Genomic DNA, 72,089 nt, shown 5'->3' with positions numbered 1-72,089 from the left:
CAGGTCTGGAAAAAGTGAGTGAGGGGAGTCCCACCTTAGATGGTGAAGGTGAGGGTGTGAGGGTAGGAAGCCAAGGGGAGCCCTTGATGTAAGAACAGAGAGAAAAAGAGAGAAATGCAGGTACAGGAGAAATAAGGATGGACATCATTGTTAGTGAGTCAATGAATGTCAATGATGCAGACAGAGAGAAACTATCTCAGCATGATCAAGTTGTCATAGATTCCATCTCTTTGGATGCTGAGACATTTACCCATCATGTTCCAACATATCAACTTTTGGCTGGACAGAGCAATAAAAATGCAGAAAAGATACTGAACTTGGTGCATACTACTCAATCAATGCAAAGAGCAAAGGATGCCATCACAGCCATGCCACCTAGAGCTGGTGATGATGTTGACTATGGTACTGGTGAGTCTGCAGATTTTTTTGGAGATGATGGCGATGATAGTGAAGAACTCATGGACATAGGGGGAGAAGCAGGCCCTAGCTCCAGACTTGGCATGCCATCATGGGTATTATCCAAGTAATATGATCTTCAACACTTCAAAACCACTCTCATCCATCAAATTCAAGAGATACATTATGCTCTTCAATCCACTACAAATACTAGCACCAGGAAGCTGTTACAGGCACATCTCAACTCTCTACAATTATATCAGATTCAAGCTCTTCAATACAATCAGGATGTCACATCTATCAAAACTGAGATTGACCAAGTAAAGAAGGATGTCTCTGAAAGATTGGATGCTAAACTTCCAGATGCAACAATGCTTGACATTAAAAGACAACTAAGGAAAGAATTCTGATCTTGTCACTAAAGTGGATTCCCTGAATGCAAGGCTAACTGCAATAGAAGCATCTCTCACAGGTATCCAGCTATATCAAGCACAACAAACTCAGTTGCTGCAAAAGCTGGTGGCTACACAAACTTCTACCTCTACTCTACTTGATGATAACAAAAAGGGGGAGAAAGAATCAATGATCCAAGTCAGTCAAGCAGAGCCAACCAGTGAGGGGGAGCATATGGTAAATGTTCAAATCAGTCAAGTAATTGTTCCGGAAATTACTCTACCAAAGCCACCAGTATTGGATAGCATTGATCTGATCCAAATAGCAGCTGCTAAACTTGATTCAAAGATAAATCCCAAGATGCTTGATGTTGCAGCTGTTGAGAAGGAACTAGATGAGAAATGGAAGAAGATTGATGCAGCTATTCATGAGAAATTTGGTCAGCTACAGAAACCAGACAAGACATTTCATCACCATTCTCAAGTCAAACACATCTCAGTGCATGAAATGAGTCTAGGCAACTTGAAAAAAAGGCCAAACTTCTTGCATCAAATCTCCAAAGGAAAATCTGGTCTTGAAGCCTAAAAGAAACTACTCAAAGTTCTAGACAAAAATCCTGTGGATCTTGTGTTTGAGACACCTAGGCCAGATGATAGGAAGCCGTTGGCTAGGTCAATTGCATTTTTCAAAGATCTAATAGATTCAGCACTTAAAAGAAGGATTGCCAAAATCTACAGAAATTATAAGGAAATCTGTGTGGTGGCTGGACACCCTCAGTTTGTAGAAGCTAAGAAGGAAGAGAAGGAAAGAATTAGGCAAGAAAAAAACCAGGCTGCCTTAGATGCTAAGAAGCTCAAACAAAAGAAGGAGCAAGCTGCTATCTTGGCCAAACTTTAAGCTGTGAAGACTACAATTGAGATTTTTGCACAACCATCTGTGATTACTGAACCTCAAGATCAGAAAATGCAAGATGCACCCCAACAGATAAAGAAACCAAGATACAAGCAAAGAATCAAAAGAAAATTGGACTTTAGTGATGAGGAAATGGAAGACTACATTCCCAAACAGTCTACATCTACAACTCAGTCATCCAAACCATCAGTGGTACAGGAAGAATTCAAGGTAGATCCTACAAAGAACTTTCATGGTGAGCCCATAGTTCCCAAGGATGAGCCAATAGACTGGGAAAGTTTGCCAATTCCTGAACTCAACTTACCTATCTTCAACAAGCCAAAGAAAACAAAGACTAGAGCAATCAATAAAGTGAAGCCTGTGACTCTTAGATCCAAGACCCTAACCAAATCTCAACCCACAGTCAACAAGGAGGATCTCTTATACATCTGTGACATCAAGGAGTTTTATGAAATAAACCTTGTTAGATATATTTAATAATGTCATGGCTAATATGATTTATGTTTAGTTTTCAGATCTTACTTAACAGGACAAATCAGTACTTAACTGGAAATCAGTACTTATACTGGAAGACAGGACTTAAGGATATCAGTACTTATATTATCAGGAGATAATCATCAGAAGATGGGTATCAGAACTTAAGTGTTGAAGGACGTTCAGATAAGGACAGTAGTTGATTAAAGGAAAGAAGATCGAGATAAACATAAGAAGAGATATGCATGAAGAAGGAATTCTATGAAGAATAGAATACTTGGAAGAAAAGATATCTGATTGATATATTTTAGGAAGCAGAATTATATTCCATATCAATTAGCGATTATCTTGTAACTGTGTAGTATATAAACACAGACATAGGGTTTACACTATAAGTGTTATCATATTTGAGAAGATTATTCATTGTAACCCTAGTAGCTCTCGTGATATTTGTTCATCACTGAGAGGTAACAGTTCCATACTGTAACAGAGTTTATTGTTTCAATAAAGTTTGTTTTCTGTTACTTGAAATATTAAAAGTTCGATTTGATTGTATTTTACAATGTATTCACCCCCTCTACAGTGTGTGTGACCTAACAAGTGGTATCAGAGCCTATCTGTTAACACACATACAGTTAAAGATCCAAACACAATCATGTCTCACACAGAAACTCCAACTAAGCCTACCAAAACTGAAGAACCTCCAAAGACACAAATTCAAAGTCGGTATGAAACCATCAGAGTTCCCATACTGAGACCATCTGAATATGCCATATGGAAGGTGAGGATGACCATGTTTCTGGAAGCTACAGATCCAGAATATCTTGATAGAATCAAGGAAGGGCCTCACAAACCAACCAAGCTCGCTGTTGCAGTTGCAGGTGAAGCAGCAAAGACCGTACCAAAGGAAAAGAGTGATTATACTGCTGAAGATATCGCATCAATTGCTAAGGATGCTAAGGTACGACACTTACTGCATAGTGCCATTGATAATGTAATGTCAAATAGGGTAATTAACTGCAAGACTGCTAAGGAGATATGGGATTCTCTGGAAACAAGGTGTCAGGGAACTGATACAATTAAGAAGAACAGGAAGACAATACTCACTCAAGAGTATGAACACTTTGACTCAAAGGCTAATGAATCATTGACTGATTTATATGATAGATTTGTCAAACTCTTGAATGATCTGTCACTGGTTAATAAGGAGTATGATCTTGAAGATTCAAACCTTAAATTCCTGTTACCTCTTCCTGAATGTTGGGATTTGAAGGCAACAACAATAAGAGACAATTACAATCTTGATGAAACAACTCTTGATGAAATTTATGGAATGCTCAAGACTCATGAACTTGAGATGGAACAAAGAAGCAAGAGGAAAGGAGGAAAGTCAAGGACAGTTGCTCTTAAGGCTGAAGAAGAATCTCCCAGGGCAGCTACCTCAAGGAAAGACAAGGGTAAAGCTCTTTTCACAAAGTCTGATACTGAGTCATCAAATTCTGAAAGTGATGATGACTCAGATTCTGAAAGCTTGCCTGAGACTGATGTTGATGAGGAGATGATGAAGCTGTGTGCTCTTATGGTGAAAGGGATCACAAAGATTGCATACAGGATGTTCAGGAAGGGAAAGAAGTTTTCCAGGAAAGGCATAAGTTCTGATAAGAAGAATTTCAGAAGATCTGAAGGCAGAGGAGGAAAGTCTGATAGAGGAGATTATACCAATGTCAAATGCTATAACTGTGGTGAGAAAGGCCACATATCTCCTGATTGCAAGAAGGTAAAGGGTGACAAAGGCAAGGCTCTTGTCACAAAGCAGAAAAGCTGGACAGACACCTCAGACTCTGAAAGTGAGGAGAACTATGCATTGATGGCAAATGCTGATAAAGAAAGTGCTGAGAGCAGTTCTGAAGCTGCTGAAACAAAGGTACCTCAGACTACTTATGCTTTTCATACTGATGATATTAATGAGTTGAGAAGATATCTTAAAACCATGTTTGTTAGTTATAGAGATCAAACTTTAACATGTGAAAGATTAACTTCTGAAAATCTTGCTTTTAAGAAAAGAAATGATTTCTTAGAAAAAGAGTTAGTTATGTTCCATCAAACTCAGAAGGATAGAGATGATGCTTTTTATGTTAGGGATGAAGTGCTAAAAATGAATGAATCTCTAAAAACTGAGTTAGAAAAGGAAAGAGAGATAATCAGGACTTGGACTAACTCTGGCAGAACAACTCAAAATTTGCTAAGTAGTGAAAATTGGAAAGAGGGCTTAGGTTATGGAGAGGATAAGAATGATAAAGGAACTGTAGAAATTAAGCCTGTTGTTAAGCAAAAGCCAAAGTTAAAACCTGTTAAGTTTGTAACTGTAAAGTCTGATAATGATAAATCAGAAGTTAGAGAGGGATTAACTTCTGATAAACTAAAATAGGAAAAGACAGCTAAAGTAAACATAGGCTTAATGACTAAGAAGCAGCTTAAGCATAAGCTGAAAGATGTTAAGAATGTAAACAAGGTAAAATCACCTAGGAAAAATAGGAATGGAAAGGAAGGTGTGAATAAAAGCAATGATTATAAACCTATTCCTGATGCTCCTAGGAAAACATGTCATAACTGTGGAAGTTCTAACCATCTGGCTTCTTTTTGCAGGAAGAATAAGAACATTAACTCCTTACCTTCAAAATCAGGAGTTAAGAGTCAGTCTGTTAGATATAAACCACAAAATCCTTGTTTTCATTGTGGTAGTTTATGGCATTCCATTTATACTTGTAAGGAATATCATAGTTTGTACTATGATTATTATCAATTAAAACCTTCTTTGAAGAAAGTTTCCATTGTTCCTTCTAGTGTAAATTCTGATTCAAAGTCTGATAGTGTAAGTTCTGATAAGAAAAATGTTAACATAAACTCTGATGCTAAATCCGCTGCAGATGTTAACAAACTTGATAAGGCCAAAGGATCCAAGCAAGTCTGGGTCTTTAAAACTAATCATTAGTGGTCTTTGTGATTGCAGGGCAACAGGAAAAATATTCTAGTTCTGGACAGTGGATGTTCAGGACATATGATTGGAAATAAAGCCCTGCTATCAGACTTTGTGGAAAAAGCTGGCCCAAGTGTTTCTTATGGAGATGGCAACATTGGAAAACCATTGGGATATGGCAATATCAATCTAGGAAATGTCATCATTAAAGATGTAGCTCTAGTCTCAGGACTTAAACACAATCTGTTGAGTATAAGTCAAATATGTGACAAAGGTTATCATGTTGATTTCTTTGAAGAACACTGTGAAGTTGTGAGTAAATCCAAAGGCAAAGTTGTTCTAAAAGGATACAGGTATGGTAACATTTATGAAGCTAAGCTTTCAACAAGTACTGATGGTTCTGCAATCTGTCTGATGAGTAGAGCATCAATTGAAGAAAGCTGGAATTGGCACAAGAAACTCTCTCATTTAAATTTCAACAATATAAATGATCTAGTCAAGAAAGATCTTGTGAGAGGACTGCCAAAGTCAGTATTTGTTCCTGATGGCCTTTGTGATTCTTGTTAGAAGGCCAAACAAAGAAAATCTTCATTCAAGAGCAAGACTGAATCATCAATTTAAGAGCAAGATTGAATCATCAATTCTTGAGCCTTATCATCTACTACATGTTGATCTATTTGGTCCAGTGAATGTCATGTCTATTGTAAAGAAGAAATATGCGTTGGTCATAGTGGATGAGTTCACCAGATACACATGGGTGTATTTCTTGCACACAAAAAGTGAAACTGCATCTATCTTGATTAATCATGTCAAACATCTGGATAAATTGGTCAAAGATTCTGTGAAAACCATAAGGAGTGATAATGGCACTGAGTTCAAGAATTTGATAATGGAAGAGTTCTGTAAAAACCATAAAATTAAGCAGGAATTTTCTGCTCCTGGAACTCCACAGCAAAATGGAGTTGTTGAAAGGAAGAATAGAACTCTCATTGAAGCTGCACGTACAATGCTTGAAGAAGCAAAGCTTCCAACCTATTTCTGGGCTGAAGCTGTGCAGACTGCTTGTTTTACTCAAAATGTAACACTCATTAACAAGCAAGGAAAAACACCATATGAGATGGTGAACAAAAAGAAGCCAAATCTGAAGTACTTTCATGTATTTGGATGCAAGTATTTTGTTCTCAAGACTCATCCTGAACAGCTATCTAAATTTGATCTAAAAGATGATGAAGGAATCTTTGTTGGATATCCACTTTCCACAAAAGCCTTCAGAGTCTATAATTTGAGAACAAGAGTGGTCATGGAATCTATCAATGTCTCTTTTGATGACAAGAAAATTACTGGTCTTGAAGATTTTATTGACCATGATCAGCTGAGATTTGAAAATGAAGACTCAAATTCTGATACTGAAAATCATGACAGTCTAAGTCCTGATACTGTAAACTCTGATGGATTAAACTCTGATGTTATTGAAATTGTGGTAACTATGTCAAAGGAAGATGAACCTATGCAGGGGGAGCATACTCAAGATCTTACCACATCTCAAGAAGCATCAGAACATACATTTGGCTCTTCAAGTTCTGATTCGTCAAGTTCTGATAAGCCAAGTTCTGATAGTGCTGAAAATCTAAATTCTGAAGAATCCAACTCAGAGAGCATAATTTCAGGGGGAGCATCAGAAAATGAAAATGAAGACAGCATGGATCATGGGGGAGCATCCAGTTCTAGAGAAAACCTTTCATCTGTAAGGAAGTGGACTAAATCACATACACCTGATTTGATAATTGGAAATCCTGATGCAGGTGTCAGAACTAGAACAGGTACTTCAAATGAATGTCTTTACAATTATTTTCTCTCTCAGACTGAGCCAAAGAAAGTGGAAGAAGCTCTTCAAGATGCTGATTGGGTGCAAGTAATGCAGGAAGAGTTAAATGAATTTGAAAGAAACAATGTCTGGACCCTAGTGCCAAGACCAAAGAATAGATCTGTTGTTGGTACAAAGTGGGTATTCAGAAACAAAACTGACAGTGATGGCATAATTACAAGGAATAAGTCAAGGCTGGTTGCAAAAGGATATTCTCAACAGGAGGGAATTGATTATGATGAAACATTTGCACCAGTTGCTAGGTTAGAAGCCATAAGGATATTTTTGACTTATGTTGCTCACAAAAAGTTTACTGTCTTTCAAATGGATGTGAAAAGTGCTTTTCTCAATGGAGAATTGGAGGAGGAAGTATATGTTGAACAACCTTCAGGCTTTGTAGATTCCAAACATCCAGATTATGTCTACAGACTTGATAAAGCACTTTATGGACTTAAGCAAGCTCCTAGAGCATGGTATGAGACTTTAGCTCAGTTTCTTCTAGAAAGTGGATTCAACAGAGGAACAATAGACAAAACACTGTTCTACCTCAACCATGGAAAGGACTTACTTCTGGTCCAGATTTATGTTGATGATATCATTTTTGGGTCTACAAATGACAGACTTTGCAAGAAGTTTGCCAAACTGATGTAGTCAAGGTATCAGATGAGTATGATGGGTGAACTTAGCTATTTTCTGGGCCTTCAAGTCAAGCAAAATGAAGAAGGCACTTTTATTTGTCAAACTAAGTACACCAGAAACTTGCTGAAGAAATTTGGAATGCAAGATTGTTCAAGTGCATCCACTCTCATGGCCACTGCAACAAAACTGGATAAGGATACTGGTAAATCAGTAGATATTACTGATTACAGAGGTATGATTGGCTCTCTACTCTATCTAACTGCTAGTAGACCTGATATCATGTATGCTACCTGTCTTTGTGCAAGATTTTAAGCAGATCCAAGAGAACCTCACTTAACAGCTGTGAAAAGAATTTTCAAGTATCTTAAGGGCACAGCTGATCTGGGATTGTGGTATCCCAGAGAATCAGACTTTAAACTAATAGGTTACTCAGATGCAGATTTTGCAGGTTGTAAAATTGACAGGAAAAGCACAAGTGGAAGCTGCCAATTTCTTGGAGGCAGATTGGTTTCTTGGTTTAGCAAGAAACAAAAGTCAATTTCCACATCAATTGCAGAAGCAGAATATATTGCTGCAGGAAGTTGTTGTGCACAGATTCTTTGGATGAAGAATCAGTTACTGGATTATGGGTTAACATATTTCAAAATCCCTATTTATTGTGATAATCGAAGTGCTATTGCTATGACAGGTAATCCAGTTCAACACTCTATGACAAAGCACATCAGCATCAGGTACCACTTCATCAGGGAACATGTAGATGAAGGTACAGTGGAGTTGCACTTTGTTCCAACAGATCAACAACTAGCAGATATCTTCACAAAACCATTGTGTGAAGCTACCTTTACAAGATTGGTAAATGAACTTGGAATGGTTTCAGGTTTTTTCTCTAAATCTGCTTAGTTTTGTTCTGTTGCATCAGACTTTATGATCAGTATTTACAGAATTTAATCTCTTTGTGTATTCTGTACTTAATTGAAAAATGTGTTTAAGTACTGACTGTTGTCTGATATATATTTCTAAACTCTGATAAGTGATATGTCTGTTTAAGTAACTATTCAATCCTATGAGGATAACTGTGCTAGATGCTGAACTAGTAGTCTTCAATAAACAAGGGATCCCATATAAGAAGTAATTATTTCATTGAATATCTATTGACACAAGCAAATTCTGATAATTGAGCTTAGTTGAGTTTACTTTGTCTATCTTATTACTAAGTCACAAACTAGAATAATGCTACTCATTTGTTAAGTTCTGATGCTAGTAAATCTGTTGAATGTACTAAGTGCTGATAAACTTCACTTATCAAAAGAAAAAGCAAAAGAATCAAGGATTGAAAATCAGGTACTCCTTTGAGATCTAGAGTAAAAATGTGGAAGGGAAGACCCAAGTGCATTGCTGGTATTAAGTAATATGCATCAGAAAAGCAAATAAAATATTTTCTTGGTGACTTTTCACACTCTATGATTACTGGAAAAATACTCTGATAATAGCATAAATTCTGATAAGCAGTCGTGACTCACTTACACTGAGAAGCCACTGTAAAATGGAATTCAAAAAGATGCATAAAATTAGCACACAATAGTTGAGGTGGACTCATGCATGAACTCATTCAACAGTAGGTTTCAGAATAATGACAGCTCTTTAGCAAAGTGTTAGTTATGCCTTATTTCTAAGATGTACTGAAGTGAATCAGACTTTACTCTGTGTCTGATATTTAGCTTAATGCACACACTAATCACTCCATATGAATGATGAAAATCACTGTGGTGATCTATGTTATTTTAGATGAACAGTCATTGTGTCACATTGCACAAATTCTGAGGACAAGTTCTGATTACATATTCTGATGATTAAGTTCTGAAGAATCTAAATCAGAATTTGTGAGAGGACTTACTAAGATAGGCATTTTTTTTTCGAGTTAAGAAATTATGTTCTGATGACTGTTAAGTTCTGATATAAGTCTAAGTTCTGATATTAACGTATGATTCCTTACTTGACTTATTTGTGGATAAAATTTGGAAACAGTCTCAGTTTAAACCTGAATATGTTGAAGTGGAAGATTAATAGTCACTTTGGTTAGGGTTAGTGGTACTCGTACTTGAACAGTCAACTTTTACTTGCTTCTTGTGCGCATTAAATCATGTTTTCCCTTTCCAATGAATGTTTTTCTTTTTCCAAGTCTGGGGAGACGAGGTAAAAATTAATTCTACCTGTCAGCATTAAATTTCTTTGCGTCTCCTGGCATTCTCCTGCCTATATAAGCACAAATCTTTTCTCACAAACTCATCTTCATACTTTTTCTTTCAAAACACCATGGTCAGATACAACATGTTTTTGAACTATGAAACCTTCAATATGGAGCTAAGTTGTGCCGATTGGCAGCAGGAATGGCACGTCACTGCCATTCCTGATGAGATATGGGACTCTGTCCCACAGGAGGTTCTCACCCACCTCCTGTTCTTCTATATGGATTACCATCGCCATCTGGAGTGATTGGAGGAGGAAAGGCTGGAAGCTCTCCGCCAGCAAGAGCAAACCATTCGACTCGTCATTCTGTTTGTCGAGAGTAGGAAGAAGAAATGATTTATTTTCTTCTTCCTGTTTTTCTTCATCATCAGCCTTGCCCTGCTTCTTGAGCTAGGACAAAGGCTGTTGACGTTAGGTTTAGCAGCTTAGGGAAATCTTGTATAAGTTCTGATGTAATTTCAATTTCATGAATGTATTATCTTGATATATTAATGAAATTTGTTTTTGTTTCAAGATTTTGTCTCTGAGATAATTTGTAATGCTTTGGTAATTTTGATAAATAATCATATTCTGATGACCATATAAATTCTGTTTTAATTTAAGTTCTAATTTTTCCTTTATCAGCACTTACTCATCTGATTTATTTTGGTCATTCTCACTCGAATTTATTTTCAGAATATTGATGTTGAAGTGAGAAATAATTAAATAAGTGGGAACGGTTTCAATTTTGAATTAAAATTGTTTCACCGTCATTAATGGAATAACTGGGTAAGTGGAACGGTTTTTCCTTGAAAAACTGCAAGTGGGTAAGTAATGATTACTGTTTTCTCGAGCCCAGTAATTATCCGTTATTACTGCATGTCTGACAGGTGTCCAACGGTAACATTTTTTTCTTTTCAGAGTATAAGTAAGAGAGGGAGAGAGGATTTTTTAATCTTTTATTTCCCTTCATACTTTTTCTCTCTACTTGCTTTTACTCTCCTTCTTCTTCTAACGTTGGTTTTTCATACAGACAGTTTATCAAACACCTAAAAGGCACTCTTAAATCTCAATTTTTCACATGGCACCTAAGGATTTAATCATTGATGGAGCTAAATTTGTTCCAAACAACTATGTTGCAATTCTTGATCATGTTGAACCTCCATCTCAATTGCATTTTGTGCAAGATCTTCTTGCACACAGTGAGATTGGGTATGCATTGACCCAATCTTCAGTCTTTTCGAGCCAACAAGTTCTGACATTTTGGCGGACTGGGCACTTTGATAATGGTGGTACACATGGCACTCCCAGTATTGTTTTCGAAGTGGGTGATTCTTCATATGTAGTCACTCCTAGTACAATACGCAATGCTCTACATCTCCCAGAAGGATGTACCTTTTCAATTCCAGAGGAATCATCTCTTCAGGAGTTAATGGCCAATTTGGGGTATGAACAGAGTTTGGCAAAGCTTGGGCAGTTGAAACGGGCTCATATCAGAAGAGAATGGAGCTTCTTCTTCGAATGCATCACTAAAGCTTTTGGGAACAAGTGTTCGAATTTTGATGTTATCCCTATTATGAGTCAGCACATCGGGTATGCTATTATTAACCAAACTCATTTTGATTTTGCAACTGCTATAATTGGTTTTATTGGGGATAGGATGACAGAGGATAGGAATGTTGTTTACTTTGCTAGATTATGTCAACTTATATATACTTTTTGTACTGATGAACCTCAATTAGTCAGTTCCTCAACTCCACCTTTTAAGGTTGCAAAACGCTACTTTAATGACCTGATAAATGCTGACACTAAGAAATCAGTGGTTAGACCTTTACAGATTCCTCAGTCTGTAAAACAGATCTTAGTAAATGCTGATCCTGATACTTATAGATCTGTTTATTCTGATGTCCAACCAACAATAACCTCCCAAACACCACAACAACCATCAGCACCTACCACTCATTCTACTCAACCTACCCTCAGGCAATATTTCAAATCCTATCTCTCCACTTCACAGACAGTTCAACCCTCAACCTCAGTACCTACTGTGAAGCCTTCATCTTCCAAGCCAAAGAGGACAAAGACTGTTCCTCAAACACCTCAAAAGAGAAGGAAGATTGCTTTGACAGATGAATCTGATACTGAGGAACAGGTTCCTTCTTCAGAACCTGTTGTTAAAGAAGCTGAGACAGTGATTTCTCAGAAGGATTCTAGAATTGGGGGATCTAGGCTTCTCAAGAGGCTTAGAAGAATGACAGTTCCTGACACTCCCAAGGAATCAAAATCTTCCAAGAGATTCAAGAAACAGAGGGCAAAAAGACCTGTTTCAGATGATAAAGCAGCAGCAACTCAGGAAGGGGATCAGGAATCTCTGATCTCACAAGAAAAGGAATTTGCTAAAGTCACTTCTTCTCCATCAACTCCATCTCAGGAAGCTGTTTCTGAAAAGGTCAACACACCATCTGTATCTCCTGTTGATCCAGGCACAAGTGATGATATTGAAGTTCACAACTTGGTTGTGCCTGAAGTAATTCTGTTAGAAGCTCCAACAGCATATAATCCATCAACAACATCTGTTACTGATGCTGTTCACACTCCAGAGTTCTCTACTACACCTTCTCTGCATCTAGATGCTGATGATCAGAATATGGGTGAGCATCAGGATATGGCTGTTGATCAGAACTTAGAACTAGATCAGCAATTAGAGGATGTTGAAGCCTCCATTGCTACTCACACTATTGTTTTATCAGAAGATACTGCTTCTGTAAGTTCTGATGCTGCAAATGCTGGAGATACTGGTGATGCTGCTCCAAATCCAGATGCTGATGCAGCAGGTCCTTCAGGACATGCTCCTCAACAAACTATTCTTAAGTCTGAACTTGTTAAGAAGTTTGTTACCAGAGAAGCACCAGTGCCTTGGAGTGAAACTCCTGCAGGACAGGAGTGGACTAAGGAATGGAACTCAGTTTCCTGTGTTCCAAATGAAAGGCATCTTGCTGAGCACTTGACTAAAGCTGATGAAATGTTAAATTCTGATGATTTCAAAACCCAGCTTAGAGTCACTGCATTGAGTACTAAACATCTACAAGGTCTTCATTCAACTACTCATGCAGAGCTACACAAGATTCAGGAAGAATTCATCAAACAGGAACAAGTTCAAAAGATTGATAAGAAAAAGTTCTTCCAACCTACCTTTGACAGGATTGCTTATATTGAGAAGACTCAAGAGAAACAACAAGCTCAGATTAATGATATTCTGAAAAATCAAGCTTCTCAACAATCTCAACTTACTGAAATCCAAGCCTCAGTGGAATTGCTTGTCTCTCTTCTACTTCCTGCTGATGCCAAAAAGGGGGAGAAAGTAATTAAGTCCAAATGCAAGACTGACAAGACACTGAAAGGGAAGGATAATGAAAAGGATGATCAAGGAAGCTCTGGAATGGGTAGAGGTCATAGTCAAGGTAGAGGTTTCACATCAAGAAAAGCTGAAATCACAAGTCACAAGACAAGTTCTGATACTGGGAAAATAATTAGTTCTGCTACTAGTAAAAGGATAAGTTCTGATGAAATTTTAGATCTTGATGAAGAAATGTCAAGACAGTTATTTCTTCAGGAAAATCCAGGAATGGACTTGGAGAGTTTAATGGAAGAAGAAGCCAGACTTAAATCAGAAAAAGCCATATCTAAATCTGAAGCTTCTGGTAAAAAGACACTTCCAAAACTCAAAGGCATTATGATAAAAGAAAGGACAAATGCTGAAGCAACATTGGCTAAATCACAACCGCAGATAGATCCAAGATCCAAGGGTAAAGAAAAGGTTGGTGAACCTATCAAGGTTTATGTGCCTCCTGAGAATGAAGAAATCACTGATGAAAAGGATGATCTTGCTCTGACTTAAAGAAAAGTTCATAAAACAACCTCTGACATGACTCAAGTTGTTCAGAGTCAAGATAAAGTAAGTTCTGATATTTCAAAGAAGCAAGTAACCTCTGACACATCTCAAGTTAACTTGGTATCAGAAGATAGACCAAAGACACTCCTACCAGGATTCACTAAAGCAAAACAGACTCAACCTTTGAAGACTACTGCAAGTGGTTTTGAAGCAAGAGTAGTTCCTGGAAAGGAAGCAAGAGATAAAACTGGATTGGGAAGTGCTGATGAAAGAAGAATACAGAACACTACCAATGATCCAACTTCCTTGAGTGAACCAGGTATTGGAGCAACTCCTGAGAGATTGAATCAACTAGAGTCTGTACAAATGGTTTACCATACCTACTTGAAAGAACACATCTTGTTGTACTTCATGACAGATGGTAGGGTTTATCATATAAGGCAAAATGCCATTCCATTGAAGTATTTTGAAGAATTGGAGCATGTACTATTCTTACTTCAAGTGGATGACAGATTGACAGGAAGTGTTGTAAACTATTTGAAGGATCAGATTCAGAGACAGAAAAGGCTTTATTCTGTTAAGTCTGACAGCACATATGTTCCAAAGTACAGAGATCACAAGGATGATATAGTTGAAATGAAGCCCAACACTGCTAAAATTATAACTACCTTTCTAGGTTACAGGGCTGTGGAATTCAATTTTGAGTCTGATAAAGCTTATTTGATCAGACTGGATCAGGATATAAGAAAAGTAAAGATTAATGATCTCAGGGCTGCAATCTTTCAAATTGGTGAAGATACTGCAGAGCTTAAAGATGCTAAAAGGAGGATGATTGATGAACTTAGATATGCTGAGAGATGTTTATTGAAGAACTATCTCAGAACAACTCCTGACATCAGAGAGATCAGAAGATGAAGTCAAGTCAAGATCTACAACTAATTAAATTCTGATATTTGTACAGACTGAAGCTGTTATCAGAAGTTAAATGTTGGTAAAGCTTTAAGGACTGTAAGTTGTAGTTATCTAGTCTAATTCTCATGCATTTGTACTTAATGTTTTTGACATCATCAAATATCTGTTAAACTTGTATATTATGCTAATTTACAAGTTGGGGGAGATTGTTAGATATATTTGATAATGTCATGGCTAATATGATTTATGTTTAGTTTTCAGATCTTACTTAACAGGACAAATCAGTACTTAACTGGGAATCAGTACTTATACTGGAAGTCAGGACTTAAGGATATCAGTACTTATATTATCAGGAGATAATCATCAGAAGATGGGTATCAGAACTTAAGTGCTGAAGGACGTTCAGATAAGGACAGTAGCTGATTAAAGTAAAGAAGATCGAGATAAACATAAGAAGAGATATGCATGAAGAAGGAATTCTATGAAGAATAGAATACTTGGAAGAAAAGATATCTGATTGATATATTTTAGGAAGCAGAATTATATTCCATATCAATTAGCGATTATCTTGTAACTGTGTAGTATATAAACACAGACATAGGGTTTACACTATAAGTGTTATCATATTCGAGAAGATTATTCATTATAACCCTAGCAGCTCTCGTGATATTTGTTCATCACTGAGAGGTAACAGTTCCATACTGTAACAGAGTTTATTGTTTCAATAAAGTTTGTTTTCTGTTACTTGAAATATTAAAAGTTCGATTTGATTGTATTTTATACTGTATTCACCCCCTCTACAGTGTGTGTGACCTAACAAACCTCTACCTAGATGAATTGGAAGAAGTAAGAGGGATTGATGCTCACAAACATCTTCCTGAAAGGCTGGTATTCAAGTACAAGGGAGGGAAAGAAATCATAAGGCCACTTCACAGGATTCTTCAAGAAAGCCAATCTATTTTAATAAAAGTCTTCTCATCCTTCAAGAAGAACTTTGGGTTCAATGTAACTGTAAGGAAACTGGTTCTAAAGAAGATAGAAGAATTGAGGAGTAATAAAGCCAAGAATGCACTTCCAAGAACTCTATCAATTCCCTTCACAGGAAAGAGAGTGCATTTGAGGCCTTATTGGCTGATGGAATTCATGGATGATAAAGGAGTTAGAAGATTCTTCAGACTAGATGACCAATTGAGTATCTCTAGAAATGAGACTCTATTGGAAATTCAAGAAATGTTGGATCTATCTGAAGCTGGTGAACTTGAATTCCAAAGACAACTCCAGAATCAAATAGAGGAAAACAACAGGAAGCTTGGGAAGAAATCCAGACAATTAAGGAAATAGACTTATCTGCTCAGACTAGAGGAGCACCTTGATAATGATTGTGAGAACTCTTTGTACACTTTGCTTTGTTCAATTTTTCAATAAATTTTTATAGCACTTATCAGTTTTATCTACTACTTTTTAATCTGTATTTTTAGGGTATTTTGTTATCATCAAGTTTCTCTTAATTTATGGCTACAATTACAGTAGACATAAATTGGGGGAGCTTGTTAGGAATATGTTGTGAACTTGATGATAAGTTAAACAAAACACCTTAGTAGATTTAACTTAGTGAATTTTGTCGCACTTGACGGATGATCTAATATAGTCCAGACGGATGAACTTTATAGTCTCGACGGATGACAGATTAACATCCATCGAGTGAGTAGCTTATGTAACAAATAAGTTTTGTAGCACATTTCAGCAAGCAACATTGTGTAGATTCTGTAGGAGTATATGAGTCATGTTGACTACTAGATTGATATGCATAATAGGTTGATTAATTGTAAATATGAGATGTCTTGTAATTCTGTATAAGTGAAATAGAGTCAAGTGGCAGATAGACTCCCGACGGATGATCTACAAGACTCCCGACAGATGATCAACAAAGCTCCCGACGGATGATAAACATAGTCCCAACAGATGATCAAATTCAAATAGTTGTTGACAGTGATAACACAGTCACATGCGTTGGGTGTTTCCAAAAGGAATGTGGCAGCTTGTTAAGCAGGAATTTGAGAACAAAGAAGCATTACCATTTCCATGCAATTGTGAAGATATTAAAAGATGCTGGAATAGAGTAGTGAAACAGCATGGAGTTCGACTAGATATGTTTTGTTTTATTATCTTGTCTTATTGTCATGTAAACTTGGTGATATATAAACCTAGTGAAACAAGTAGAATAATTAACTAAGCAAGCTTATTTTCAGAGAAGCATTTCTTTGTAGTTTAGTTGTTCAAACTTGTAAGCAGTTGTGAGCTATTCAAAGCTTCACAGAGTTCTCAATTTGATATATATATATATATATATATCTGGTGGATACTTTCAAATCCACCAGAAAATTTTAAAAGCTTGTTTTTTTAATATTTAGTGTTTTGATTTTTATCACTCTTTTATTCCGTACCATTGCTAATCAAACACTATTATATTTATCAAGTTTGAACATTCTTCAAATTTGAAAAAGTAGTTAGAATTACATGCAACCCCCATTCTGTAATTCTTGTTGTATTGTTAGGGAATAACAATTATATATCCGTAAAAGATTTGAAAGAATTTTTTAATTTAGTAAGTATCGTATTCAACCCCTCTTCTACGATACTTCGGGACCTAACAACTAAGTAGATTAGACTGGAGGATTTTTCTATAAACAACCATCAAGCTAAGGACTAAACTCTGGAAGAAGATCAATTCTGATCATGCCTCAGAGAGAAGTGTAGAAGCTTGGAGTTGAATGATGTTATTTTTAGGAAAAATGTTCTAAGTCAGATATCGACAAGTCACATATCAAGAAATATAGAGATGTATGTCGAGGAGTCAAAAATGGCTTGTAGAGAAGTCCCAAGAGATATCGCCAAGTCAATCTGCCTGTAGAGAACTAGAGATATCGACAAATCATTCAACTTATAGAGAACTGGAGACCTCGACAAATCACTCTACTTGTAGAGAACTGGAGACCTCGACAAGTTATTCTACTTGTAGAGAACTGTAGACCTCGACAAGTCAATCTACATGTAGAGAACTGGAGAACTGGACAAGTCATTATACTTGTTATAGAGAACCAGAGACCTTGACAAGTCATAACACTTATCGAGAAGTATAGATATCGATAAGTTATTTTACTTTTGGGTATGTGACATCTCTATACAATAAAGGAAATCTCGACAAACAACTTCAGAATTTAAAATACAGATAACTTGAAGATCCAAGATTTCAGTCAACAAAAAATTATATCACTGAATTGGAAAGCTTACAAATGCAGCTTGAAGAATGCAAGATCAATGGTCAAGATGAACTGGACAAAGGAAGATCACACACCTAGTATATTCTACACATATATGTTTCACTAAAAATATAAACAGACAAATGAGCTTTAGAAAATGTGTTAGTCTTTTTTAGTGTAAGTTTTGTAAACTGTGCATGTTGATCTATAAAACATGTCACGGGTCCTCAGTTTTATAAAAAAACAAAACAGATCTAGAAAATCTTGTATTCTCTTGAGAGAAGTAACTGAATTCTTATTTTCAAGAATTCAGAATGTCTTTAAATTGAGGTTGTCAATAACTTCAGAATTACAGAGAAAACAACTCTGCCACAACAACACAACAACAAACTCAAATCTTCATTGAGAAAGCTGACAACTTAGGTGCTTGAACTATGTGACAATATTTTTCCAACTCCATGTATAATTAAGTCATTTAAGACCACTTGTAACCCAAATTAATTTTTCTTTGAGACAACCAAACAAATTATGAAACCATCATTCAGGCGTCTGAATGGTACATCGAGTACACAGATTATTGGGGAGCACCTTATGGAAACACAAGCTATCATTTGTTGGTAACCAATTATTTTTAGTATGTGTGCCCTGAAGACAACAATATTATGTTTATGTTATGAGACATTTGGATTATTAATTATGATTATATGGATTATTCCTTAAAAAAATTATTATATCTTTATTTTCTGCGATAAAATGTTAGATTAATAAATGTCCTTGGAATATGATATGTAAATCTATATCTCTAAGTACGTGACTTAGAAATGAGATTATGACTTTATGAGAATAGTATTTATATTCCTAAAGGTCCCTAGTCAAGTATTATTTTTAAGGGACGATAATAATACATTCAGACTAGTAAGTTTGTTGACTGATGATCACGTCTCATTGATCATGGTTGTGGTAATATTAAAGTCAAAACACATGCACATGTATTAGATACATGGTGTTGGATTGACGTGTTATGAGATACTACATGTTTATAGTGTCATAAGTTAATCTCACAGTGCTAATGATGTATTGGTACTTAGACCTGAAGTCATTATGTGTGATGAGATAGCTCAAGTGGTTAAGGGCTTATCTCTTGTCGTCCCAGGTTCTGGGTTCGATTCTCGCTCACCCCCGAGATTTGTTAGAACAGATACTCAATTGTAAGGCATATAAGCCAAATTAGTCAAAAAAAAAAGACCTGAAGTCATTATATTTCTATACGAGAATTAATACACTTTGATTCCATTAAAAGTTATCCTTGATCGGGTAATAATAAAAGTAGACATTGGTTATATTATGAATCGTATGAGAAATATGTATGATCTAGATGTGATTTAACCCTCCTATATTAAGGAGTGATATTTTTGGTCTCTTGATTGAGTGAGACTATAAAATGCATGGTCATGCTCAAATACTAATTTGTTTAATAGTTTACTCATTGATCAAGGAAACTCGGATTAAAATTACAGAGGATGACACAATGCATTCATCGAGTTTAATCTATAATATAATGTTAAAGGGATTATATTACACTGTACATTATTCACGAAATGTTTAATTGGATCAACAATTATTATTATTAATTGGGTAACAATGATGTATTACTAGATGCCGCTCATTATTTATAATTGTATTATTGGATATTAAAATTATTGTCAACGTAATAATAATAATCTAAAGGGTCACACACTAAGAACGTTTAAAAGGAGTTTTAATTTAAATTTCAAATTTATTATAAATTCAATGTTAGTTATTTAATTAATTGAGTTGAACTTAATTAATTAAATCATAATTTAAATTTTAATCTAATTAACCCATTCAGTTTTGGTTTTACATGAAGCCCCAAGACGGATTAGGGTTAAGCCCAATATCTCTATATATGATGTATAATTTTAGGGTTACTGATCATATTTTTGTACCCTAGCAGCTCTTACGTTTGGGTGATGGTACGTTTGTGGGGATATCTTTAAAGAGTAGATCTTTGCAAGAAGGGCTGCTGTGATTCATTAAGCCAATGACTTCCATTATTATCATACGGAAAGCTTTATTAAGGTACATGATCCTATTCTCGATAATCATCCAATCATTATACATAGAATTCTATTTTTTCTGCTAATAAGACTTTTCCGTTGTGTTTTTTTGCCCGAATCCCTAACAGTTAGGAAGACGAAGTTCTCACATAAATTGCACCATTGAATAATTAAACTCATATTCAACCCCACATTAAATTGTTTCTTATTTTTTATAGTTTGTATCCACTACACTGAATACTCACCATCTTTTGTATAATGTCAAATAATGTTGTCTTAATGATTCAGTGAAATAACTAAAATGCTTTTAATAAATTGTGTATTTCTCAATAAAAAATTGTTATTTGAACTCCAAGAATATGAGCAATTTAATTATGTAGTAACGTAGAGGCAGATGGTCAGTAGACCCAAGACAAGTGAAATTTATCAAAAATACCACTTTTTATGGAAATATTTATAAAAAACGGACCTGAGTTGAATATGAGGTTAAAATAGTATATGTAGTTGCTTACGAGGTTGATCCGTATTTTTACAAATATCTTCTGCAATTTAGGTGTTTATGGAAAAAAAGGATTAAGAGTTAATTGGATTTTAATAAAGGGATTTTTGCATAATATTTTATTAAAAATGATATTTTTGGTAAATTTCCGAATAAATTGGTAGATGGGTGAAAGGACGCATGTCTATCAGATATCAATACCATATAACGTGGCAAATATTGGTTGTTCATTTCACAATCATTCACCAACTAACCATACTCTGCTCCCCACATTAACACACATTTAATCCCAAAAGCCATTTGTTTACCCCTTTTTATTAATCTTGATGGTTTACTTTGAAAACTAACATCTTTTTGTTTCTCTTTTGATCAAAGGTGAGTCAGTTTAAATGAATCTTGATTTTCTTGATTTTGAATCATAAAGTTGTCATCTTTTTTAATATATTTCTGTTGTTTTCTTATTTGGGGTGTTTTAAGATTGCAGTTTAAGTGTTTGCTGTGATTTGTGAGCTGTGGATTTTCAGTTTCTTCAAGTTTCTGGTAAGAATTTTATATGAACTCTTAATTTTATTTTCAAGAAACCAACTTTAAGATTGTTTGTTCATTGGTTTTTTTTGCATTGATCTCCTAGATTTCAATGTTGGATTTCTGCTAAGGTTAGATGAACTTAACTAGTGTGGTCCTTTTTAGCATTATGTTTGCAGTTATGTATGAAAGATTTTAGATTTGATGGTCTATTTACTGGCATGATACAATTATGGTCTAGTGAAGCTGTTGATCAATTAGCTAAACAAGATACTTAAATGAATTAATATGTTATCATTGTTCTTCTATTGTTCTTCATATTAGCAACTGACATTAACTTGGCTTTTGTGATTTTTCTGGAAAGTGTATATGGTGATGACTTTGTTTCTGGTTATTCATTGGTTTTTTCTTTTTCAGTTTTAGTATTTAAGGTATTCCTTTCCTTTTGATGACATCTGTATGCGTGTGAAGTAATAAATCAGCCTCTATGTCAAGGATGTTGCTTAATTATTATCAAGGCAAGGCGGCGGTAAGGAGAGGGTGATTGTAGATAGCTTATAGGAATCATCGTAGCTGCAGTCAATTTAACCTATACGTAATTTTGTGAAGTTCAATCTTATGCAATTCACCACTTGTATTACATTTCTAAAACCAGCTTAGAAGAAATTGAACATTGTTTATTATTGAAGACCATGTGGCGTATGATTTGATGGGATAGGGAAATGCTGGATTTTTTAACTGGGGTCTGGTTCAGAATAATTTCCTTTAGTCATATAGTTACTTGATCTAGTTGTATATGGTAATGTAAAAAAATTAACCTTCTCGGAGATGTTTATATATATTGGCTATTCATTTATTGTTAAATCTTGAGATCTTGTTACTTCTTTTCACGAAGTTGAATACTGGACTTTGTTATATTCTATCTTGTCGTCATGCCCTTGATATTTCTCCTTTTTGTCACAGAATTCCTTCTATTTTTTTACCTTTTTAACTGCCTATAGTTTAGGATTAAACTTTTCTTTACCACTCTTTTCTATTTTGTATTCAACACTTGCTACTTGTTTGAATCCATTCATCTGAGGAAAATCAAATAAAGGTAAGTGAAAGAGGCTTTTGAACATCAGTACCTCTATCGACTTTTCTCTTTTCGTCTCCTATAAAATGAGGTACCAAGAATAAGTATTTATTGCTTACCCAATTAGTAAGCAGCAATTTTTTGCTTTACTTTTAATTTACATGAGAGTGATGTATATTCCTCTAATTATGATAAGAAAGTAAGAATTCATCCGTCATATCCTTTTCACTTCAGGAACAATTAGAGGCTGTTCCATGCCACCAAACTAATCATGATTGGTTTGTCCATCCTGTTAATACGTTGAGTTTTCATGTAAACAAATACTTGTCAGTTATATAATTTAGATACATCCACTTGTGGTAAGTCAATCAAAGAATGAAGCTAAATCTCGCTTCATTTCAATTATTATTTCTTTTGTAATTGATATTATTCACTTGCAACAATATAGGTGTCAGGCTAATATTGATGATTTATCACAAGTGAAGCGCTGAGTGCAATTATGTTGACACATGAAAATTTGGTCCCACCACTGTGTTATGTAAAAGATAGAATGTTAATTTAAGAAAACAAGTGGTATGATACAGGAGACAGGACTAGGATAGGAAATGTGTTTTAAGTGCAGATAGTGCGACATCAGAGTTTGTGTCAGTTCTATTGCAGATCCATCAGGTATCTAATGCCAGAGTTGCTTATTTGCACACTGATGGGTGATGGACACCTTGCGACTATAATCACTACTCTATGTCACCTCTGATCTTACACAAAAACGTCAAAGTCCTCACTGTGACTTACTCCGAATTTTAGAGAAGAATTCGGTAATATTATTACACTCTTGCGGTGTAAGATTATAGCTTAATATTTACTTTTAAAAACGCAGAGAAATAAAAATATAGGCATAAAGAAGTTGGCTATTTATTGTAAATGGTAGAATGATAATTTTCAGAATCGCCTTTACTATCTGGACTTCTGGAGCAGGAATTCTATCTATAAAATTTAGGTTACGCAGAGTTCCTGACCAGGCTAAATTTTCCGTCTCAAATATAGAGCAGTCTTCAAATTCATTTATTTTTTTACATTTTTTTATATAGTATTCATCGCAAGTGTCAAGACTTCACAGCTTTATTAGTCTCAAGGACTGGCTCTCACTCTGTCAGTGCAGACTTTGCCTGTTCATTCATTTCATACTTTTCCTTAATACAAGTTTTTTATTTGTACAGAAGTATTACTATATTAAAGAGGCATAATATGATTTAAGGAAACCTGAGATTCTGTAATGTCTATCATAATTTGTTACATTACAACTTCTTTAAAATTTTAAAAATACCTTATTAGTTCTCACATAAGAAACATAAACTTGTTCCTAGGTAGCTTAACTTGCATATTTATTTGTTCTACAGTGTCTTCTTTGTTTGCTTCCACTTAATTAATTTATGTTCAGTTTGATTGTCAATATATATTCTTGAATTATGTGCATATCTTTTACTTGTAAGTAATAGTTTCCATGTGATTTGTTTTTCAGATTTTCTATGAAATTGATGACGTTGCGAGTTTAAAATATGGCTTCTTTAAGCAGTGATCTAAATTATGATATATTGAGGCGTTTGGATGGCTCAAGCTTGGCTAGCGCTGCTTGTGCTTGTGCAGCATTCTCTTCTATATCAAAAGAAGAGAGATTATGGGAAGATGTATGTTCTTCTACATGGCCATCAACCAACCAGGAAGATGTCAAAAGTTTAATAACATTAATTGGTGGATTCAAAAAGTTCTATGCAGATTGTTTCCCACTTATTGTGAACAAAGAAGTTCCTGAGTTTCGATGGAATGACTATGTTGAGTATCGAGAAGAATGGACCGAGGCTGAATTCTATGATGACATGTATGAATTTGAAGATATCTCGCCAACTGATTTTGTCTCCATTGTGGATGTGAGATTTAAGAATAAGACAGTCTACTCTAAAGTCCTCTGGGGCATTCCAAATGCAAATGGCTATAATGGTTGGTTTTCTGACTGTCCTTTTCGGGTTGATCTTCTGACCCATTCAGCCAGAGACGAGGACCATGCAGGTGAAGTTACTCTTTCTGAATCCGATGGTTTGCCACCAGTTCCGTCCATAGAAAGAGAAAGGAAAGATGGGAAGCTCTGGCAGGAACTCCGCAACGAAGTCCAGCTCAGTTGGATCGTTGTGAATAGGAAAATTAAGCAGGCTGCTAATTTATCGAGCTGGATTCCTCTTGGAGGGCAAAGGCATTGGCCAACGGACAAGGATTTCTTGATACGTTTCGGATCGGTTCTTCCTGCCAAAGAGATTCTTCCATGTCAAGCAGTAGAATGCATTCTAACAATGAAATTTAGGATGATTCATAGTGATGGGGTGAGCGGTGTTCAGACAGCTCTGAAATTAACGGAGTTGAGCATGCAACTGGGAGATATGGAAGGTGCTCATGTTAATGGAAGAAACAGCCTACTCGTTCTTAAAGAATCTCTTAGCTGCCGTAGGAGCAAGAATTACAGTGAAGCCCTAGAGTCATGCCACTTGTACTCGAAAGTGCAGAGTGAACTAAAGGAGGAGAAAATGAGAAATGAAAGCAGGTTAGATAGGATGTATATACTAAGTGGCATTACTGCATTCATCACTTTTTGTTATTATATAATGTGATATGGGTGCAGCTTAATACTGAAAAATGTTTGCTGCACTCTTTGACTTCTAATGTAAAAAATCAATTTTGATCAAATAACAAGAAGTTGATGGAGGCTACCTTTTATATTCTGTGAATTTGATTATAGTTGGTTACTCATTGGAGAATGGTGGATTCTATATATAAAAATCCTAATTTGTGGAACTTCAGATAATATATGATATATAGTATTCTTGGTGAAAGATCCTAATGGTTGGGACTTGGGAGCTTGCTATGTAGTCTTGCCATGGCCCATGGGATGGATTTCTTCTCATAAGGTACATTTAGGGATTAGGAAGAAAAAAGTATATAGGTCATTAGTTTAATGACAAAGATAGCCTAAGCATTGCTGTTGTCTATGGCAGAAAATATCTGGTGGTTCTTGAATTGAATGAATCCAGGACCATGCATGTGTTCGCCTCTAATGGTTCTCTGTATTGTTATGCTACAATTAACGTATCAATTATGTAGATATCATTATATTCAGGCGTTCCCTCGAGAGAATGTTTTGCGGGAGTTGATGAAAGCATTCCGTTACATTTATCAAAATAGCACGGTGACAATGGAGGGGTCTTAATGACTAAGAGACCATTCAGTGTGAGATCTAGTTGACTACTGATGTTGACAGATTATAAATTAAACTTGGTGATAAGAAGGCCATTGTTATGTTATCAAAGCTCATCAAGCTGGGGGTTGGGGGAGTTGAGGGTATTGATTACAGCTAACAAAAAAGATTGAGCATACTTTGTGATGTACCATGACCATGTGACCCTGTTTAGATCCACCGAGTAGCACCTAGTCTGGAGAGGGTTTGTTAGTATTCTCCAAAACTGTCTATCTGCATGGTCTCAGCTTCTCGAGTGTGGACAGCTAAGAGACATATGTTATTGTCATGAAAACGAATGTCTTCTTACCTATGTTACAAGGGTTGGTGTTTTTGTTCGATCAAGTTCATTCACAATATTACTTTATGGTTGCTTAACTGAATAACACTGTCCTGTGTATCTGTGTGTCTGAAATAGGTTCTACATCACTCCATTTTTCATGTTCATGATCAATTTTTGAAATGCTCCTGCTGTTTCTTTAACCATTAGTGATACTCTGTCCACGCCACATTTGCATCAACACTTAACTGGTTCCCAGAAATTGTAAGTTTTGCTGAAGGATATGGTAGTAGGGGGGATGGATTGAAACTGCATTCTAACATTTGGCTACAAATATCTAAGATTACAAGAAGGCGTGCATGATTTTATATATAAAATTGTAGCCATCTGCTTTCCTGTTCAACTTTGAGTAGATTAGAAGTTGCTAGAATACAGAATAGGTGTGATGAATAGTTTAATCTGGAAAGATGGATGCAAGCACTCTTTTATTTCAACATCTAGCATGTAGACTATTTCGGTTGTTAAAAAGATTTATATGCTTAAAATTATTATGCAGTCCAAAATAGGTGGTTAGTTATCGACTTCAAACACTCTTGTGGGGATGTTACATTTGGCGTACATTCTTGATTCCCAAATTGTTTAGACATACAAAATTTGTTTATGACATCATGACGGCCACGTTCTGCATTCTAGTGAAGTGGAAAATGAGCTTCTGACTTCTTATGTTGTTCGGTCGATTTCGCATGACGGTGGGGGAATTACGAATAAAATAATCCCACCCCAATTCTTTTGAATGCCGGCCCTTTATTAATTTTAGTTCGTTGTACCAAGTCAAATTATTATGAATAATAATAGCACTACAAGAATAAATTGCAAATTGATATTGGCACGTCAAGTCTTAGGGGATTTTTTAAAAATTTAACTTATAATTTAAAATTTAAAATTCTCATATAATTGATATGAATATTATAATTTACTTATAACTTGGTGACAGCGTTTGGTAATGATAACTTATAAAATTATATTTTTTCTTAAAAAGTCGAAATTTTAATATTATAATTTGGTATATTAATGTAAAATTTAAAAGAAAAAGTTTAAAAAATACAAATTATTAAAAACAAAAAAATAAGAAAAACTATAGCAAAGTTGCACGGGGTTCAAAGCCAATAAATAAATGAGAAATAACTGATTTAGCAGAAAAAAATTAGAGGACCAGACCACTTTGCAATTTTCATCATATATTCATCATATTTGTCCATACTAGTTTATACCAGTGGATGCTTAAAAAATTTGGAGTATGAGTTTATTTTTATTAAAATTAATATTTTTAAATTTGAAAAAATTATCAATTAATATTCGAAAAATAATGTTGATCTTCATTAATTAATCTAGTCATCTCTTATAAAATTTTATATTTTGTTTTGGTTTTAAAAATTAATAATATGTTTTTTTTCGCTCGATAACTTACTATACTATATAAAACTAATTTTTGATTTCAGGGTAAACCCGCAAAAGAATATTTACAAAACTCATTCAATTCATGTAAGTTTTAAAAATTAATAATTTTTTCAATTTTAATATAATATTACTTAAAAATATTATTACTTCAAGTATTTATGAAATGATAAATTTGTAATGTGTTTTAGTTTTATTTTAAATTTTAACTTATTATAACATTTTAATATATAAATTTGTAACGCGTTTTAGTTTTATTTTAAATTTAAACTTATTACGACATTTTAGTATTTTACATTTAATTTCTTATTTTACATTTTTTTTGTTTGAATTTATTTTTACTTTATATAAACGTTGGTTGTATTATTGAGCCAAAATGTTATTATATTTAAATTTTATCAATTATTAACTACTATTAAAATTATTATAATATTTTACTATAATTTTGAGTGCGTGTAAGTTTTTTGTAATTATAGATATGTTTGTTATTGTGTAAACTTATAACTCTTCTTTTAATTACAATGTAAATCTAACGTGACAATTAAATTATACGATAACTCACTTACTCCAATATATGATATAATATAATATAATCAATTGTTTCAAAAAAATATATATAATATGATCATTTGCTGTCAAACGATTTCATCAAATTGATAACCATTTAGCCCATTTATGACCACCAAATGGGCGTGCCGAACAGGCACTTAACTCTCGAGTGTCGTCCATTATCCTAATCCCATCAGCAAGGTGATCATGAAATTTAAAGTAGATTAAATATATTTTGTTACAGTATTAATTTTTAATTTTTATAATAAATATATTTTACGGTTAAAATATGTTTAATTTGTGAGAAACATGTCAAAACTAGAAAAATAAAATGAGAAAAAGGGCATGCGATATTAATGATTCGGATAACTCAGAATAATCAAAACCAAACATATCTAATATATTTAGCTTATGGCAAGGTCCGGGTCTTAGGAGGACGGTAAGATGTACGTAATATTCCCTTTATTTATTTATTTTTTGACAAAATAATATTTCCTTTATTTAAAAAAATGAATATGTTATTTTTTGAAATACATACGCTTATATGTGTGTATGTACATAGTATGTAAAAAGTGTAATAATTTTAAATAAAATAAAGTTTGATAGCGTAAAATAAATATAGGTCAAGATAAATTATAGCTTATGATATTGTTTATATGAGACTTACCTTTTTCTCTTAAATTATTTTAATTTTGACGATGAAATTAAATTACAAAATAATCTATCAACCACATCTTTCAAAGAACCGTCCCAAAAACAAAACATTTAAAATATACTATAGTAACCCAAAATTACCTTAATCCCGATAATTCGGATAATAAAGAATCGGAGTATAAATTCGGAGTCAAAGTTCTATCTACAAAATATACTTAATTGTTTTTTGACACTAATTTTGAACTTATGAAGACCACATATCAATGGAAAATAAACACCTTAGGGGGAGCACACAACGCACGTCGGCACGCATAAATTTTCTAGACACCCTTGTCCTTACGTTACACAATTCTCAGTAAAATAAACGTTAGGGTTCATGCACAAATTTTGAAATAAATACTATATTGTACTGTTAAACTTTTGTACAGATCCGACAATTTTTGAAATACACGAAAATTTACTTTTGTACATGAATACGAAGTATACGAAAATTTAGTTTTTTATTTATTTATATTGTGGTGTCGATTTTGTGTTATCCTTTGAATACACGACACCACTCGATACACGAAATAAATATATTTATAATTAAATATTAATATTTATTATAAAGATATATATTTATAATAAATACTTTTAAAATATTGTATAGTATTATAATATTGTAAGGGTAAATGTTGTAAATGGATGTATTTCATACAATTTTATAAATTTGTTACCTAAAAATTTAATATTTACATTTTTTTATTTAATAAATATGTTTATATTAATTTTTAATTTTACACGAAAACGGAGGTACATGAACACGAATATACAAAAACTCTAAATTGGTCGGTTTTGTATTTGGCTTTTGAGTACACGACACGAAAAGGTACACGACATGAGAGTATGTAACACAAGCAAATTGACACGTCTACTTTTGTATAAAAAGATTGATAAAAAATTAAGAATCGAATTAATTTTAGGGTTGACGAAAAACATATGATATATTATTTTACTCCCTCCATCCCATTTTAATTGTCATTTTTCCTTTTATTGAAGTCAAATTGACCAATTTTTGATTAAAGATTAAATATTACTCTTATATTATTTCAAAAAACTAAAAATTAAAATGGGATGGAGGAAGTATTTTAAAAAAAAATAAATTGAATCGTCACTGAACTATTGTTATTTTTTTGTTTTGGTCTCTGGACTAAAAATTATGTATTTCATGTCATTTAACTTTTAATTTTTTTTTAATTAAGTCATTCCGTTAAAAAGATTCTATCGGTCGTCACAATCTTGCTAGAAAAAATCCGTTCACCGAAATTTTTAACGGGAAAAAATCTGGGCAAGCTTGAAACACCTTGAAAAAATCAAATTAAAAAACCATTAGGTAGACGATTAACAAATCTATACATATGCATCAATGAAATAAAAATATCAACTCGGTTTCAAATTTTTCGGTCCAAAATAAAAAATCCCAGTAAACAATAAAGTTTGGCCATCAAAAATTTTAAATTAAAAAATCTGAGGTTAGAAATAAAAAGAATTTGATTTGGGTTTGAATTTGATTATTAAAATTTGTAATTTGGGCTGTTTAACACCTTCAATCATGCCTTCGATTTTAGGAACAGTTTAAGATCTTAGAAAATGATGTATCACATCGGCAAAAAGCAGCGTCCACCAACAAAATGACTTGAATCATAAAAAATAAAGTTAAAAGATTCAAAATACAAAATTTTTAATTTAGTGATTCAAACAATAAATTTTCTTGATGGACGGTTAAATATATTTTCCCTTTATTTTATTAAAGGGGCCAACGAATTTTTCTAAATATTTAGTTGGCATTCCTCGATAGACGTTGTTATTGATTTTATACAAGTATATGTAATTCAAAATTTACAATTCTAACTATATTACAGTAGGAAAGTAAGATGCATTTAGGCCATCTCTAACCGCTGTGATTTAAAAATTCAAATTTGGATCACCAACTGATCTAAATACATTCAAATTTTGACCAACTCCACCAACAGTGTAATCCAAATTTCTGATCCAAATTACTTTTTACATATAATAATAATATATAAATATCATATTAAACAATTTTATCTTAAATTTATCATTTAATCATTATTAACAATTTATATAACATTTCATAAATTAATTAAATCAAAAAAATTAATATACATTAAAATTATGCACTTAATTTACGAAAAACACATTTATTGCAATAATTAATATACAAAATATCATTGATACACACTAATTTTCGAAATTAGTATATTATTCTCACAAATGCTCAATTAATGCATCTCTAAGTGTAATATGTGCCTCTTTAATTTTTTATTTTTAAATTTTAATGAAATTATGTTTTCTCAATGTCTTAAATTTTATTTTAAAAATATTTTTTGTTTACTATTAATTATATTCTGTTATTAATCTTATAATTAAATAATCAAAAATAAATTTAAAATCTCATAAATTACAAATAACAAAACCATTATTTTATATTAAATCAAGTGATCCAAATTTGGATCAGTGAACAGTAGTGATCCACTGTTCATGTTCACTGATCCAAATTTGGATTACTGTTGAAATGAAATTTGGGATAATCTGCTCCAAATTTGGATCTTTTGATCACTCTTCAATTTTTCCTTATTACCCCAACATTCCTTATAACTAAACTATCATAGTAAGTTTGTTTTTTTGAAAAATACCATAGTGCAGAGTTTCGTTTGCAAAAATATTAGCCCTTCTTAATTTTTTTCTTTAAAAATACATTTTTTAAATTTTTATTTGCAAATTATTTTACAATTTTTTTATTTTAAAAAATACGATTTTTCCGTAACTTCATGCAACTGGATACAAACAACTCAAAAACTAAACCAAACCAAATGTACCCGTTATATCCCCAAAAGCAGGGTGTGGGGAGGGTATGGTGTACGTAGCCTTCCCCTCATTTAAAAGAACGAAAAGACTGTTTCCCGAAAGACCCCGACTTATGTGTGAACATGTGTAAATATAGAATATAATTATAAAAAGATATAATATGCAACACTGAATAGTGATTGTTTGTAGTTACTTTTATCTCACATAAAAATACTTTTGATATCTTCAACCCAATCTTACTTAAGAAGAACACTCGCAGAATTTCTAATTTGTAAATCAAATAACTCCCCGTTCAAAAAAGACAAAACATTCTATCTACCAAAAAACTGATTAGTGCCAATAATGTATGAAACCCATAATATAATAATAATATAATTAAGCACCTTAACAGAATTAATAAACTGACACTGTATGCTACTAACACCTCAAAATACAAGATCAATATATCTCATAAGTTAATAAACCACTTTAATTTGACGCATCCAAGACCTTCTATCTAATACCATATCCCCGAATGTTTAAAAATGCAAATCTAGTGAAAGAATGTTAACAAAAAAACTTTGATACAAATAGTTCCATATTTGATTAATTTTAATTACACCGTATTTTTAAAAATATTTTTCATAAGATGGTAACATCGGCAATTTTTTTTTTGAAAAATTAGTATTTGTAATAATTTTTTTATAATAAATCAGTATGTAAACGAAAATAATGACATATTATCGATAATATATTTGCAGTTAGTTAATGTTCTTTATTTGTAAGGTTGCTGATCCACACTTCCCCACAATCACCAATTTTTAATTGTCTTAATATTTCATTGAGCCGGCAGTCTCAATCAAACATTGAGGCAGTCTCAATAAAACATCGAGTTAGTCGACTTGATTTTTATTTGTCAAAATGCCTTTCCTCCTAATATGTTTGAAACTTTAAAAGTACGTACATACAATAATTTGGTTAAAATATCTCTTTTAACATAAACTAAATAAGTTAAATCACTTATCTTCTCACAAATTTATTTATACTAACTACTATTTTTTGTAATAAATATTGTATTCAATGTGTAAAATAAGCAATAAGAATAACACCGTTAAATTAAATTAATATTTTCAAATCATATCACAAAAAATTGGATATTGCTCGTAATATTTGTCTTGTTCGAACCGTTCTTTCATTTATTTTTTCTGAAGCAATTGTAATTTTTATATTTTAAATTTTACAAATTTTAATATTTAATATTTTTAATATTTAAAGAAAAAACGAAAAAGACACATGTAACATCGAACAATACGATGATCATTATACATTATATGCATACTCAACTATCAATGTTTATTATTATTAAAAATATAGTTTGTTTGATATAATCAAAAGTATAATTATTTTAATGTTACAATGTAAAATTATACATGTTAAGCGTATTTGTCCAAGTCGGAGATTAATATGATTTTCATTTTACATCTATAGATTAATTAAATTTAAAAATTTAAATCTTTAATAATAAAAAATAATTTTTAATTAAGATCAGAGGTACCAAATATATTACAAATATTATTTTTTAATTTTATTAATTAAATAAAGCTCTAAAGAGATAAATAAATAAAAAATAAGCATGCCTGCAGCAATGAAATAACGAGGGGTGAGTCGCACTCTTAGGGCTTGTTTGGCAGCTCACTTACAAGTCACTTATGACTTATAAGCATGTAACAACTTATTTATGATTATGAGTGTTTGTCGACCCAGCTTATAACTGAATTTGTAATTTATAAGCTGATAAGTTGAATGTTAGTAACGACGTACTTTTTCTTAACTTATTTTGATTTTTCACTGATTTATTAACCTCAATTTTAAAATTTATATTTTCAAATGTTAATGTAACTTAAAATTCAAGAATTTAGATAATTATATTAAATAATTATGTATTTTAGTTCATTTAAGGGAAAATAAAATTCTAACTTATAAGTAAAATTATCTAAACACTTATCAAGTATTTTTTTACCTATCACTTATAATTCACTTATTCATTTTAAGTTGTAATTTACTTATTTTCAGATTTACTAAACGGGCACTTAATGAAACATTGAAGCTGCCCTCACTAAAACATTAAGATCCAAATTTAATTCTTCTTATAGTTACGTCCTTTAATTTATGATTTTTTGTTAGGGGATGGGTAGTTACGTAAAGTGCCCTTTCAATGAAATATTGAGGCATCATTTATTACTTTATCTATCCCATTTTTTCCTTCATTGGTGCAGCCTCAATAAAATATTGAGACATACTTATTTTTAAAATTTTATTAATTTATCTCTTTAGAACTTTGTTTAATCAATAAAATCAAAAATATATATTTATAATACATTTGGTACCTCTGATCTTAATTAAAATTTATTTATTATTATTAAATATTAAAGTTTTCAAATATGATTAATCTATAGATGTAAAATGACAATCTGAATAACATACGACTTGGACGAATCAGCTTAACGTGTATAAGAATTTGTTGGATTGTAACATTAAAATTAATTTTATTTTTATTTAAATTAAACAAATTATATTTTTAATAATTTTAACATTGACAATTGAGTATGCATAATGTATAATGATTATTATATTTTTCGATATTACACGTGTTTTGTTCGAAACCCGCTTCTATAGATGGAGCGGAAAAATATTTGATCAATTGGAAGTCGGTTAACTTTCACATTAAAGAAGATAAATCGATGAAAATGCATAGCGATTTTCTTACTTTTCGATATGACATGTTACTTGTTCGAAACCTCTACTCTAGTATAAATTTTATTGTTTAAAGTAGATACAATATATATATGTAATTTTCTTATTCCATCAATTATTATATTTTAATATTTAAATAAAGAATTTGAATACGTATTTGAACATTATTAAAAATATTAAGTAGTGAAATTTATAAAATTTAAAATATAAAATTACATATACTTTAAAAAAAGTTAAATAAAAGAATGACTCGAACAAGACACATATCACGAGCAATGTCCATTTTGTTGTGATATTAGTTAAATTTTTTTTTGAAATTATAAGTTTAGTTTTACAGTATTATTTTCATTAATTTTTTTACATTGTATAATCAGAGTTACATATTGAATACAATATTTAATAAAAAAATAGTATTTAGTATAAATAAATTTGTGTGCTAATAAGTTTGACTAATTTAGTTTATGTTAAGAGATGTAATTTAATTAAATTAGAGGTATTTTAATCAAATTATTGTTTTCACACATTTTTAAAATTTTCATACATATCAGAGGATAAAGGCATTTTTGCAAATAAAAATTAAGTCGACTGACTTAATGTTTCATTGAGACTGCCTCAATATTTTATTGAGATTGACGTCTCAATAAAACCTTGAGGCAGTTTAAAATTAGTGACCGTGAAATTTTCGTATCCATCGGAGGTTGTGGATCAACACCCTATTTGTAAATTTATCATAAAAGAGTAAATGTTAAATATGTGATCCTATTAGGACATTTCTCTAACAACTTGAGATTTTAGAGCAATTAGTTCATCGGTATCAGAGCTCGGGTTGGCGGGGGTCTCAAGTTCGATTACATGCCACCTCCAATATTTTCACAATTTATTTATAAACATGAAAGACAACTTATGCCTCAGAGATGAGCGTCCGTGTTATACCCAAAATTTGGCATTGGGTCATGTCGGGTGAGGAATGGGTCAATTGGAATATAATAGGGGCAAGAGAATGGAAGATAAGGTTCTGGGTTGCAATGTACTAAGGGAAGACGCGCCCTCTGTATATGGGATGCGTCCAACCTATAGTAGATTGTGTGAGTTGAATTGTTTGAAGCGAAGATTGCCATGCCAAGGGGACTAAGACGCGTCTGGAGCTTAGGGCGCGCCTTGCCTGGGTAAATTTGGCAAGATGGATTATCCGCATGATCAAGTTGCAATGCAAGGGAGTCGTGTGCATTCCACACATAGAGGACGCGTCCTGTTCATGGGAGATGCATACTTTTGGATATTTGAGTTTGTCCTCACCCAGGGCAAGAAAAACAGGGATATTTTGAGGATAAGGAAATTATGGAAAGAAGAATAAAGATTTTTTTACTAACGTATTTGTTGCAGGTACTCTCTGAAGAATTTCCTTCTTGAGATGGTCAAGGAGGGGGATGTCCGTGAAAAGCTTGAGGGCCTCCAGGGGTATGCCTGATGACTAACGGCCTCCTCCTGTATTCAACGGGTGTCCTCGTTAGGGATGCAGGGTTAACTCTGGTGTGTGTTCTGGGAATACTGTTCTTGTATTCAACGGGTATCCTCGTTGGAGAACTTTGGAGTTATCCTACACTTTGCACCCAAGAGCTTGGGATCACATGTCCTTCTATCTGGTGGGTTATCCCCATTCGGGGGACAGGGACGCGTCTGACATTTGGGGTGAACCGTGACTATACCTGCATTCGTAAATCAAGGGAGATAGTTGTAGCGGAGTGTTATCCTTGCGGAGGAAGATACACTATCTGTGAAGTCTTACGATTACGGACGAGCCTTGAGCCTTCGCGGTTGGGCCTCATAGTTGGACATTTCTAAAGCTAGCGGAAGATGGATTCTGGAAGGACTTCTACCGGGCCTAGGCATGAGAAGTCTAAACCCATTAGATTTCTTGTTCCCCAAGAACTACGTCAGGCTTGATCCCTATATAAAGGGTACATAAGCACATTGAAAGGGGTAAGAAGTTGAGAGCTAAAAAGGAGCCACCACTTGCCCTAATCAATCTCAGCCACCAATTAACATACAACCACCACACACCGCTTGATTTTTCAGAAAAGAACCACCGTCATAGATCTTGATTCTGACGAGAAACCTCAAACTTTGTTGTCACCAGATTCCACCGTCAACAAACTAACGCTAGAAGGAGGAGTGTTAATCAAAATTATAGTCTTAGGAGGAAAAGATGTCTTACAGTCATGATGAAAGTTCTTATGATAGGAGTGATAGCAGATCTGAAGGAGATGGTGAGGGGGGCTTCACTCAACATGAGTCGTACATGCCCAGAAACGTGACGAATCCTACGCGAGCTCCGAATATGGGGGGACGCCCCCAGTTCTCATCAGCAACGCTGATATCTTGGAGCAGTTGTATCGCATGAGAGATACCTTAATTACTTTTAATTCAATATTGAGCATAGTGGAATGTCGCAAAACAACGAGGGTCCGCCGTCTTCGCCGCCATGGCCACGTTGTGGAGAAGGCTCCTATGGTTGAAGGAGATGCGCGAGATGTTCGCGGTCAAGCTAGCAGAGGAAATCCTCGAATTACTCCGCGATGTTTAGAATATTATGATGATGTTGAGCCTATCGTGGAACTTATTGATGAGGACACTGACGAGAGAGATAAACCTCGTATCGATAATCAGGTTATTCCACACACGCATAGGTCTGGGCGTACGATTGACGAGCGTCGTCATGCGGAGAATATCCAGAATCAGGAGAAAGAAAGAAGAGATTTCTCAACCCTGAAAAGGAGACTTGGCATAAGGTTGGAAGATGATGATTTGAGGATGTTGCTGCTGGAATGGTAGAAGGAAGGAAACAGTGGAAAAGCGAGGCCCCGTGATACAACGCGTATGCCCCCTACGTATCCAAGAGATGATAGGGTGCGGCACCGCGAATACGAGTGTGCCCCTCCACGAGGAAGGTTTGGGAATAATGACCGAGGCTATCCGAGGAACGGACGGGGAATGATGCGATATCGGCATGGAAGGGCGCCATACCATGGAAGACGAGTGGGCGCGCCCTCAGCTGAAGAAGCCCATGTCATTGTTCCTAAAGCTTCGCATAATGTTATGGGCGATGGATCAAGGTCGCGTCCTCATGACAGGGACGATGTTCGAATTCAGGAAAGATTGCAGAATAATAATGGGATACTGAGACACGACCAGGAGGGACCTCATGCACAAGGGGATGTTCAGAATCAAGATGATAATATAACACAGCCGTTGCCTCAGGGCGAGGGGCGACAAGATCCACCAGTACATCCGGGGGTAACCAAGGGGAACAAAAACTGGTTATGGAGCCACCCCAATAACTCAATGTTCAAACCATTCCTAGTGTTGGAACATTTAATGTGAATGATCTAAAGAGGTTGCTCAATAATCTGGAGGGAGGAAGGGTTACGGCAACCGCGCAAGTTCCATCCCCTTTCTCTGCTGTTGTAAGAGAGGCGTAGTTACCCGTTGGATACAGGAACACGACCAATGACCCGCGTTTTCATGGAAACTCCGAACCCGTTGAGTTTTTGGGACATTTTAACATAGAAATTGATGTATACCAAGTACCCGACTTGGCACGGTGTCGACTTTTGGCAGCCACCTTTAGGGAAGGTGCTCAACAATGGTTTCAGAAACTTGGCCCAGGGATTATCACATCGTGGAAACAAATAAAAACTTTGTTCTTGACTCAGTTTCAGGCCGCAGGGAAGTATACCCCACCGTTTTCCACACTAGCGAATGTGAAACAGAAGGAGGAAGAAAGCCTGACTTCATACTTTAAAAGTTTCAATACAGAATCAACCTTAGTGAGAGGTGTAAAGGATGAAACACTGAAAATACTTCTTATAGCTGGTCTGCGTGTGGGAACAGATTTTTGGAAACATCTGTAAGGAAAGGATCCTGTGTCGTTAGCTGACGTACTTGCACAAGCTGAGTCCTTCAAGGCGATCGAACAGTCACTCGATGAGACTAGGAAGAATGATAACACCAACAACTCAAAGGGGCGAGCTAAGAGAAGGGACAAGTCTGCAAGTCCAGAATATCGGCGTAATGCTCGAAGCCCCAATAGAGTAAATGCCACGAGCATGCAGAGAGAGTGAAGTCCACCGTCAAATTATGAAAAGAGAGTAAGTAATTATACTCCCTTGGCTGCATCCACTGATCACATCTTTGAAGTGAACAAGGACAGAGGAATCTTCAAGAAACCGGAACGCTTAACCTCCCGAAAAAGTAGAGACAAGAAGAAATACTGCGAGTACCACGAACTACCGGTCATGATACTCATGAATGCCGTCATTTAAAGGATGAAATTGAAGAATTGATCAAAGCTGGGTATCTGGGAGAATGGATCGATAAGGTGAAGCGACGCAGGGGTAACGACAACAAGGGAAAATATGAGATGCATCCACCACAAGCCGATGTCGATGAAAAGCCAGCATATGTCAAGTTCCAAAGAGCTGGGAGTATTAGGGCCATTTTCGGAGGACATCCATTTGTCGGAGACAGTAATCGAGCGTTGGAGAGAAACGCTAGGGAAGCGCGACATCAACCACTCACCAACATTCATAGCTTGGATGATAGACCACCAAAAATATTTAAAGGAGAGTTTTCTGATATTACTTTCAGAGAAAGGGAGTTAAGATGGGTGCACCATCCCCACAATGATGCATTGGTAATAACCATGCTTATTGGGGCAATAAATGTGCATCGGGTTTTCTTGGACAACGGGAGCTCTGCGAACATCTTGTACTACAACACGTATAAGAAGTTGGGTTTCCCAGATAGTGATATGAATTTTGAAGATGTGCATGTCTACGGTTTCACTGGGGAAGCAGTAAGGGTTATGGGTTCGATTAGACTTCCTGTCACACTTGGGGAAGGAACACTGTCTGTTACTCAAGTGATCGAGTTCAAAGTGTTGGATCAAGACTCAGTGCACAATTTGCTGGTGGGCAGGCCTTGGTTACGAGCCTTTAGGGTGATAACTTCGATACATCACTTAATGATAAAGTTCCCGACACCTAACGGAGTAGGCAGCTTGAGGGGATCACAGTACGAGTCACGCGACTGTTATCATAAGGTTGTTAATGAATTCTGCAGGAGAAGGTATGAAGGAAAAAGCCTTCCCGAGGATGACACGACGGATATCTAGGTAAAGCCAAATGGAGAAGTTCATGCCCACTACTTTATGGAAGATCCGGAGGACGGAAAAAACTGTGCGACCAACACCTCTGATTTGGTGCTAGGAAGTGTTTCAAGAATTCGCAGTGTAGAAGAAATAATAATGAATCATGAAGGGGATGTTGTACATAGAGAAGTTAATGGAGAAAAACTAGAAGGGAGGAATGTAACCTTTCAAAGTTTGAAAATTGACCCCAAGGTGGATGCTCCTCGAAAGAAGGACGCGCCCTTGAAGAGTGAAAAGGTGCATGAGGTTGATGCTCCTCTAAAAAAAGACGCGCCCTCCATACCCGTAAAGTGTAAAAGTATGCCTTGTCCTGAGGTAGATGCTCCCGCTTATAAGGATGCGCCCTCAGCTGTGAGAATGGAAGTGGAAGACCCTCAGGACTTTAATTTCAAGTTGGATCCTAGAATTCCAATGCCAGTTGAAAAAACTAGGCCACCTGAGGATACAATATCTATCCCGATCGATAAAGATGATCTAAGCAAGGTATTGAAGGTGGGATCTCAGCTAAGGTATGAGATAAGGGAAAGTCTCACCCGTTTTTTAATAAAGAATCTCAACATTTTTGCATGGAGTCACTCAGACATGGTTGAGATCGACCCGGGAGTAACGTGTCATCATTTGAACATCTTCTCTAATTACATGGGCATACGACAAAAGCATCGCATGGTAAGCGGGGAGAGGGCAATAGCTTTAAAAAAAGAGGCGGATCGACTATTGAAAGTTGGACTGATTAAGGAATCTTTCTACCCCGAGTGGCTCGCGAATTCGTGCTCGTAAAGAAACCTAATGGGAAGTGGAGGACGTGTGTAGATTTCACAGACCTTAACAAAGCTTGCCTAAAGGATAGTTTTCCACTCCCACGGATCGATCAGTTGATCGATACAACAACGGGTCATGCCTTGTTGAGCTTCATGGACACATACTCCGGTTATAATCAAATTCCAATGTACGGCCCCAATCAGGAGCATACATCTTTCATCACTGATAGGGGGTTGTACTGCTACATAGGGATGTCATTCGGATTGATCAATGCGGGCGCTACTTACCAGTGGTTGGTGAATATGATATTCAAAAATCAGATTGGAAGAACAATGGAAGTATATGTTAATGATATGTTGGTCAAATCAAAGAAAGAAAAGAACCATATCAAGCATCTAATGGAGATGTTTAACATTCTAAGGAGGTTTCGCATGAAATTGAACCCACAGACGTGTGTATTTGGTGTTGAGTCGATCAAATTTCTTGGATTCATTGTCAATCATAGGGGGATTGAAGCTAACCCCTCCAAGATCAAGGCACTGCTGGAAATGAGGTCTACCACAAGTGTAAAGAAAGTGCAAAGCTTAAACGGAAGAATCGTGGAATTGAATCGAATTGAATCAAAATCATCTGACAGATGCAAGGAATTTTTTAAGGCGATCAAAGTGGCAGGGAAAGACTTTGTATGGACATCGGAATGTGAAGTAGCTTTCAAGAGGATCAAGGAACAACTGGAGAACTCTCCCATGTTGTCGAAACCATTGGATGGAGAGAATATGATTATATACTTGGAAGTTTCAGATTATTCAATTAGCGCGGTACTGGTGAGAGAAGAGGATGCGCATATACTATATGAGTAAGCGGTTGCACGATGCTGAGACTCGTTACACCAACATGGAAAAGCTGGTTTATACCTTAATCCTCGCATCAAGGAAGCTGCGCCCATATTTCCAAGCTCATAAAATTGAAGTCCGTACAATATATCCACTGCGGCAAGTCCTCCATAAACCAGAATCATCAGGAAGGATGTTGAAATGGGTTGTGGAGTTGGGACAGTTTGACTTGGAATATATGCCTCGCACAGCGATCAAAGGGCAAGCCCTAGCTGATTTCTAACTAGAATTCTATTATGAAATTGATGATAAGGCTTTGATGGTGCTGCATCCATCTCATCCTGAGGAAGTTTTGGAAGAGTTCTCACATCCATGGTGGATTTTGCATGTGGATGGAGCAGTTAACAATGGAGGAGCAAGCGCGAGCATAGTGCTTATATCTCCGGAAGCCCATCATCTTATGAGTGAAATTCACTTTAAATTCTATGCTACGAATAATAATGTGGAATATGAGGCACTGATTAATGGTCTAAACATTGCTTGGGAAATGGGAGTGCGGAATCTAATTGCAAAGAGTGATTCGGAGTTGGTAGTGAACTAGGTGAATGGAGGGTTTCAAACTCGAGGACCGCGAACAAAACTATATTTGAGGTGCACACAACGCCTGATTAGGAGGTTCAAGAAGGTTAGACTGGAATATGTACCACGGGAAAAGAACAGCAACGTGGATGCTCTGGAAAAAATGGGGGTCCCAACCGTGTTGTTGGGATCTATACCCTTAAAAATCCAGGAGATTCCTAGCATCCCGTAAGTAGAGGTGATGAAAGTAGATGAGGCTCCTAAAGAAACATGGATGATGCCTATTCTTGCCTATATTTATAGGGGAACACTCCTTGAGGATAAGTTCAAAGCTAGACGGCTCCGTTACCAGGATGCGAGGTATGTGGTGTATGATGAAGTTTTATATAAGAGAGGCTTTAATCATCCGCTGCTCAGATTTGTTGATAATGAAGAGGGAAATTACATCTTGAGGCCATTGTTCTTTCAATCTGATTTTTGAACATCATATTCACCAACCGCTGGTAAGTCACGCCCGCATTGATCAATTCAAACGACATCCCTATGTAGTAGTACAACCCTCTATCAGTGATGAAAGATGTATGCTCCTGATCTGGGCCGTACATTGGAATTTGATTATAACTGGAGTACGCATCCATAAAGCTCAACAAGGCATGCCCCGCTGTTGCATCGACCAACTGATCGATCCGTGGGAGTGGAAAACTATCCTTTGAGAAAGCTTTGTTAGGGTATGTGAAATATACACACGTCCTTCACTTTCCATTAGGTTTCTTTTCGAGCACCGGATACGCGAGCCACTCGGGGTAGAAAGATTCCTTAATTAGTCCAACTTCCAACAGTCGATCCACCTCTTATTTTAAAGCTATTGCCCTCTCCCCGCTCACCATGCGACGCTTTTGTCGTATGCCCGTGCAATTAGAGAAGACGTTCAAATGATGACACATTACTCTCGGGTCGATCTCAACCATGTCTGAGTGACTCCATGCAAAGATGTCGAGATTATTTATTAAAAAATGGGTGAGACTTTCCCTTATCTCATAGCTTAGCTGAGATCCCACCTTCAATACCTTGCTTAGATCATATTTATCGATCGGAATAGATATTGTATCCTCAGGTGGCCCAGTTTTTTCAGCGGGCATTGGAATTCTAGGATCCAAGTTGAAATCAAAGTATTGTGATCCCCTCAAGCTGCCTACTCCGTTAGGCGTCGAGAACTTTATCATTAAGTGATGTATCGAAGTTATCACCCTAAAGGCTCGTAACCAAGGCCTGCCCACCAGCACATTGTGCACTGAGTCTTGATCCAACACTTTGAAATCGATCATTTGACTAACTGACAGTGTTCCTTCCCCAAGTATGACAGGAAGTCTAATCGAACCCATAACCCTTACTGCTTCTCCGGTGAAACTGTAGACATTTGCATCTTCAAAATTTATATCATTATCTGGGAAACCCAACTTCTTGTACGTGCTGTAGTACAAGATGTTCGCAGAGATCCCGTTGTCCAAGAAAACCCGATGCACATTCATTGTCCCAATAAGCATGGTTATTGTTGTGGGGATGGTGCACCCATCTTGACTCCCTTTTTCTGAAAGTAATATCAGAAGACTCTCCTTTGAATATTTTTTGTGGTCTATCCTCCAAGCTATGAATGTTGGTGAGTGGTTGATGTCGCGTTTCCCTTGCGTTTCTCTCTAATGCTCGATTACTGTCTCCAACAAATGGATGTCCTCCGAAAATAGCCCCAATACTCCCAGCTCTTTGGAACTTAACATCTGCTGGCTTTTCATCGACATCGGCTTGTGGTGGATGCATCTCATCTTTTTCCTTGTTGTTACCCCTGCATCGCTTCACCTTATCTATCTATTCTCTCAGATACCCACCTTTGATCAATTCTTCAATTTTATCCTTTAAATGATGACATTCATGAGTATCGTGATCGGCAGACTCATGGTACTCACAGTATTTCTTCTTGTCTCTACTTTTCCGGGAGGTCAAGCGTTCCGGTTTCTTGAAGATTCCTCTGTCCTTGTTCACTTCAATGATGTGATCAGTGGATGCAATCAGGGGAGTATAATTACTTACTCTTTTCATAATTTGACGGTGGAATCCACTCTCTCCGCATGATCGTGGCATTTACTCTATTGGGGCTCCGAGCATTACGCTGATATTCTGGACTTGCAGACTTGTCCCTCCTCTTAGCTCGCCCCTTTGAGTTGTTAGTGTTATCATTCTTCCCAGTCTCAGCGAGTGACTGTTCGATCGCCTTGAAGGACTCATCTTGCGCAAGTACGTCAGCTAACGACACAGGATCCTTTCCTTGCAGATGTTTCCAGAAATCTGTTCCCACACGCAGACCAGCTATAAGAAGTATTTTCAGCGTATCATCCGTTGCACCTCTCACTAAGGTTGATTCTGCATGAAACCTTTTGAAGTATGAAGTCAGGATTTCTCCCTTCTTCTATTTCACATTCGCTATTGTGGTAACCGGTGGGGTATACTTCACTGCGGCCTAAAACTGAGTCAAGAACAAAGTTTTCATTTGTTCCCACGATGTGATAATCCCTGGGCCAAGTTTTCGAAACCATTGTTAAGCACCTTCTCTAAAGGTGGCTGCCAAAAGTCGACATCATGCCAATTCGGGTACTTGGTATGCATCCATTTCTATGTTCAAACGTCCCAATAACTCAATGGGGTCGGAGTTTCCATGTAAATATAGGTCATTGGTCGTGTTCCTGTATCCAACGGGTAACTACGCCTCTCTTACAACAGCAGAGAAAGGGGATGGAGCTTGCGCGGTTGCCATAACCCTTCCTCCCTCTAGATGGTTGAGCAACCTCTTTAGATCATTCACATTAAATGTTCCAACACCAGGAATGGTTTGAACATTGAGTTGTTGGGGTGGCTCCACAACCAGTTGTTGTTCCCCTTGGTTACCCCCGGGTGTACCGGCGGATCTTGTCGCCCCTCGCCCTGAGGAAACGGTTGTGGTATATTACCATCATGATTCTGAATGTCCCCTTGTTCATGAGGTCCCTCCTGGCCATGTCTCGGTATCCCATTATTGTTCTGCAACCTTTCCTGAATTCGAAAGCCGTCCCTGTCACGAGGATGCGTCTTCGATCCATCGCTGTTAGGGCGAAAACACGCGCTAAAATTACCCGCAAGTATACGCATTCGCAAGTAATATAGAATTCTTTCTAGTTCAATCCCACAGAGACTCTTTTTGGTTAACTTAAGATTATGCACCTATGCAACAATGTATGGCTATCGTTCAATGCTAAGACAAGTATCAAATTATGTTGTTTATACTAATTAAACTAGAAAACATTATATAAAAGATTAAAAGGTTGATTTAACCTTAGCATGCAATGGTGATGATAACTAATCAAATAACACGAAACTAGTAAAGACCAACTATCATTGTACGAATACCCTACTACCAAACATCCACAAAAGAGATAGAAGCTGAATAGACACCAATTATGTTGAGACCCTATATGTCTAAAGAATTTGATAACATAAAGGTTTAATAAACAAGTTATCTATCGTGACTACATAGGGAAAGCAAGATTGTTAAAATTACCTACTAATCATGCATAAAAAATACATGAACCTATGCTAGCATGGCAAGTTCTTAATCTTTAAATTCACTGTCGCTTCAATAGAGATTAACATGGTATCTTATATGTTCGCGACACACATAAGACGAATAAGCACAACCAATACTAGGATATCTTACAATCACCACACAATTAGGTATTGAAACAATTAACTACAGAAATCAATAAGTAAATCCATTAGAACCCCACGATAACGATTAGTTCATAACCGAACTCATCATCACCATGGGTTCCGATGAAAGCATGGTAAATAAACTAAGATAATATAGGTCTTTAATAAACTGAATAATAATAGAAAAGTACGTTAACAAGAGTATTAGCCTCAAACAACAAAGTAAACGAGCATCCAAGATTACAATTTAAGCAAAGAATCACAAGTAAAAACAAGATCTTTTCTCCTTCGTTGTATTGTGCTATTAGGTCTTCTACTTGCTCTCTCCTTGCTCTTCTATCTGAAAAACATCTTTTAAGAGTCGTTTTATACCAACCCAACAGGTCAGGAATCCAACAAATCAGTCTTCTATTAGCATCAGGATTCCGATAAATCGACCTAGCGCGGCCGCCCTGAGATCTCGCGCGGCCACCCTGAGATCCCGATCGGCCGCCCTAGGTTTCTGTTAAGTGAGCGCAGCCGCCCTGAGCTCCTAGAAAAACTAATTTTCTTCTGTTCTCTTGACTTCACTTGCTGGTTTCTTTTGCGCAATCGACCGAGGCTCCATCCTAACACTCTTTTAAGCATAAAACTTGTAAAATCCATTCCTTCTTTCGAATATGCCCTGAAATGCAAAACACTACAAAAACACATCAAAAACACAAATAACTTGAGTACAACACCAATTCGAGCCTTTACGAAGTGTTCTAAGCGGATATAAATGCCACTTATTACACCCCCAAACTTGAGTCGATGCTTGTCCTCAAGCATAACAGACTCAAAAACAAGAAATAAAAATGCATGAATGCAACTAATATGAATGCAAGGATCCCCTCAGAATAACTAGACTAATCAATAAGTAACATCTCAACGAATGCAATTATTCGGGCAAAGTTCAATCAAATCCCACAAATCAACTCACAAGCCTAAAACGTGTGTGTGTGCAATTGCTTAACAGATATACTCTCGAAACTAGATCAATAATCATAACTCACCTATCGTCAAGACAATCACAAGGTTGTAAACAGAATAAACGATAAACTCAAAATGACTGACAACACTTCACTTTTATCAGATTTATACAAGGATTCACGATTTTATTGATAACACTTAAACAACACAAACATGCTTATTTGATCGTGCAATGAGTGAGGTTCACAAAAGACTTATGCAATAATACCCATGTAGCGAATCCCATACTATAAAAGTCTTAGGTCACTAGGCACAAAGTCCCCTAGAACTTAATTACTTGAGTATTAAAGAGCCCACTCGTGATCAACTATGCACATATTAACACATATTTTTTTTTTGCCTTTTTTCTTTTTTTTTCAACAATTTCTGAACGAGTGTGTTTCGCTCCATTTCGCTCAACCCTAGACTACCCATATAAATATGAACCGACTACTAGCCATTTGATGCCTAGCCACGACTAGCATTGATATCCAATATTTTTGTCCAATTTTAAAAATCCATGTTATTTCATCACTAAGAGAATAACATAAATTCTAGACATAAACAAGTGATTAAACCTCAACAAACAAACAGGTCATGATCATGATCTAACACTCAAACAACCTATAAGACTTAGTGAAAAATTTCTTATTTCTAGCATGCAAATCAATTTGTTTGGACTTAACATTCCTCTATACGACATCACTACACTTGAATCAATATCACAAATTAATCGGAAAAGCAACCTAAGGGATCATGATATAATGCCAATGCAACTATATGAAACATACTAACATGATAACAAATACGCAAAACAAAAACAAAAACAAATAATTATATGACAAATACGCAAATTATATGAACTAAACTATCATGAATATGCATCTAAATGGACTCACACATAAATATTCCGTAACTACCACCCCCAAACTTAAAAATTTCAATGTCCTCAGTGAAGGTAATAGCAAGGAATCAAGGCATACCTACTCATAATCAGAATGGTCATCACCCTCCATGGGTGGAGTGTCAGGAGGCGGGTACACAAAATCATTTCCAAAAACTGGCCACTGTATGTCAACCGTCGTGGCTCGAAAAGTTGTACCCAATGCCTGAGTAAGATCCTGCGCAAACCTGCTGTGTGACTCATACATCACATCCATCCGCCTTGTCAAACGCCTATACTGTGTCGATCCTAAACCAGCACTATCCTCTGCCTCTTGTTGCTGCTGCTGCAAAGAACTAGGCTCACCCATCTAATGTCTCAACGCTGCTCAGCGTGCCTGATTCGAACCACCAACATACGTCTGACTGGTTGGCTGGCCCTCTGGTAAATGATCATAGGTGTACCCAAGTCCTTTCTCATCAGCCTTCCCACCAAACCACTCCTGCATGCTTAAGATCATAGAACTGTCGATGGGGGCACTCGGTAAATGAAGCTGCTCGTGTGCGGGCCAATGGACACCCACCGCAACACAAAACTTGGTCACAATCGAGGCATAAGGGATAGAACCCGCAGTGCTTCCACGCAAAAATCGCAAAATACCTTGATGAATAACAGAACTGAGATCCACATAATCTCCCTGTAAAATCCCCCATAACAACTTCGCACGATCCACAGTCGCATTATGCACATGAGAAGAAGGCATGATATTCGCACAAATAAAAGCATTCCAAGCACGAGCAAACCTGTTCATGCATGAAGCAGGAAAATTGAGATATTTGTTCGATCCCCTCTTGAACTTCTAATGTGTATTCGGGACACAAAGAGTATCCACAATCAAATCCAAATCAAAGTCCTCCCCCGCCTTATTAACCCACTCCTCCTGAGTTGGCTTCCTCACAGGTTGGTTGATAATCCTGTGAATAGCCTCCGGGGTGTAGTCCACTGTCAACCCCTGCACCAACAAATACCTTTGCATTCGCATAGATTTCACAAACGATACTCATAGGTACAGCCGCGGGTGCCTCACAAAACGAAACCCATCCCATCTCTAAGATCATCTCGAAAAGCCTACCATCCTTACCCGAAGGTAGAAAACACATTTCCTTCTCTATCTGCTTAGATAACAACCTCGTGTACTCCGCTTCAGCCTCCGGTGTAATAAATCGTGGTCTCATACCCCCAACACTCGAAGTATCGGTAGAGGCGGGGTTAGTGCTGCTGCTATCTTGAGTACGGATTCTCTTTGGTGCCATTGGAATTGGTTAAGTGAGATAAAAGAGGTGTGTAGAGAGATTTAGGGTTTGAGAGAAAAAAGTAATGGAGATGGATGTATATGTGTATGTATATATAGAGAATTAGAATTAGATTTAGAATAGAAGTGGGATATGATTATGGGTTTAGTGGGAATAATGGGGTGTTTTGAGGGCTAAAAATTGGGTAGAAGTAGATTGTATAACTGTTGTGTATATGCCCATTTTTTATTTTCTGTTTTCTATTATTTTTTCTTTTTCTGGGCACCAGCGCGGGCGCACTGTGTTTCTATGGTTTCAGCGCGGTTGCCCCGCTTCCCAGCGCGGGCGCGCGCACTTCCTCTTATTTCAGCGCGGCCGCCCCGCTTCTCAACACGGGTGCGCCATGCTACCGGAAAAGATGCCCTATTTTCTGTTTTTTATTTATTTTCTTCTGGTTTTAATTCCTTCTATCTTCTTTTCTACCTATTAATATACAACAAACATGGGTCCCTCCCAAGAAGCACTTGGTTTACGTCACTAGCTTGACGTAGAATTTCGACATCAAGTTGACAATAAAATGACACTAACCACCTCAGAGTTTTCCATATCCCCATAGTAATGCTTCAAACGTTGTCCATTCACCTTGAATGCCTGGCCTGGATCATTCTCAAAAATCTCCACCGCTTCATGTGGAAACACAGTTTTGACAACAAACGGCCCTGACCATCTCGACTTCAATTTTCTAGGAAAAAGACGGAGACGAGAGTTGAACAAAACAACTTGTTGCCCCGACATAAATGATTTGAGCACTAGACCCCTATCGTGCCACCTCTTGACTTTCTCCTTATACATTTTGTTGTTCTCATAAGCTTGAAGTCGAAACTCATCAAGTTCATTCAAATGAAGCATCCTTTTCTTACCAGTTACATCCATATCAAGGTTCAATTTCTTCAAAGCCCAATATATATTGTGCTCTAGATGCACAAGCAAATGACATCCTTTACCATAAACCAATTGAATAGTGACATGCCTAGCAAAGTTTTGAATGATATTCGATAAGCCCAAATAGCTTCATCCAGCTTCAAAGACCAATCATTTCTCGATGGACATACAACTTTCTCTAAAATACGGTTGATCTCTCTGTTAGAAACCGCAACTTGATCATTAGTCTAAGGATGGTAGGTTGTAGTAATGTGATGATTCACATTATATCGCTGATAAGTGGCATTTTATACCACTTAGAACGTCTTAAAATGGCTTAAATTGGTGTCTTGAAATCAAGTATTTTGTGTATTTGATGCGTTTTTCTAGTGTTTATGCATTTCAGGGTATTAGTTGCATTTCGGGGGAGGAATCATCAAGAATAAGCCTTGGCATGTGTTCACCATTGCGAGAGGAAAAAACGGGCAGATTACGGCGAAGAAATGGAGCAAAATCAGATTTTTTCCAGTAGAGGTCTGAGCGCCCGCTCAGCATTGCTGAGCGGCCACGCAGCAAGCTGAGCGCCCGCTCAGCTATGCTGAGCGGCCGCGCAGGGTCGGGAAAAAAGATATAATATTTTTGGACTTCTACTTCTGTTTGGTTTCCACTTCTATGCAATCTGAGTTTTATGGGACTATTATATAAGTAGATTTGAGATGTTTTCACAAGTGTGGATTGAAGAAGATTGTGTTTTTATGCAAGGAGCGAAGGAGATAAGGAAGAAGACCGATTTAGCACACCGCAACGAAGATGAAGCATATTTTCTTGTGATTCTTGTTTCGTTGTAACGTTGGATGCTAGTTTTCTTACTTTGAACTTATTTACTCTTGTGACGTACTCTATTTTAATATAATTAGTTTAGTTATTATTTTCTTGTGTTTGTTTATCATGATTTCATATGAACCCATGATGACGATAAGTGCTATTATGGGCTAATCGTGATCATGGGGTTGCAACGGATTTATTATGGAATTCTTTAGTTAATTGTTTAATACTTTAGTATGTGATGATTGTATGATATCTAGTATTGGTTGTGCGTATTCGTCTTATGTGCGTCGCGAACATATAAGATAGGGTGTTAATCTCTTGTGAAGCGGCGGTGGATCTTGAGATTTAGAACTTGCCATGCTAGCATAGGTTCATGTATGTTGTGCATGATTAGTGGGTAACTCTAACAGTTTTATTTGCCCTATGTAATTAAAAGGAATAACTTGTGCTTAAATCGTTGTGTTGTCAATTTCTGTAGACATATAGGAACTCAACATAATTGATGACTATTCAACTTCTATCTTAAATTGTGGATGCTTGGTAGAATGGTATTAGTACAATGAAAGTTGGCTTTTATCAGTTTCGTGTTATTCGATTAATATCATCACTGTCACATGCTAAAGGTAATAACAATGGCTATTGAAGGAAGTAATAATGAAGTTGTGATCTCATGAGTATTTTATTATTGATAATTTGAAGTGTTAAGTAAGTGATTAATTAAGTAGTTAATTATAGTTAATATTTAATCAACAATCTTAAGTGTTAGTGTCTTAACATTGAGAAGTAATCATACATTGGTGAGTGAGTTTAATTAGACAATAATTTAGTCTGAATCTCTGTGGGAACGAACTAGAAAGTATTCTATATTACTTACGAATGCGTATACTTGCGTGAATATTAGCGCGTGATTTCACCCTAACAAGTTTTTGGCGCCGCTGCCGGGGACTCGGCGTATTTGTTTAGTTTATGTACTTACCATCATTGGTCATTAGGACTCAGTGATTAGGACGTAGTAGTTACTTATTGTTTCCGGTTGTGTTTCAGGTACTTTAGCAAGCGTTTATGCAAACTCGTTCTCGTGCTCGCAAGAGGACTTTAGATACAGCTGAGGAGACAGACGAAGTTCTTGATATTACGGAGAAGTTAGATTTTGAGGATTCGGATTCAGGAACTGAGCGTAAAGAACCAGTAAACATGGAAGATCGTATTGTTTAAGCTGATCCAGCTCTTATGGATTTTTCTCGGCCTAAAATTGATGACATTCAGTCAAGCATCCTTCATCCGGCTATTCAAGCTAACACCTTTGAAATCAAGCCGGGCACTATTCAGATGGTGCAGAATTCTGTTTCTTTTGGAGGAGCGGCAACTGAAGACCCCAACATGCACATAAGGAATTTTGTCGAGATCTGCAGCACTTTTAAGTATAATGGCGTGACTGATGAGGCTATCAAGTTGAGGCTTTTCCCATTCTCACTGAGGGACAAGGCTAAAGACTGGTTACATTCTGAACCAGCTGGGTCCATCACTATGTGGCAAGATCTTGCGCAAAAGTTTCTGGTGAAGTTTTATCCGATGGCAAAGACTGCTGCTATGAGGAGTGCTCTTACTCAGTTTGCGCAGCAACCTACTGAATCTATGTGCGAGGCTTGGGAACGCTATAAGGAAATGTTGAGAAAATGTCCACATCATGGAATGCCGGATTGGATGGTGATCACTGGTTTCTATAATGGTTTGGGGGCCCAATCTCGGCCCATGCTCGATGCAGCAGCTGGAGGCGCCTTATGGGCTAAAAGCTATACTGAGGCGTATAATCTTATAGAGACGATGGCTGCAAATGAGCATCAAAACCCAACTCAGAGGATGACGTCAGGCAAGGTAGCAGGTATTCTGGAAGTTGATGTAGCCACCGCTATTGCAGCCCAGCTCCAAGCGCTATCAATGAAGGTTGATTCTTTGGCTACATATGGAGTTAATCAAATAGCTATGGTTTATGAGCTTTGTGCAGGTTCTCATGCTACGGATCAATGTTCTCTGGTCAACAAATCTGTTTAGCATGTGACTAATTATCAGCGATAACAGCAGCCTGTGCCAGCGACCTATCATCATAACAACAGAAACCATCCAAATTTCAGCTGGGGGAATAATCAGAATGCTATTCAGCCACCATATCAGCAAGGAGTGAGTAAACAGTTTAACCCACCTGGATTCCAGCAACCACAGCAGTATGCTATAAGGCAATCATATCCTCAACAGGGAAGTACAGCTGCACCTACTAATGCTGATTTTGAGGAACTTAAGCTGTTATGCAAGAGTCAGGCGGTTTCTATCAAGACCTTGGAAAATCAAATCGGTCAATTAGCCAATGCAGTGCTCAATCGTCAACCTTGCACTCTTCCCAATGACACGGAAGTACCAGGAAGGAAGGAAGCTAAATAGCAAGTCAAGGCTATTACCTTAAGGTCTGGAAAAGTTGCTGATGCTGAAAAGGCAAAAGAAGGAGACGCTGAAATTAGTGATGAAGAATCTAAGCAAAAGGAGAAAGCGGCGGAACCAAGGAAGACTATTGTTGAACACACTCTGCCTGAGGCTAATACAGGGGAGAAACAGCTCTATCCTCCACCACCTTTTCCTAAAAGATTGCAGCAACAAAAGCTGGATAGACAGTTCGGGAAGTTTCTGGAGGTGTTCAAGAAACTTCACATCAATATACCTTTCGTTGAGGCTCTGGAGCAAATGCCTAGTTATGCGAAGTTTATGAAGACTATTCTTTCAAGGAAGGTGAAACTGGATGACCTTGAAACCGTTGCTCTCACGGAAGAATGCAGCGCTGTTCTGCAGCAAAAGTTACCACCAAAACTGAAAGATCCAGGAAGTTTCACCATTCCTTGCACCATTGGCAATCTGACTTTTGACAAGTGCCTTTGTGATTTGGGAGCAAGCATTAATATGATGCCGTTGTCGATCTTTAAAAAGTTGGATCTGCCTGATCCAAAACCCACATATATGTCTCTACAATTGGCTGATCGTTCCATTACTTACCCAAGGGGCATAGTGGAGGATGTGCTCGTCAAGGTGGATAAGCTCTTCTTTCCTGCAGATTTTGTTATTCTGGATTTTGAGGAAGATAAGAAGATTCTCATAATCTTGGGAAGACCTTTCTTGGCTACTGGCCGTACCTTGATAGATGTGCAAAAAGGTGAACTTACTATGCAGGTACAAGAGCAGGATGTGACCTTCAACGTATTCAAGGCAATGAAATTCCCTACAGAAGATGAGGAGTGCTTAAAAGTAGATATGATTGATTATGCGATTACTTCAGAACTCGATCGCATGTTAATGTCTGATGCATTAGAAAAGGCCTTAGTGGGGGATTTTGACAGCGATGATGAAGATGGCAACGAGAAATTACAATATCTGAACGCTTCTCCCTGGAAGCGAAAGCTGGACATGCCGTTTAAATCTCTTGGTACTTCTGACCTTAAGAATGCTGAAGGAAAGCTCAAACCATCAATAGAGGAAGCACCTACCTTGGAGCTCAAGCCATTACCTAAACATTTGAGGTATGTTTTTTTAGGTGATTCATCTACGTTACCTGTTATTATTTCATCTGACCTTTCAGGTAGTGAGGAAGACAAGCTCTTAAGGATTTTGAGAGAATTCAAATCGGCTATTGGATGGACCATAGCAGATATCAAGGGGATAAGTCCTTCATATTGTATGCATAAAATTCTGCTAGAGGAAGGTAGTAAGCCAACTGTGGAACAGCAGTGAAGACTGAATCCCATCATGAAGGAGGTGGTGAAGAAAGAAATTCTGAAATGGCTGGATGCAGGCATCATTTATCCTATTTCTGACAGCTCGTGGGTGAGCCCCGTACAATGTGTACCTAAGAAAGGAGGTATCACTGTGGTTGTAAATGAAAAGAATGAGCTCATCCCCACTCGAACAGTTACAGGATGGAGAGTATGCATGGATTATAGAAAATTGAACAAAGCCACAAGGAAGGATCACTTCCCTCTTCCATTTATTGATCAGATGCTTGACAGGTTGGCGGGTCATGAGTATTTTTGTCTTCTGGATGGCTATTCAGGGTATAATCAGATTTGTATTGCACCAGAGGATCAGGAAAAGACTACCTTCACTTGTCCATTTGGCACGTTTGCTTTTCGCAGAGTTTCGTTTGGGTTATGTGGCGCCCCGGCCACTTTTCAGAGATGTATGATGGCTATATTCTCTGACATGATTGGAAATAACGTCGAAGTGTTCATGGATGACTTCTCCGTCTTTGGACACTCATATGATGAATGTTTGAATAATCTGCGCGCCGTACTCAAAAGATGCGTGGAAACTAATTTGGTGCTCAATTGGGAGACATGTCATTTTATGGTGCGTGGAGGCATTATTCTTGGGCATAAGGTCTCTAACAAGGGTCTGGAGGTGGACAAGGCCAAGGTGGGAGTCATTAAAAATCTTCCCCCACCTAACTCTGTGAAAGGAATCCGTAGTTTCCTTGGTCATGCGGGTTTTTATCGGCGATTCATCAAGGACTTTTCAAAGATATCTAAGACGTTGTGCAATTTGCTTGAGAAAGATGTGCTTTTCAAATTTGATGATGAATGTTTGGCAGCATTCGAGACTCTCAAGAAGAGTTTGATCACTGCACCAGTTATTACAGCACCAGATTGGACAGAACCGTTTGAGATGATGTGTGATGTGAGTGATTATGCGGTAGGTGCAGTTCTGGGATAACGCAAGAAAAATCTCTTCCATGTGGTCTACTATGTGAGTAAGACTTTAAATGGGGCCCAATTGAACTACACCACTAGTGAGAAGGAGCTTTTGGCTATAGTCTTTGGTTTCGAGAAATTTCGATCTTATCTACTTGGTACGAAAGTAACAGTATTCACTGATCATGCGGCTATTCGCTATCTGGTTTCCAAGAAGGATTCGAAGCCGAGACTCATTCGTTGGGTGCTTTTACTTCAGGAATTTGAGTTAGAGATCAAGGATAGAAAAGGTACTGAGAATCAAGTAGCTGACCATCTCTCTAGGTTGGAGAATCCCGATTCTACTTCACAAGATAGGACGTTAATCAATGAATCTTTTCCGGATGAGCAGTTGTTTGCAATTCAGGAGGAAGTACCATGGTTTGCAGATATTGTAAACTATCTCGTCAGCAATGTAATGCCTCCTAATTTGACATCCGCTCAAAAGAAGAAGTTTCTGCATGAGGTGAAGTGGTATATGTGGGATGAACCATATTTGTTTAGACAGGGAGCTGACCAGATCATCAGGAGATGTATCCCGTTCTGTGAGACGGAGGGGATATTACGAGACTGCCATTCCACGGTTTATGGTGGACATTATGGTGGTGAGAAGACGGCAGCTCGTATTCTGCAAGCAGGTTTTTTTGGCCTACTTTGTTCAAGGATGCTCATCAGTTTTTTTTAAGGTGTGATCGTTGCCAAAGAGTGGGAAATTTGACAAGGAAGGATGAGATGCCATTAAATGTGATGCTTGAAGTCGAGGTCTTTGATATTTGGGTATCAATTTCATGGGGCCTTTTATCTCGTCTTGCAATAACCAGTACATCTTGCTGACAGTCGATTATGTCTCAAAATGGGTCGAAGTTAAAGCTTTACTGACAAATGATACAAAGACAGTGCTGAATTTTCTTCATAAGCAAATTTTCACAAGGTTTGGAACACCTCGGGTAATCATAAGTGATGAAGGATCGCATTTCTGCAACCGTAAGTTCACCTCTATGATGCAGCGTTATAATGTGAATCATCGAGTAGCTACTGCCTATCATCCGCAAACAAATGGTCAAGCGGAAGTGTCTAACAGAGAGATAAAGCGCATTCTAGAGAAGGTTGTTTGTCCGTCAAGGAAGGATTGGTCTTTAAAGCTCGATGAAGCTGTTTGGGCTTACAGAACAGCATACAAAACTCCACTTGGTATGTCCCCGTTTCAGTTGGTGTACAGTAAGGGATGTCATCTACCTGCGGAGCTTGAGCATAAGGCCTACTGGGCATTGAAAAAGTTGAACCTGGATTTAGATGCAGCTGGTAAGAAAAGAATGCTTCAGCTTAATGAACTTGATGAATTTCGACTTCAAGCGTACGAGAATAACAAAATGTATAAGGAAAAGGTGAAGAGGTGGCACGATAGGAAGCTACATCCTAAGTTATTTGTGCCGGGGCAACAAATTCTCTTATTCAACTCTCGACTCCAACTTTTTCCAGGGAAGTTGAAATCGAGGTGGTCTGGGCCTTTTATTGTCAAAACTGTGTTTCCACATGGAGCGGTGGAAATTTTTGAGAATGATCCGGACCAAGCATTTAAGGTTAACGGTCAGCGGTTGAAGCACTACTATGGGGACATGGCAAACCGAGAAGTGGTTAGTGCCATTTTGTTGACTACTTCAGAAGGGTACGAAACGTCAAGCTAATGACGAAAAAGAAGCGCTGCATGGGAGGCAACCCATGAATCGTTGTTACAGGAACCCTTAGAAGTTAATAACCTATCCAAAAACACAAAAAAATTAGAAAACAGGGGCTGAAAAAAAAAATTCCAGTGACCCCCTGAGCGCCCGCACAGCATTGTTGAGCGACCGCTCAGCAAGCTGAGCGCCCGCTCAGCTTTGCTGAGCGATCGTGCAGCAAGCTGAGCGCCCGCTCAGCTTCGCTGAGCGACCGCTCAGGGGTCGAGTACCAGATTTTTTTTTTTACAGTTCAGAAAAAAAAAAAACAAAACAAAAATACAAAAACAGTTTTAGCCCATAAACCCACGATTTGTTCCCACTACCCCATCATTTTAACCCTTAATTCCCAAACCCTAATCTAATCCACACCCTATATATACATACACATATCCTACATATCTCCCACAAACTTCCTACACTTAAACTCTCTCCCAAACACCAAAAATCAGTTCTTACACACTTTTATTCACGAATCAATGGCACCCAAGAGAGCACGCACTATTGACAGCAGCAGCACAGTTTCTACTGCTGATTCATCGAGGGGTACTGCTGCAAGGCCTCAGTTAACTGACAGAGCCGCGGAGGAGGAGTACACTAGGCTGTTGGGGAAGCCGATTCTGAAGGAGAGAGGGTTTTTACCATCGGGGAGGGATGGTGAGTTGCTGCCCATGATTGCAGAGAAGGGGTGGATAGCTTTTTGTGAGTCACCCGAAGCGGTACCGATGAGCGTTATTTGCGAAATCTACGCGAACGCGAAGGCCGAAAAGAATGGGTTTTCTGTGGTCCGAGGGCTGACGGTTGATTATCATCCTGCGGTGATTCGCCGTGTGATTGGACAGCGAGAGAGGAAGCCCGAGGAGGAGAACTGGAATGAAAAGACTGCTGAGGATTTTGACTTGGATTTGATTTGTGCGACTCTCTGTCGACCGGGCACAGTTTGGACATTCAGGACCGGCACTAATGAGTATCGTCACTTTCCGGCGATCGCCATGAACAGGTATGCCCGTGCATGGAATGCATTTATTTGTGCTAATATTTTGCCTTCTTCGCATGCACACGAGGTCACAGTTGAGAGAGCACAGTTGTTGTGGGGAATTCTGAATAATGAGTACTATGTGGACCTTGGTGAGTTTATCTACCAAGGAATTCTGAAGTTTTTGAGGGGAGCGAAGCGTATGAACATCCCTTATGCATCCACGGTTACGAAGCTATGCCAAGCAGTGGGAGTGAACTGGCCGGCTCATGAGCAGTTGCAGATGCCGGCAGCTCCGATTGATTCTGGGACGCTGAATGGGATGCAGGAGTGGACCGGTGGTGAGCCTGAGGAGCATGGGCTGGGTTATCGTCTTCCAGGAAGGCGTCCAGCACGAGGTGCTACTATGGCTAGACCAGGGCGTGATGAGGCTGGTTCTTCGAGAGCTCAGAAGGGTGCTGGGATGGTTGATGCCCAGTATAGGAGGCTTACACGACGGATGGATGCTATGTACGAGACGCAGAGCAGATTTGCTCAGGAGCTCACCCTTGCGTTAGGGACTGCTTTTCGGGGCCTTGGAGCTGATATCCAGTGGCCATTTTTTGGTGAGGACTCTGCATACCCGCCGCCTGATACTCCACCCACTGAGGGTGATGATGATGATGACTCCGAGTAGGTATACCATGTGTTCCTTTCTACTACCTTCACTGAAGACAGTGAAGATTTTAAGTTTGGGGGTGGTAGTTAAGGAATATTGTGTGTGTGTCATATAGCTGCATATTCATGATAGCTTAGTTCATATAGTTGCATAATTTATGCCATATAGTTTTTTTTTGTTATGTATGTCATGTAGCTCATGCATTTACCATGATCCCTTTTGCAATGATCTATCGACTGAATTGTGATATTGATGCGAGTGTAGTGATAGCATTAAAGTGATATTAAGTCGTGTAGGTTGATATGCATGCTAGAAACACTTGTAATTCCACTAAGTCATAGAGAATGTGTAAGGGCTAGATTGTTGTTATGATTTGGTTGTTTTCGAGGTCAATCTATTTATTATGCTTAGAATTCGATAATAGGTTTTTAGTGATAAAGGCATGAAAAAGAAAATTTTTTGGAGAAAAAAAAAATTTGGAATTCGTTGCTAGTTGTGGCTAGGCGTTAAATGGCTAGTAGCCGGCTCGCATATGGTGCGAGTAGTCTAGGGTTGAGCAAGATGGAGCGAAACGCACTTGCTCAGAAGTTAAAAAAAAAATAATAATAATATTTAGTTTATGCATAATTGATCAAGAGTGGGCTCTTTGGTATTCGAGTTATTAAGTTCTTAGGGGACTTTGTGCCTAGTGACCTAAGGCTTTTAGAGTCTGGGATCCGCTAACCTAACGCTCGTTACATGGATACCATTGTATAAGTCTTTTGTGGACCTCACTCATAGCACGGTCAATTAAGCATTTGTGTTGTGAATAAAAAGCACGATTCCATAATAAGCTCCAGAATTCTTGTAGTGTTGAATATCACTTTGTGCCTAGAATTTTTATTCTCTGTATAATCATGTGATTGCCTTGAAGATAGTCAAGTCATAATAATTGGTCTAGTTCCGAAGCATATCTGTTAAGCATTTGCACACACCACGTTTCTGGCTGTATGTCTGTTTGCATGAGTTTATTGATCTTTAGTTGTCTAACTGCATTTGTTAAGATGTTGCAATTTGGTTGGTTAATTGTAGAAAGGGGGATCGCTGCATTTTTATATAAATTGCATTCATGCATGTTTGTATTTGTTTTTGAGTCTGTGATGCTTGAGGACAAGCATCGATTTAAGTTTGGGGGTGTGATAAGTGACATTTTATACCACTTAGAACGTCTTAAAATGGCTTAAATTGGTGTCTTAAAATCAAGTATTTTGTGTATTTGATGCGTTTTTCTAGTGTTTATGCATTTCAGGGTATTAGTTGCATTTCGGGGGAGGAATCATCAAGAATAAGCCTTGGCATGTGTTCACCATTGCGAGAGGAAAGAAACGGGCAGATTACGGCGAAGAAACGGAGCAAAATCAGATTCGGGAAAAAAGATATAATATTTTTGGACTTCTACTTCTGTTTGGTTTCCACTTCTATGTAATCTGAGTTTTATGGGACTATTATATAAGTAGATTTGAGACGTTTTCACAAGTGTGGATTGAAGAAGATTGTGTTTCTACGCAAGGAGCGAAGGAGATAAGGAAGAAGACCGATTTAGCACACCACAACGAAGAGGAAGCATATTTTCTTGTGATTCTTGTTTCGTTGTAACGTTGGATGCTAGTTTTCTTACTTTGAACTTATTTACTCTTGTGACGTACTCTATTTTAATATAATTAGTTTAGTTATTATTTTCTTGTGTTTGTTTATCATGATTTCATATGAACCCATGATGACGATAAGTGCTATTATGGGCTAATCGTGATCATGGGGTTGCAACGGATTTATTATGGAATTCTTTAGTTAATTGTTTAATACTTTAGTGTGTGATGATTGTATGATATCTAGTATTGGTTGTGCGTATTCGTCTTATGTGCGTCGCGAACATATAAGATAGGGTGTTAATCTCTTGTGAAGCGACGGTGGATCTTGAGATTTAAAACTTGCCATGCTAGCATAGGTTCATGTATGTTGTGCATGATTAGTGGGTAACTCTAAAAGTTTTATTTGCCCTATGTAATCAAAAGGAATAACTTGTGCTTAAATCGTTGTGTTGTCAATTTCTGTAGACATATAGGAACTCAACATAATTTATGACTATTCAACTTCTATCTTAAATTGTTGATGCTTGGTAGAATGGTATTAGTACAATGAAAGTTGGCTTTTATCAGTTTCGTGTTATTCGATTAATATCATCACTGTCACATGCTAAAGGCAATAACAATGGCTATTGAAGGAAGTAATAATGAAGTTGTGATCTCATGAGTGTTTTATTATTGATAATTTGAAGTGTTAAGTAAGTGATTAATTAAGTAGTTAATTATAGTTAATATTTAATCAACAATCTTAAGTGTTAGTGTCTTAACATTGAGAAGTAATCATACATTGGTGAGTGAGTTTAATTAGACAATAATTTAGTCTGAGTCTCTGTGGGAACGAACTAGAAAGTATTCTATATTACTTGCGAACGCGTATACTTGCGTGAATATTAGCGCGTGATTTCGCCCTAACAATCGCTGCATCATAGAAGTGAACTTGCGATTACAGAAATGCGATCCCTCGTCACTGATTATGACTCTTGGAGTCCCAAAACTTATGAATATCTGCTTATGAAGAAAATTGAGCACTACCTTCGCATCATTTGTTGGCAAGGCTTTAACTTCCACCCATTTCGAGACATAATCGACCGCCAACAAGATATACTGATTATTGTAAGATGAGACAAATGGCCCCATGAAGTCAATTCCCCAAACCTCGAAGACCTCAACCTCGAGAAGCACATTACGAGGCATCTGATCCTTCTTTGACATATTACAAACACGCTGAAAGCGATCACACTTCAAAACGAACTGATGTGCATCCTTAAACAATATAGGCCAGAAGAATCTAGCTTAAAGGATACGAGCTGCTGTCTTTTCCCCACCATAGTGGCCTCCATAAACAGTTGAATGGCAGTCTCGCAAGATACCCTCCGTCTCGCTGTACAGAATACATCTCCTGATGATTTGGTCAGCTCCTTACCGATACAAAAATGGCTCATCCCACATGTACCACTTCACCTCGTGAAGAAACTTCTTCCTTTGAGCAGAAGTTAAGTCCGGGGCATAATGTTGCTCACAAGATAGTTCACAATGTCTGCGAACCACGGTTCTTCTTCTTGCACCCCAAACAACTGCTCGTTGGGAAAAGACTCATTTATCAATGTCTTGTCGTGTGAAGCTGTACTTGGATCTTCTAAGCGAGAAAGATGATCTGTAACTTGATTCTCAGCACCCTTCCTATACTTGATCTCTAACTCAAACTCCTGAAGTAAAAGAACCCATCGAATCAATCTAGGTTTCGAGTCCTTCTTCGAGATGAAATAGCGAATCGCAGTGTGATCAGTGAAAACTGTCACCTTCGTCCCAAACAAATAAGATCGAAACTTCTCAAAACCGTAGACAATGGCTAAGAGTTCCTTCTCAGTAGTAATGTAGTTTATTTGAGCACCATTGAGGGTCTTACTAGAATAGTAGATCACATGAAATATATTGTTCTTCCTTTGCCCAAGAACCGCTCCAACTGCATAGTCACTTGCATCGCACATCATTTCAAAAGGCTCATTCCAATTAAGTGCAGTTATGACATGTGTCGTGATCAAGCTCTTCTTTAAGCTCTCAAAAGCAGCTAGACACTCATCATCAAACTTGAAAGGGACATCTTTCTCTAATAGATTGCACAATAGTTTAGAGATTTTAGAGAAATCCTTGATGAACCGTAGATAGAAACCCGCATGACCAAGAAAACTACGGATTACCTTAACAAAAATTGGTGGATGAAGGTTTTCAATAACCCCCACCTTGGCTTTGTGCACCTCAAGAGCTTTACTAGAGACCTTGTGCCCAATAATGATGCCCTGTTGCACCATAAAGTGATATTTCTCCCAGTTGAGAACCAGATTGGTTTCAACACACCTTTGAAGAACTGCGCCAAGATTTTGAAAGCACTCGTCGAAAGAATCTCCGAACACCAAAAAATCGTCCATGAATACTTCCACATTCTGACCAATCATGTCCGAGAAGATGGCCATCATGTATCTCTGAAATGTGGCAGGTTTACCACATAACCCAAAAGAAACTCTTCGGAAGGCAGACGTACCAAATGGACAAGTGAAGGTAGTCTTTTCTTGATCTTCTGGCATGATGCAATTCTGATTATTGCCCGAATAACCATCCAGAAGATAGTAGTATTCATGCCCAGCCAACCTTTTAAGCATCTGATCAATAAATGGAAGATGGAAATGATCTTTCCTCGTGGCCTTGTTCAGCTTCCTATAATCCATGCAAACTCTCCACCCCGTGACTGTTCGAGTAGGAATGAGCTCATTCTTTTCATTAGCAACCACGGTGATGCCTCCTTTCTTCAACACACACTGAACTGAGCTTACCCAAGAACTGTCTGAAATATGATAAATGATGCCTACGTATAGCCACTTAAGAATTTCCTTCTTCACAACCTCCTTCATAATTGGATTTAGCCTTTTCTGTTGCTCAACAGTCGGCTTGCTTCCTTCCTCCAGCAGAATTTTATGCATGCAATAAGAGGGCTGCTTCCCTTAATATCTGCTATAGTCCATCACTACCTGAAAGATCAGATACAATAATAACAGGCAAAGTAGATGCATCACCTAAAAACGCATACCTCAAGTGTTCATGCAAAGGTTTAAGCTCGAGTGTAGGAGCTTCCTCAATAGATGGCTTGAGATGCCCCTCAGCATTTTTGAATTCTGAAAATCCAAGAGATTCAAAAGTCATATCCAACCTTCGCTTCCAAGGTGAAGCATTCAAATACTGCAACTACCCATCACCTTCATCATCTTCACTATCTGAATTCCCCATCAAGGCTTTCTCTAGGGCATCAGACTTTAACATTTGATCAAGTTCTGAAGTAACCACATAATTGACCAATTCCACTTTTAAGCACTCCTATTTATCAGTAGGGAGTTTCATGGCATTGAAAACATTAAATGTCACATCCTGATCCAGTACTCTCATAGTGAGCTCACCCTTCTGCTTATTAATCAAGGTTCGGCCAGTAGCCAAGAATGGTCTTCCCAAGATTATGAAAATCTTTTTATCCTCCTCGGAATCAAGAATTACAAAGTCAGCAGGAAAGATGAGTTTGTCCACTTGACCAAGATATCCTCCACAATGCCTCGTGGATATGTAATAGAACGATCAGCCAACTGCAAGGACGTATATGTAGGCTTTGGATTAGGTAAACCCAACTTCTTGAAGATAGAAAAAGGCATCAGATTGATGCTAGCTCCCAAATCACATAAACACTTGTCAAATGACAAGTTTCCGATGGTGCAAGGAATAGTGAAGCTTCCAGGATCTTTAAGCTTCAGAGGCAACTTCTGTTGCAGCACAACACTGCATTCCTCCGTAAGAGCAACGGTCTCTAAGTCATCGAGCTTCACTTTACTAGAGAGAATACCTTTCATAAACTTCGCATAGCTAGGCACCTGTTCAAGAGCTTCAGCGAAAGGTATGCTGATATGAAGTTTCTTGAACACCTCCAGAAACTTAGCAAATTGCTTATCCAACTTTTGCTTCTGCAGCCTCTTAGAAAAATGAGGTGGAGGATAGACCTGTTTCTCCCCTGTATAACCCTAAGGAGGAGTGTGTTCCACAGTTTTCTTTCTTGATTCCACTTCTGCTTCCTTCTGCACATCTTCTTCACCCACAACTTCATCTTCTGAAACTTGAGATTTTTCAGGGCTTGCAACTTTCCCAGACCTCAATGTAATTGCCTTAACCTGCTCTTTTACTTCCCTCTTGCCTCACTTCTGTGTCACTAGGGAGTGTACGAGGTTGTAGATTCAACAAAGCATTAGTAATCTGCCCAATTTTATTCTCCAGAGTCTTTATAGAAACCGCTTGGCTCATGCACATGAGCCTCAACTCATCCAATTCCATTTTTTCATTAGATTGACTTGTACTTCCATACAGTAGTTGCTGAAGTTGGAGTTGTTGTCTTGTTACATATTGCGGTTGTTGAAAATCAGGAGGGTTGAATTGCTTTGCTGCATACTGCTGATAAGGTTGTTGCACCGCATTTTGATTGTTGCTCGAGCTGAAGTTAGGATGATTGCGGTTATTGGGATGATAAGTGGTTGGAACTGGTTATTGCGATATCTGAAAGTTGCTCACGAACTAAGCTGATTCACTAGATATAACACATTGCTCCGTCATGCGCACCAACACAAAGCTCACGGACACTTGTGATATGATTAACTCCATAATTAGCCAAAAAATCCACCTTCATCGTTAAAGCCTTAAGCTGAGCTGTAGCTGTATCCACCTCCAGAATTCCTGCTACCTTTCCTTGAGGTAGTCTTTGAGTTGGGTTCGGGTATTCATTAGCAGCCATCAATTCAATCAACTCATAAGCTTTATCGTAGCTTTTAGCCCATAAGGCTCCATCTGATGCTGTATCGAGCATGGGCTTGATTGTGCTCCCAAACCATTGTAAAAGCAATTGATGATCATCCAATCAGGTAGGCCATGATGATGACACTTCCTAAGCATTTCCTTGTAGCGCTCTCAAGCTTCACACAAAGATTCTCCCGATTGCTACGCAAATTGAGTGAGAGCGTTTCTGATTGCAGTTGTCTTCGCCATATGGAAGAATTTAGTTAGAAACTTCTGAGCAAGATCCTCCCAAGTGGTGATAGAACTTGGTGACAAAGAATACAACCAACACTTAGCTTTATCCCAAAAAGAGAATGGGAAAAGCCTCAGTTTTATAGCATCTTCAGAAACATTGTGGAATTTGAAAGTGTCGCATATCTCGATGAAGTCTCTAATGTGCATGTTGGGATCTTCCGTTGGAGAACCCCCAAACTGAACTGAGTTATGCACCATCTGAATCGTGCTCGATTTGATCTCAAAAGTATTAGCCACGATGGTTGGTTTGATAATGCTAGACTGAATGTCATTGATTTTCGATTGAGAGTAATCCATCAAAGCCTTCAGATATACTACTGGTTCTCCCATTAGAACGATCGCTTCTTCTTCAACTTTCTCAACTTCTTCAAAAACCTCTTCAACTACTTCGACTTCTTCCTCAATTTTATCCAGTGTTCTGTTGCGAGATCGGGAATGCGTTAGCATAAACGCTCTCTAGAGTACCTGAAACACAAACAAGCAAAACAAGTAAGTAAAATATCTGAGTCAGTGAACTTTAACGACCACTGATGTCAAGCACATAAACTAAAAATTAACACCGAGTCCCCGGCAGTGGCGCCAAAAACTTGTTAGGGCGAAAACACGCGCTAAAATTACACGCAAGTATACGCGTTCGCAAGTAATATAGAATTCTTTCTAGTTCATTCCCACAGAGACTATTTTTGGTTAACTTAAGATTATGCACCTATGCAACAATGTATGACTATCGTTCAATGCTAAGACAAGTAACAAATTATGTTGTTTATACTAATTAAACTAGCAAACATTAACTAAGAGATTAAAAGGTTGATTTAACTATATGAGATAAACATGGGATTCTAACTTCATTACTACTTCATTCAAAGTCATTGTCCTTAACCTTAGGATGCAATGGTGATGACAACTAATCCGATAACGCGAAACTAGTAAACGTCAACTGTCGTTGTACGAATACCCTTCTACCAAACATCCATAAAAGAGATAGAAGCTGAATAGACACCAATTATGTTGAGACCCTATATGTCTATAGAATTTGACAACATAAAGGTTTAATGAACAAGTTATCTATTGTGATTACATATGGCAAGCAAGATGGTTAAAATTATCTACTAATCATGCACAACAAATATATGAACCTATGCTAGCATGAAAAGTTCTAAATCTTTATATTCATTGTTGCTTCAATAGAGATTAACACGCTATCTTATATGTTCGCGACACACATAAGACAAATAAGCACAACCAATACTAGGATATCACACAATCACCACACACTTAGGTATCGAAACAATTAACTATAAAAATCCATAAGTAAATCCGTTAGAACCCCACGATAACGATTAGTTCATAACCGAACACATCGTCACCATGGGTTCCGATGAAAGCATGGTAAATAAAATAAGATAAACTAGGTATTTAATAAAATGAATAATAATAGCAAAGTACGTTAACAAGAGTAATAGGCTCAAACAACAAAGAAAACAAGCATTCAAGATTACAACTTAAGCAAAAAATCACAAGTAAAAATAAGATCTTCTTCTCCTTCAATGTATTGTGCTATTAGGTCTTCTTCCTACTTTCTCCTTGCTCTTCTATCTGAAAAAAGTCTTTTAAAGAGGCTTTTTATACCAACCCAACAGGTCAGGAGTCCAACAAATCAATCTTCTATTAGCATTAGGATTCTAAAAAATCGACCTAGCGCGGCCGCCCTGAGATCCCGCGCGGCCGCCCTGGGTTTCTGTTAAGTGAGCGCGGCCACCTTGAAGACTGGCGCGGCCGCCCTGAGCTTCTGGAAAAACTAAATTTCTTCTGTTCTCTTGACTTCACTTGTTGGTTTCTTTTGTGCAATCGACCGAGGCTTCATCCTAACACTCTTTTAAGCATAAAACTTGCAAAATTCATTCCTTCTTTCGAATATGCCCTGAAATGCAAAACACTACAAAAACACAAATAACTTGAGTACAAAACACCAATTCGAGCCTTTACGAAGAATTCTAAGTTGATATAAATGCCACTTATCAATCGCCCATAGCACTGTTCGTAGTTATAGGAACAATGACATGGGCTTCTTCCTCTGTGGGTGCGCCCTCTCGTCTTCCATGGTATGGCCCCCTTCCATGCTGGTATCCCATATTTCCCTGTCCGTTCCTCGGATAGCCTCGACCATAATTCCCAAACCTTCCTCGTGGAGGGGCATGCTCGTGTTCGCGGTGCCGCACCTTCTCCATTGTTTCCTTCCTTCTGCCATTCCAGCAACAACATTCTCAAATTATCATCTTCCAACTTTATGCCAGGTCTCCTTTTTAGGGTTGAGAAATCTCTTCTTTCTTCCTCGTGATTTTGGATATTCTCCGCACGACGACGCTCGTCAATCGCACGCCCAGACCTATGCGGGTGTGGAACAACCTGGTTGTCGATACGAGGTCTCTATCCCATCAGTGTCCTCATCAATAAGTTCCACGATAGGCTAAACGTCATCAGAATATTCTAAATGTCGCAGAGTGATTCAAGGATTCTCTCTGATAGCTTGACCGCGAACATCTCACGCATATCCTTCAATCATAGGAGCCTTCTCCACAGCGTGGCCATGGCAGGGAAGACGACGGCCCCTCCCTGTTCTGCGAAGTTCCACTGTGCTCAATCTTGAATTAAAGGTATTCAAGTTATCTCCCATGCGATACAACTGCTCTAAGATATCAGCGTTATTGATGAGAACTGGGGGCGTCCCCCTATATTCGGAGCTCGCAGAAGATTCGTCACGTTTCTTGGCACATATGGCTCATGCTGAGTGAAGCCCCCCTCACCATCTCCTTCAGATCTGCTATCATTCCCGTCATAAGAACTTCCATCATGATTGTAAGACATCCTTTCCTCCTAAGACTATGATCTTGATTAACACCCCTCCTTCTAGCGCCAATTTGTTGACGGAGGAATCTGGTGACAATAAAGTTTGAGGTTTCTCGCTGGAATCAAGATCTATGACGGTGGTTCTTTGCCGGAAAATCAAGCAGTGTGTGGTGGTTGTATGTTAATTGGTGGCTGAGATTGATTAGGGCAAGTGGTGGCTCCTTTTCAGCTCTTAACTTAATACCCCTTTCAATGTGCCTACGTACCCTTTATATAGGGATCAATACTAACGTAGTTCTTGGGGAACAAGAAATCTAATGGGCTTAGACTTCTCATTCCTAGGCCCGATAGAAGTCCTTCCAAAATCCATCTTCCGCTAGCTTTAGAAATGTCCAACTATGAGGCTCAACCGCGAAGGCCCAAGTCTCGTCCGTAATCATAGGACTTCACGGATAGTGCATCTCCCTGTGCAATGATAACACTCCGCTACAACTATCTTCCTTGATTTACGAACGCAGGTATAGCCACGGTTCACCCCAAATGCCAGACGCGTCCCTGTCCCCCGAATGGGGATAAACCCACCAAATAGCAGGACAGGTGATCCCAAGCTCTTGGGTGCAAAGTGCAGGATAACTCCAAAGTTCTCCAACGAGGACACCCGTTGAATACAAGAACAGAGTTCCCAGAGCACACCAGAGTTAACCCCGCATCACCAACGAGGACACCCGTTGAATACAGGAGGAGGCCTTAGTCATCAGGCATAACCCTGGAGGCCTTCAAGCTTTTCACGGACATCCCCCTCTTTGACCATCTCAAGAAGGGAATTCTTCAGAGAGTACCTACAACAACTACGTTTGTAAAAACAATCTCTATTTTTCTTTCCATGCTTGCCTTATCATCAAAATATCCCTGTTTTCCTTGCCCTAGCTGAGGACAAACTCAACTATCCAAAAGTATGCATCTCCCAAGAACCGGACGCGTCCTGTATGTGTGGAATGCACACAACTCCCTTGCATTGCAACTTTGTCATGTGGATAATCCATCTTGCCAACTTTACTCAGGCAAAGCACGCCCTAAGCTCTAGACGCGTCCTAGTCCCCTTGGCATGGCAATATTGGCTTCAAACAATTCAACTCACACAATCTACTACAGGTTGGACGCGTCCCATGTACAGAGGGCGCGTCATCCCTTAGTACATTGCAGCCCACAATCTTATCCTTCATCCTCTTGCCCCAATTCTATTCCAATTGACCCGTTCCCGACCCGACATGACCCAATGCCAAATTTTGGGTATAACAGTACATATAGAGAACTGGAGATATCGACAAGTTATTTCTTTATATAGAGATCTAGAGACATCGACAAGTTAAATCCTCATTGTTAGGTCCCAATGTGTTTGTAGAAGGGGGGGTTGAATACAAACAGTACCGAATAATCGAATTAAATGCGGAATAAAAAATGTGAAACAAAATTCAAGTTAAATAAAAATATTATTAAACTTGAAAGGTGTTACAACAACTGTATCGATTACAAGGTATTAATCTCAAATCAATTATCACAAATCTAGAATAAATTCGACATGAACTTTTTCTATTTTTGCAATAATTAGAATCAAATGCTAAACGCGATTTGAGATTAAGTTCTAGGGATTTTAATCCGCTAGATTGATACACAAGAGCAAGATAAAGATTTCTAGTGGATTGGATTTAACTTTACAATCTAGAAATTTAATCTTGAAGTATGCAGATGAAAAGATGAAATATTTCTTCTTGATTTTCTTTTCTGCCTTGTTTCTTGACTTCTGTGTTCTTAATAATAAGTTGCTGCTTCTCTGCTTCTTTTTAAATCAACAAACGAATAGAATTGACTTGGCATGACAATCCTATAGCTGGCAAGACTTTCGGTGAGACAATTGAATGAACTAGCAAGACAATCTGAATGAACTAGCATGACAATCAGAATGAACTAGCAAGACAATCATCCTCCTAGAGTAACTTTCGGTGTGACAATTGAATATGGCCTAGCATGACAATCGGTATGACAATCCTGATTGTCATGCTAGTTCATTTTCAATTGTCTTGCTGATTTAATGCTTGAATTTAATCCAATTAAACTTCTGAAAATTCCTAAAATTAATTCAGAATTAATTAATCAATTAATTCAATTAATAAATAAATTATTCTTTGCAGATATAATTTATTTTCTTAATTAAATTAGATGAATTAATTAATTAATAGAGAATTAATTCTAGTCTTGAGCAGCAACCATTCTTCTGCAAATCTTCTGAAAATCACTGAAAATTATGAATCAATTCCACCACTTCAACGTTGACACTCGATGTACTGTCTGGTTCATGAGTGACTAACTTCCGTGACGTTTCTTCATGTCTTGACTCTGACACTTTGATTTTCTTCAGATTAAATCCTTGTAATTAATTAATACTCTGACGAGATCTCTGTCACTTGATTAAATCCACGATCTTGATTTATATCACTGAGGCATGATCAACTTCTTGAACTTCTTCCAGTGAATTACCTCCTCAAGTCTGTAGATGAACCTTGTTTCTGAATCCTTTGACAGATATTATTTTGCGAGATCTCTCTGACGGTCAATCCACTATTTACTTATTACATTCTTATTTGAGTTGAGTTGAATCCTCGAATATACAAATAGGCTATGACATATGACTTACAATCTCCCCCTATTTGTTTGTTAGACAATAACACACAAATACCTAGAGGATAACTCAACTAACAAATAAGAAAAAGATATAAATATACATGCAAAGTAAATAGTAGAAAAGTTCTGGATGAGATTTAACATTTTCCAGATTCCAAGTAGATGTTCCTCTAGACTGAACATATCTTCAAGTAGTTCCATCTTCATTTGTACAACCACATTTCCTGTTGAGAAGCCCATATCTCTTGCTTCTCCCCCTATGAGAATCAACTGATTAAAGAAGATCACCTTCGTTTTACCACCTCTCCCGTACAATAGGATCCGCAGATAAAAACCAATGGTACTCCCCTAACAGCTTCTTCCCTTACTAGAAAATCACCTTGTGTTTACCACCTCTCCCGTACAATAGGATCCGTAGTTAAAAACAACAATGGTGTGGTGTAGTGTACATTTTTAGGATCTTTTTCTTCCTCCCTGCTATTTCTCCCCCTTAGTTGAGGAATCCTCCAAACTATTACTTAAGCTTTTATCTCCCCCTTAAAGAAGGAATGTATGCCGTCGTCTGAAGGAGTTCTCATATTTCACTTGGTTGGAAAAGAAATAACAAGTAGTTTCTCTTTCTTCCTCACTGTGAGTGTGTGATTCTGTTTAGTGTACCTCACATGTGTTTCACTCTTCTCTCCACTCGTGTTTACACTCTTTCTCACAAGTGTATCACTCTTCTCTCATAGCTCCATAATCCAGCTGTACCTGCAAGGAAAATCACCTTAGCCATCCTTAAGGAGGTCACAGGTGGTGCAATGGGAGTTCACAAATCCCCATCCTTGTTAAACTCGTCAGATAAATCTGAGTCATAATCTACAAGTTGCTAGTTTCCCTTTTAGGGTTCCAGATTTGAATTCTGGGAAGGTAAACAATGATCCAACGATTTTAGCATAAAGATCAAAGTTCCCTTCTAATATCTGTGAAGACACTTCCTTGTGACTCATCAGGTAATATCTGAATCATTGTCAACAAGTTGCCGATCTGCACCTATGTCAGATCCACTATCTGCAGATGCATCCAGGGGATTTAAGCCTGGGGAGGTAGACACTGACCACTGACATATGGCTTTTGGATCAGTATCCTCTCCTAACACCTGTAAAGGCAATTGGTCCACTAACGAACCTTGAACAATCGAATCTGACCTTAAAATGGTCGAAACTCTTGTTTCCGTCAACTCATCCTTTGTGTGTGTAACCTCTTCTTGTGCATCAAGAATTGTTTATGTTTGAAGTGGTGACACTACATCGGATACCTTGGCCGACAGGCAAATTTCAATAGACGCACCCTGTTGAGAGAATGAATCTAGTAACTGTTTTTGTGCCTTTTCAGCCATTACATCTTTTTGAGAAGATGTATGGGGGCTAGCAGTTGTCTCGGTTTAAATACTACTCATCTATGTAGGAGACAGAGCTACTGGGTTGACTACAGAACCTTCCTTATGTGGTGCACTAAGGCACTATTTCCCTCACGCTCATTCATACTACATTTAGTGGTAAGAGAGTGTTGGTTGGTTCTGTTTTTGTGTTTGTCTTTACAGTCTGGGATAGATGTTGTGGGTTTTCAACCTCATGACTGTTAATGAAAGAAAGTCATTGGAGACTGAACCTGTAACACAGAATATATGGTAATAGAGAGAAAATGATTTACAATAGTGATTTCAAAAGATTTTACATGAAATAAGAAATCACTAATGTAGAAA

The 72,089-nt window shown here is 37.4% G+C and overlaps 2 protein-coding genes and 2 non-coding genes across 7 annotated transcripts; 2 read left to right on the top strand and 2 right to left on the bottom strand.

Moving 5' to 3' along the window:
- The first annotated feature begins 20,761 nt into the window (after positions 1 to 20,761).
- Positions 20,762 to 24,962, top strand: LOC141687207 (F-box protein At2g27310-like). Of its 4 annotated transcripts, none has more exons than XM_074492406.1 (4): positions 20,762 to 20,897; positions 21,007 to 21,062; positions 21,465 to 22,937; positions 23,642 to 24,962. In XM_074492406.1, exon 4 carries the CDS (start codon positions 23,679 to 23,681, stop codon positions 24,777 to 24,779), a length of 1,101 nt encoding a protein of 366 aa, XP_074348507.1. In that variant the 5' UTR covers positions 20,762 to 20,897; positions 21,007 to 21,062; positions 21,465 to 22,937; positions 23,642 to 23,678; the 3' UTR covers positions 24,780 to 24,962. The 4 variants fall into 4 exon arrangements, with proteins under 4 accessions (XP_074348507.1, XP_074348505.1, XP_074348508.1 ...); XM_074492407.1 differs by having other exon boundaries at positions 20,765 to 20,897; positions 21,000 to 21,062; XM_074492404.1 differs by lacking the exon at positions 21,465 to 22,937 and having other exon boundaries at positions 23,642 to 24,961.
- A 17,210-nt stretch (positions 24,963 to 42,172) lies between these two features.
- LOC141686197 (uncharacterized) lies at positions 42,173 to 43,136 on the bottom strand. Its single transcript, XM_074491247.1, has 2 exons — positions 43,031 to 43,136; positions 42,173 to 42,909 (listed from the first exon to the last, which is right to left on the bottom strand). Exons 1-2 carry the CDS (start codon positions 43,134 to 43,136, stop codon positions 42,173 to 42,175), a joined length of 843 nt encoding a protein of 280 aa, XP_074347348.1.
- Positions 43,137 to 51,557: 8,421 nt separating this feature from the next.
- LOC141687742 (small nucleolar RNA R71) lies at positions 51,558 to 51,664 on the bottom strand. The gene has a single exon (XR_012561226.1). It is a non-coding gene; the product is annotated as a small nucleolar RNA R71 (small nucleolar RNA).
- A 12,988-nt stretch (positions 51,665 to 64,652) lies between these two features.
- Positions 64,653 to 64,759, top strand: LOC141688510 (small nucleolar RNA R71). Its single transcript, XR_012561950.1, has one exon. It is a non-coding gene; the product is annotated as a small nucleolar RNA R71 (small nucleolar RNA).
- Positions 64,760 to 72,089: the final 7,330 nt, after the last annotated feature.

Source organism: Apium graveolens, chromosome 9 (genome assembly GCF_009905375.1).
Source record: "Apium graveolens cultivar Ventura chromosome 9, ASM990537v1, whole genome shotgun sequence".
Classification (NCBI taxonomy): Eukaryota; Viridiplantae; Streptophyta; class Magnoliopsida; order Apiales; family Apiaceae; genus Apium; species Apium graveolens.
The sequence above is the reverse complement of the archived record's forward strand: the minus strand, read 5'-3'. Positions and strand labels throughout refer to the sequence as shown.

What these genes read in the sequence shown, in the direction of transcription:
- LOC141687207 (XM_074492406.1), top strand. Translation starts at nt 23,679, where the DNA reads ATGGCTTCTTTAAGCAGTGATCTAAATTATGATATATTGAGGCGTTTG.
- LOC141686197 (XM_074491247.1), bottom strand. Translation starts at nt 43,136, where the DNA reads ATGCATCCACCACAAGCCGATGTCGATGAAAAGCCAGCAGATGTTAAG. An exon ending in ACATCCATTTGTTGGAGACA is followed by an intron (nt 42,910 to 43,030) that starts GTAATCGAGCAT and finishes TATTACTTTCAG; the next exon opens with AAAAAGGGAGTCAAGATGGG.